At 34.5% G+C, this 71,794-nt stretch overlaps 5 protein-coding genes and 1 pseudogene across 6 annotated transcripts; 3 read left to right on the forward strand and 3 right to left on the reverse strand.

Annotated features, from left to right (window-relative positions):
* Positions 1-28,780: 28,780 nt before the first annotated feature.
* LOC120209840 (rac-like GTP-binding protein RAC13) lies at positions 28,781-45,414 on the reverse strand. The gene is made up of 9 exons (XM_039208734.1): positions 45,282-45,414; positions 45,084-45,171; positions 44,912-45,021; positions 44,764-44,827; positions 44,610-44,674; positions 44,426-44,491; positions 44,239-44,338; positions 37,103-37,113; positions 28,781-28,791 (listed from the first exon to the last, which is right to left on the reverse strand). Exons 1-7 carry the CDS (start codon positions 45,378-45,380, stop codon positions 44,240-44,242), a joined length of 591 nt encoding a protein of 196 aa, XP_039064665.1. The 5' UTR covers positions 45,381-45,414; the 3' UTR covers positions 28,781-28,791; positions 37,103-37,113; position 44,239.
* On the forward strand, positions 38,361-40,332 carry LOC120209839 (syntaxin-61-like). Of its 2 annotated transcripts, none has more exons than XM_039208733.1 (8): positions 38,361-38,509; positions 38,590-38,671; positions 38,753-38,866; positions 39,016-39,133; positions 39,345-39,526; positions 39,617-39,707; positions 39,840-39,905; positions 40,040-40,332. In XM_039208733.1, exons 2-8 carry the CDS (start codon positions 38,625-38,627, stop codon positions 40,148-40,150), a joined length of 729 nt encoding a protein of 242 aa, XP_039064664.1. In that variant the 5' UTR covers positions 38,361-38,509; positions 38,590-38,624; the 3' UTR covers positions 40,151-40,332. The 2 variants fall into 2 exon arrangements, with proteins under 2 accessions (XP_039064664.1, XP_039064662.1); XM_039208731.1 differs by having other exon boundaries at positions 38,362-38,509; positions 39,020-39,133.
* LOC120209841 (28 kDa heat- and acid-stable phosphoprotein-like) lies at positions 41,072-43,169 on the forward strand. The gene is made up of 8 exons (XM_039208735.1): positions 41,072-41,272; positions 41,664-41,701; positions 41,789-41,869; positions 41,969-42,055; positions 42,154-42,188; positions 42,306-42,391; positions 42,887-42,952; positions 43,041-43,169. The coding sequence occupies exons 1-8, from the start codon at positions 41,206-41,208 to the stop codon at positions 43,073-43,075; spliced, it is 495 nt and encodes a 164-aa protein (XP_039064666.1). The 5' UTR covers positions 41,072-41,205; the 3' UTR covers positions 43,076-43,169.
* A 754-nt stretch (positions 45,415-46,168) lies between the features above and the next one.
* Positions 46,169-47,045, reverse strand: LOC120209842 (D-aminoacyl-tRNA deacylase-like). Its single transcript, XM_039208736.1, has 4 exons — positions 46,992-47,045; positions 46,770-46,910; positions 46,397-46,422; positions 46,169-46,288 (listed from the first exon to the last, which is right to left on the reverse strand). The coding sequence occupies exons 1-4, from the start codon at positions 47,017-47,019 to the stop codon at positions 46,190-46,192; spliced, it is 294 nt and encodes a 97-aa protein (XP_039064667.1). The 5' UTR covers positions 47,020-47,045; the 3' UTR covers positions 46,169-46,189.
* An 11,172-nt stretch (positions 47,046-58,217) lies between these two features.
* LOC120209844 (apoptosis inhibitor 5-like protein API5) lies at positions 58,218-63,100 on the forward strand. The gene is made up of 16 exons (XM_039208737.1): positions 58,218-58,497; positions 58,585-58,746; positions 58,863-58,962; positions 59,062-59,127; positions 59,535-59,632; positions 59,721-59,795; positions 59,917-60,066; positions 60,312-60,377; positions 60,483-60,548; positions 60,783-60,893; positions 61,009-61,098; positions 61,206-61,312; positions 61,855-61,969; positions 62,054-62,119; positions 62,214-62,317; positions 62,562-63,100. Exons 1-16 carry the CDS (start codon positions 58,411-58,413, stop codon positions 62,752-62,754), a joined length of 1,656 nt encoding a protein of 551 aa, XP_039064668.1. The 5' UTR covers positions 58,218-58,410; the 3' UTR covers positions 62,755-63,100.
* A 32-nt stretch (positions 63,101-63,132) lies between these two features.
* LOC120209838 lies at positions 63,133-68,543 on the reverse strand (annotated as a pseudogene).
* Between the last annotated feature and the right edge of the window lie 3,251 nt (positions 68,544-71,794).

A 71,794-nucleotide genomic window follows, 5' to 3' on the forward strand; every position in this document is an offset into this window, starting at 1 on the left:
AATAAATGACGTGAAATTTTCACTCTAACCCCATCACTTAAAAGGTTGTCCTATATGAATAAATAAAGTAAAGGAGAAGGGATAGAAATACTCCTATGTCTAGCATCGGTGGGCTGTCTGGTGGTATAGGAATATTGACCTTTATTCGAATCAAAGTCATGTCATTATTTTGATCTTGATCAGAAAATACTTGTGTACCTAAAAATATATAAAGAAAAATAATACCCAAAAAAAAAAAATAAGAATAAATGGGTTGCCTCATATTTGAGGCTTTTGTTTAACTTCGTTAGCTCGACGACCTAATTCAGACTATAGGTTACGCGATAAATACTTCCTCCACTTCATATGTTTTTTCCATCGAAGAAATTTCTTACGAGAAATTCTATGATCAAAGATTTTTTTCCTTTTATCCTTGTAGATTTTGTCATTCTAAAAGACTTTTCTTTGGATCTTTTCGCTTTGGAAGTTTATCTGAAATGGATAATTATCTAAATCACCAAAAAATGTAATCTTTAAATATTTCAGAAGCGATTTTAATTCCAACTTTAATTCTTTCAAAATATGGAAAAAATTTAGATTAAGAAGACATCAAATTTTAAATTCTTACTAAGCTCTTCCCTAGATAACTACGAGTCCACATTAGAAGCAATATCAGTTTCCAAACTTCGAATTCCTATACAACTCATTAAAAAACATGTTCAACATATTCATTCATAGAATGTTTAATTATATCGACAAAGCTATTAGCTATAGAGTTAGGATGTTTCATCGCTTTGTAAACATCAAATTTTACTACTACTCTGTCAAATTCCATGGTAATAGTTTGCTTCTAACGTCGATTTTAGTGTTAGCCATGCTTAGAATGGTCTTCTGAGTAGAATTTTTGAAGAGTTATTGGAACGATCATCTTCCATGTCAATTACGTAAAAATCTGCTAGAAAAAATAAATTGTTTACCTTTACCATCACATTTTCAAGAACTCCTTCAGGATACACCACGAATCTATCGGCGAGCTAGATTGTTACACATATTTCCTTCAAAGGCTCAGTACTAAGTAAGTTATATATCGAAAGAGGTATAACATTTATTGAAGCACCTAAATCACACATAACTTATTTTATACTATTTACCAATTTTACAAGGAATAACAAACATACCTTGATCCTTATACTTAGGTGGAATTTTATGAAAAACATAAATATTTTCACCTAAGTTTACTTTTCATTCCTGGTAAGTTTCATTCTATTTGTACAAAGATCCTTTAAAATTTATCATACCGTGGACCTTTTGATACATCAATGAGGGGTATACTTATCTCGACCTTTCAAAATACATAAAGTATTTCCTTTTCCTCGACTTATTTATCACACTTAACTAGTCTCGACAGAAAAGAAGGTGGAATGACATAATGATATGACATAGAAGATGACACAATAGTTTTTGACTCTTTCTTTTCTCCTAGGTCTTTGCGTCAACTGATTTTTGTGGCCAAGTTTCAACGACGGTGCCACTTTGAAGGGAATGACACTGACTTTTTTCCTTGGATTTGGCTCAACTGAGAAGGTAATTTTCCTTGTGATTCAAATTGGCTCACAGCTTGAGCTAGTTGACTCATCTGGTTACCGATCTCTTGAAAATGAGCTTCATTCCTAACTTGAAATTTCTTCTGGGATATCGCCAAACATTCAACAATCGACTCTAAGAATGATTTTGCAATTGATACTATTGAGGTGGAAGTGGTCTCGGTTGATATGTTTGATTCGTTTTCAGATTCTGTCCATAGTTGAAATTTGGATGATCTTTCCACCGCGGATTAATGTTGGCATGAGGATTATAAGGTCTTTGGGGAGGTCCCAAAAAATTTCCCACTGTCCATTCATAGTTATTCTTAAAGCATTAGACAACAGTCAATAGGATGATCCAACATTGTACTATTCCATATAACCTTGTTGGTTATAATTTATCTGTAATGAGATATGAACCACATTAGTTAACTTAACAGTTTTATCCTCTATAGAATGAATACTTATCTCGTGAACCTGTCGTAAGGGTTCATGGATAGGAGGAATTGTTGAGAGTTGGCAGCATAGTAATCATTTCTGACCTCAACTGGTCATGTTGACGAGATCTCCTCCACTTGTTGCGTCAATCATCTCCATCTCCATAAGAAGCAAGCCTTCATAAAAGTATTGGAAAAGAGTTTGTTCAATTAATTCGTGTTACGGGCAGCTAGCACATAGCTTCTTGAACCGTTCCCAATAATCATATAGTGACTTGTTATCTTTCTGGAGAACTCCTAAGATGCTTCTCCTTAATTCGTTTTCTTTCGCTACATGAAATAACCTATCAAGAAAAGTCTAGTCATATCACCACGTAGTAACATAATTGGTGGTAAATAAATAATCAATCCTTAGCCATATCGACTAAGAAAAATAGGAATGTGAAGTTTAATCTGTCCTCAAATACTCCTATGGTTTCATGCTGTAGCAAACCATGTGAAATTCGGTGTTGAGCTCAAACGTTGTATTTCCATGAGAGAATACAATGCATAATTGTTTTTGGTTCGACAGGTCACAGTTAATTCTCGAATTATCTTTTTATTGGAATTGGTTCTTTAAAGTCTTATCGGCGTCAGAAGGTTCTGCATCAAATTGTAACTCCAGATTAAGTTTAGATTATTGTTGTAGTTGTCTCCTTTCTTATAGTGTACATGTATTCTTCAGGCTAGTGCTTCGATCTCGGGTACCCAATCTGCTAGTTCTCCTGGATTTTTCCTTGTTATAAATCAAACAAGAAATAATATTAATAAATTTATCGAAGTTCCTGGCAACGATGTCAATTTGAAAAGCGTCGAATTTACTAAATAAAAATATTTCCTAATTCTCAAATAAATAAAAATAAAGTAATATAGAGAGTAAGGTCGATCCATAGTACTAAGGAAATTTGATAGTGTTATTTTTCGAATTGAATCAACTGCAAGAAAATAAAAATGGAGCTTTAAAATTAATAAAATAAATAAATATTGAAAAATATGAAAAAAAATATAAAGTAGAAGAATTTAATAAATATGATATATCCTCAGGTTTTGCTTAGCCTCAATTTTGATCGATCATCGAAATAAATTTTCCCTTCGTAATGTATGTCGATTATAGTCAACAAGACCCAACCCCTGCAACTAACTCTTCTCTCTGGTTAATCAAAATTTTCAAGTCTATCTCTGAAATCTGATTTTGTTGGTCTACCCACGTCTATCGACGTTAGATCCAAGGAAAACCCCAACTTGAGTTATAGCATCTTAGCGAGAATCAAACTCGATATCAATTCTCCTTAACGGACCGCCATTAAGTTTGTTTACAAGAAGCTGAATTACGACCAACTGATTCGACTTCCAAACTTCAAGTAAAGCAATCTTCAAATTAGCGTGCACCTTTTGAGTTGAATATGTAATAACTTTTAAGAGAATGATCGATTGCCACTCCCATTTTCCAGAGATTCAAGAATGCGATATGAAGATCAAGATTCAATTCTCACGAATGGAATTGAGTTTCACAAAAACCTTTGGCTAAGTAGAAGTTTAGCCAAGCATGGATTAGATCAAGCTTAGTATTGTGAAAAAATAATTAAAGAAATAAAGAAAGAAGATAGAGATGAAAGAAAAATAGAACTTCAATAAACAAAAACGGAAAATAAATTTCAATATGAGTTTCAACTGTTGAACCTAAGGGGTATTTATAACGCGACAGTTCTAAGAAAATAAAACAACTCATTCCTAAAATCAAACTAAAAACCCTAATAAGAGTTCTAATAAAATAACCAATTCTTAAATAAAATATTAGAATAATCAAACTAAAATCCTAAATTAAAAAGGTTTTCACAAAAGATAAATTTTAAGTTTTCAGGTTGAATTCTTCTTCATCTTTTGGATAACCTTGTCCTAGGTAAATTCTAAATTGAATATTCAAGGAAGTTATTTTGGTATTCTATAAGATTTGAATGGATCGTCAAAATCTACTATTTTTAGGCTAATTAATCCAATGAAGTTCCTGTCCAAATAAACTCAAATAAAGATAAATCAGTAATATCAAGTGATAAATGAGAGGTAAATAATAATAAAAAATGTAATATTAAACTCTCATCAGGATATGCTCAAACGTTTGGAGAATGTCAAACCTCAAGCATTTCCATAAGCACTTCAACAAAGCTTGAGAAAGATGAGGAAGTTAAATGTGTAGATGTTAAATTATATAGTCAATGATTGGTTCTTCACTTTATTTTACCGTAAGTAGACCAGATATTACGTTTAGTGTTTACTTGTATGCTAGATATCAATCATGTCATAAGAAATCTTATTTACATGTCATTAAGAGAATCTATAGATACCTTAGAGACACTCATAGTTTAGGACTTTGGTATCATAGAGACTCAAACTTTAGCTTGCATGCATTCCAAATGTGGATTTTGGAGGTTGCAAATTGAGAGAAAAACCTTCGGTACATGTCAATTCCTACAAAATATGCTAATTTCATGGTTTTCTAAGAAACAAAATAGTGTTGCATAATCAATCACCGAGGCAAAATACATTTCGGTCGGTAGTTGTTGTGCATAAGTGTTATGGATGAAACAACAACTTTTAGACTATGAAATTGATGTTGGTACCATTCCAATTAAGTGACAATAGTAGTGCAATTTATCTCACTAACAATCCCATTCAACACTTTAGAATTGAACATATTAAAATTATGCATCATTTCATTAGAGATAATGTCTTTAACGAAGATGTAGTTATATAATATGTGATATTTTGCATCAAATAACTTATATTTTTACCAAGCCTTTAGATAAAGAAATATTTTGGACACTTAGGAGAGAGTTATAACTTTCTAGTATTCCCTAAGCCTTTATATAGCAGTAAGTTCTAAAGGTCCTAAATAACTAATGATAAATAATAAAACTAAACATTTCTTAACTCTAATTCCTAATAAAATAATAATAACTAAAAATTATATTTTAACTCAACCTTATTCCTAATAAAAAAAAATCTAATCCTAAAAGATAATGCATCATCCTATATTAAATTATATTAAAATAATCAATAAAAATATTAAAAATTCGTAATTTTACAAAATCTCATATTAATCCGTATAGATTTTCTGCATGCATTGTCTTCACTAAAATGTACATATCTTGAGTTCCCGATATTTGATTGATGTAATTCAAGAACCGTTGCAAATATAAGACATATGGTTGTATCTCCATAATATATGTTGACCAAATAAGATCAGGATCCCATTCAAAAAGTCATTGCAAGTATGCTGCTATTATGGTCTTATTTTCCAAGGCTTGGATTAGTGGATCATTTGGAAGTTATTACTTCTTCCTTTGATGTGAGTCTTGTGATGCATGTATCATCCTCCCTTTATTCAAAAATATTTGACCTCGAATCTAAAATATTAAAGGGATCAACATTAGAATCGTTTAATGATTCATTCACATTATGCTTACCGAATAAATATGCTTTGAATCTTCGAGACTTGTTTTCTAATAGGTTCAAGTATAAACAGTCCAAACATCATGTATTATAGACTCTAGTGTGTATCATTCCCCCACTCCTCAAAAGGATTCGTCCTCGAATCTAAAAATCCAAGAGAAAGATAATTATATGTGTTTGAAAGGAAAACTTGTGAACATTTACCAGGATCAATGTGATATGTCTTTATGTTTTAGTCGAGGTTTCTTCTTTGTATGGACCAATTTCTTATAGTCTTGAAATCTTCTTTTGCATACAAGTCTTGTAATATTATGTTTAGGTTGAAATTCAACATGGCTTCGTCTACTGTTGGCTTTCTTTATGATTGCTTTAGATATTCTCTCCATGCTTTGACTCGTGTGGCGAGAATAAGTGTTGAAAAAACCATGTCAAGTTTGTTAAAGTAATCCCTTAAGTCTCCTAAGTGTGGTTCATGAATTAAGAATTATCAGAGGAGATTTGTGGAATGCAGAGCGTTCGTGGTAGTGCATCATCTACTATGTTTTGCTTACCTCAGTCTTTTACACACTTAAAGGAGTTGTGTTTAGTATGGATGACAACTTTAAGAGTCTTACCTTGTAAAAGGGAGAAGAAGTATGTTACAATATCATTGAAATGAGTAATAAAATACTGACTTTTGGACTCTTGTAAATCGTGACTCTTTATTGATATGACATAGTGATTAGGGCTTTCAAGTGGTAACTCAGGAGGGTTACCTAGCACCATTCAACAACTCTTGGTGATGGAAGATGGTATGGGCCAGTCCCGTGTTGTTTTCACTTTTTCATCAATTACATGGATTCCCTATGAACGAACTATAAAGCTTGTGGAGTTTTTCAAATCATGTTTCGTCATTAAGATGGCATCACGACTAAGGATTTCCTGGATGTAGCCTTTTTGTAACAAATCTAACTCTTTGGTTTCTTCGAGATTGTATGTTTGATGAGGTATGAACCTTGAATTAGATTGGTTTGGTGTTATTTTTCTCTTTCCGGTGGTAATCCGTCAGATGGATCACCTAACACTTCTCGAAAATCCTGTAAAAGAGATGAAACACACTAGGCAAATCATTGTTAATGTTAGAAATCGAAAAAAATGATTTCTAAAGCGGACAGGATGCAAGGTTGTTTGTAAAGAAGGTTATCTCTCAATTCTTTTGTGCTCACACATAGATTTTGAGTCACTCTTTTCTTCTCATAATTAAGTTAACTCTTTTGTAACTAGTGATCTCTTTTACTTTTGCATTTTTCTCAGCTTTTTCTTATTTGCTTTCCCTACCTCCTCACAAATTCTCATTTGATCTTTCAGGATTTCTTTTGGTGGAATTGGCCTGAGAGTGTAAGGCTTACCGTCTAGGTTCAAGTGTATTTGTTTGCCTTACTATAGTAGGTAACATCATTTTCGTATTGCCATGGTCTTCTAAGAAGGAAGTGAGAAGCTTGCATTGGAATCACGTCACACCAAACTTCGTCAATATACTTGCCCATTTGTAGTTTGATTAGGCATTTTTGGTGACTTTTATCTCGGACTCTTTATTAATCCATTGTGGATAATAAAGTTTTGGATGTTGTGTGACAATGTAGGTTTAGTGCCTCTACCAGTAGTTACTCACCATGTTTTGCACAACTTCCATTATCAATGTAGGTTTACCTTGTATCAAACATCGGGAATGGAAAGTTTGTTCTTTGAATATCAGCTTATTTTTTATCTTCAATGCTTAAAGACCGATGTATAATCATATAATTAGGTCTAAAAAATTATCCTGGTTCAAACATCTTAAAAATCACAACACTCAACGAAACATTTAAAGTAAAATAAAAATAAAAGAAATAAATTCAACAAAGCAAAAAACCTTACAAATCACTCCAAGAAAGTAAAACAGTGAGAGGCAAGTAAGTCATCTTGTACTCTTTAAAACTCACTTTACCAAGTATTCTTCCACAGTTCGTATTGGAGTTTGATTACTAGCAAAGTGGTAAAAACCTAAAGCTCTAAGAGGCCAAACAAGGGTTAGACTCCAAGAGAACGAGAATGAAAAGAAAGAATAAATATGAAAACTCTTTAGTCCTACTAACACAAGGAAAATAGTTAGATAATGTAAAAGAACAATAAAAGGGAAAACAAAAGAACCTAAATCATTAAGAGTCAAATAAAAAAGAGCCAAACCAGAAACCTAGAAAACGCTGGGTCAACTTGAGAAACATTTTTTTAGAAGGTTACCATTGTCCAAAATTTTGGAAAAATTCTTGAATGACGTTCGATGTGTATAGAAACCACCTATAAAATTTCAGAACCAAATACCTTCATTAGTATCCAGTAGACTCTGTTGAACGGTGAGTTCTCAAACAATCTATTTTTCGTGATCGCTTTATTCGAATGTGTTATTGATCTCCAAAAGTTATGATTTTTTAATGATCTTCAATATATTTAGCTTCAATATGGAAATTTTCTCCATGAAATTCCTCTTGTATAATTTTCAAGAAATTCAACAAAATGCTAGACCGAATCTACCAATGAAACTTGAACGATATATTTGAAGGCTCTAATGAACTCCGATTGGGATAAATTTTGGACTGGAGATTACTCTTAGGATGAATATAATATCTGGAGAAAATAAGCCCTAAATTCATTCGTTTGTAATTTTTTATTTTTTTTTATGAAAAATAGAAAACTAATAAGAAGAATTTGAATCTAAATTAAAATTAAACAGAAAGAACCTTAAACTATGAATCTTTTGCAAACTAGCTCCATTGGGATACCTTGACGGTTTTGTGTGCAAGAACAAGCAAGATTGCTTGCTTCTTTACAAGAATCAACCCAAATCTAATACCAATTGATATGGAAGATGGCAGGTTAATGAACATTGCTCTTGTTGAAGAATCAAACCTAGAAAGTTCTAGACTCGATGAAGAACAATGGGGTATGAATAGGGGAAGTGGCGGTAGTAGCTAGGGTTCTTAGGTACTAGAAACAAGTTAAGGAACAGTATTAGAACAATATAAACAAAAGATAAGAACTTAAAATAAAGTATGATAATCAAGAAATCAAAAGATCTCCCTTGTGAAGGTGGATGACAAAGATGATTACGGTGAGGATGGATTTATGGAAAATAGATGGATAATGTCTTATCAAGCCCTCGTAGTCACAATGAAAAGGTAAACACAATAATATGGCTCTAACCAACCCTCCTAGTCACGATGAAAAGGCAAAATGGAGTGTGAAAATTAATATCCCTCACAAGAACTTGAAAGAACTCTAGGAGAGAAGCTTCGAATGCACAAGGCAATCATCACTTGAAAAAACTCTCATTGTACTATTAATCAAAGAAATATGTTTTAAAACGTTGAATGAAGCCTCCTTTATATAGGGAGTGAGTTCTAAAGGTCCTAAATAACTAATGAATAAAATAATAACAAACTAAACATTTCTTACTCTAATTCCTAATAAAATAATAATAAAATAAAAATAATATTTTAACTCAACCTTAATTCCTAATAAAATAATAAATCTAATACTAAAAGATAATGCATCATCCTATATTAAATTATATTACAAATAATCAATAAAATATTGAAAATTCGTAATATTTACAAAATCACGTATAAGATTTTCTACATGCATTGTCTTCACTAAAATGAAGATATCTTGAGTTCCCGATATCTGATTGATGCAATTCAAGAACCTTTGCAAATATAAGAGACATACGGTCGTATCTTCAGAAGATATGTTGACCAAATAAGATCAGGATCTCATTCAAAAAGTTATTTCAAGTATGTTATTGTTTTGGTTTTCTTTTCCAAGGCTTGGACGAGTGGATCATTTGGAAGAGTTATTACGTTTTCCTTTGATGTGAGTCTTGTAACGCATGTATCAAAAACTTTGAATTTTTATACTTTTAAATAAATTTTGTCTTAAAATTGGTTTTTATATATGCTTGAATGATTATATATGGTTATCCATGCAAAAATTGAGGGGGAGATATATATGTCATTTTATGACCTTTTGGACAAATTCTGAACATCTTACAATTGGTTAATTATGCCAAAATAGAATTTTTTTCATAATAATATATTTAGCAAATTTCCTTGAATTCATGTCATACATTCTTAGTCATAGTTTAGCATGATTTTAAAGTTTTTATAATAATCATGCATGATATATTCTTAATCCGAATGGTTTTCTTGATTAAAATTAATCTTTTTAGTGTTTCAAGAATAGAGGTTATGAAACCCCTTTATAGAGGTTTAGAAACTAGTTGGACGGAATGTATTTCATGCTAAAGGTTTAGAAACTAGTTGGGCAGATTGTTTTTCTCGGGGTGATGGTTTCAAAACCCCTACAAAATTTTAAAGGTTTGTGATTAATTTTCCAAAACCACTTATTTGTTCACTCTTTCTCTTCACTATTCAAAAATTCTCCCAAATTCACCCCAAAAACATCCGACCACTGCCTCGTTATCATTGCTTCATCGCTCGTTTCATCCTCTGGCATCGTCATTATCTTCGGTCAACTTCATTGTCGTTCTTACTTTCCCTTTTTTGCTTTTAATAGAGGTTTACCCATTCTTCCTTATTCTTTAGAAATACAAAATAAACCCTACCCACCAAGTGTTCGTAAAAAAACCTCATCATTTTTTTAAAACACTTAGTTTCCTAACCTCAAATGAAATCTAAACTTTATACTAAGAGGTTATAAAACCCCTTTATAGAGGTTACGAAACCCCCTTATAGAGGTTTAGAAACCAGTAGAATAGAATGTTTTTCATGCTAAAGGTTTTGAAACCCCCTTATACTAGTTTCAAAACCAGACGGGCATATTGTTTTTCTCGGGTTGATGGTTTTGAAACCCCCTTCAAAATTTTAGGTTTTATGATTAATTTTCCAAAACTCCTTATTTGTTCACTCTTTCTCTTTACTGTTAAAAACTTCTCCCAAAATTCACCCCAAAAACATCCGACCCTGCCTCGTTGCTCCGTCGCTCTGTCACTCGCTCCATCCTCAAGCGTCGTCGTTATCCCCGGTCAACTTCATTGTCGTTCTTGCTTCCCCTTTTTCACTTTTAATGGACATTTACCCATTATTCATTATTCTTTAGAAACACAAAATAAACCCTACCCACCGAGTGTTCATAAAATTCTTCAACAAATTTTTTTTAAAACACTTATTTTCCTAACCTTAAATGGCACCTAAACTTCCTACTAAGCGTGCTAGGACTGATCAAACTTTAAATTTTCTTAATTTTGAAAGCTTATGCTTTCCTAATCCTGAATATCTTTCCCGTTATCTCATAATGTTTTATCACTCGTCTCATTCTTCCCGAACATAATTTTGATTTCAATTTTCTTAGCTCCAGTGAATATGAATTAAATTTTTATCATACCATTCTTAATTGGAATTAGGTTCCTTTTATCTCAATATCCCAATCAATTCATCTTCAACTTGTTGATCATTTTTCTATAATGTCACATTTCGTAGGGAAATTTCTTTCGATAGGATTTTCGCCATCTCGTCCTATCTCATGGGTGTCGAGCTTGAACTAATTCCTAAATCCCTAAATCTACTGCTAGGGATTTAGAAATTTCTTTTAATAACCCTTATAATGAAAATAATATCATTTCCTTTAAGGATATTCATAATGATAATCCCATCTTTCTTCCTTTTGAGAAATGTCTTTTACAACTTTTCATCACTTGGTTCCTTCGTTCTTCGAGTGGTCGCACCACCCCTATGCCTCTTTGACTATTGGTGGCTTCATCACTTTTGTACGAAGTAATGTTTGACCCTTTCCAAAATTATTTCCCTTAACTTGGTGAACACCATAACCAAAGGACCAAACTCTTCTGTCTCATTGCCTTACGCTTGCGTCCTGAGTTATATTTTTCATACTCATTCCTACAATACCTCTTTTGATCCTTCCGTGCCTCTTTCAAGCAAGCTTGATACCTCGATTAAGAAAATGGGGTTTAATTTTGAAAATGGAAATTGGGTCAAAAGTCATGATGACGCTCATCCAGTTGATGATTCAGCTGCTCATGATGATGATGCACCCACCGATGTCGCTCATCCTCACCCTCCCAACACCATAGACTTTCTTTACGACTACATGGCCACTTGATTTGATAACGTTTTTCATCATGTATATAGCCACTTTCATGCCTTGGGAGCTTATATTGATGCTTTAGAGGCTAGCTTTAGAGGCTCATTTCCTCCTTCGGGTCCTTCTTCCTCTTCTTATCCGGATATTGAGGATTGATCATTTGCATAGTTTATTAGACTTTTAGGATGTTTTTATCTTTTATGATGGATGTTTTCTATTTTGGATATTTTTTATGGATACTTTGTTGGATATTTTCTAGTATGATTGCTTAAGATATTTCACACTCTTTTTTTGCTATTATTGATTATATTGAGATTATTTATTATCATGGTCTAATCTTGGCTACTCTCTTTTAGCTAAATGATTTTGAGATAATAAAAAGGGGGAGAAATTTCTAGTCAAAATTTATTTTGTCAAACTTTTCATCTTTACATGTTTTTAATCATATACTCTTAAATTCTTTTTCAATGGGGGAGAAAAATGAAAACTCTTACTTATAAACAATTTTATCATTTTCAAAATTTATTTTTTGACAATTTTTTTACAAAATGGGTTTGTTATATCAAAAAAGGGGTAAATTGATAAATGTAATAAAATGATTTTGATATAGCATAAGAATAAATTGAAAATTTTGCAAAATTAATATTTTATTTTATTAAAGAATTTTCAAGTTTGTAAAAATAAATTTTAAGGATTAAAATGTCAAAAAATAAATTTAAAAATGTTTTTGAAATTTATAAAGTCTTAGAACTCTTTTGTAACAAGAAACAAGACAATTTTAAAGAACCTTGAAACCCCTATAACAATATCTAAAATTGGCCTTAAGGTTTTGAAATCCCCTCACAGGTTTCAAAACCCCCTGTTCAACGATCATATATTTAAATGATAGTGTATAAACCCTCATAGGTGGTTTTAAAACCTCTGTGCATGTTTGCATTCAATGCACGAATTTAATGCTTCAAACGGCTCCAAACTCTCTCCAACAACCACAAACGACTAGAAATCAATGAGGGCGTATAAAATGGGTCTTCAATTAGCCAAGACAAGACAAGAAAGCTATTCCAACAATCAAAGAGCGATTAGAACCAAATTTGTATTCCATTGTGTCTTTCTTGCATAGAACACTATTCCAGTCATTGTATTTTTCATTCTAGTGTTCTTGGGTGTGTGGGAGAGCTTCAATTTGCAAACATTATATCTTTGTGAGGATATTAAAAGTTTGCTCATTTGTAATCACTTCTTGGGAAGGGTTGAACACTTAAGACTTTGAGGGTATAAGTGTTAGTGTTGTGTAAAGTTACACCTTGTCCTCAAATGTTAGAACAAATTAGTGAATTTGTTGAAATACTTAGTTAGGAAGCTAAGGTAGTGGATGTAGATTTCATTAAAGAAGTCGAACCAGTCTAAAAATACTTGTGTCATTTTCTTAATTATTCCAAAAGCTTCCAACAATTTTTAAATTGCCAATTCACCTTGCCCCTACCACCTCCACTGCCAACAAGAAGACCTATCGCCGCCACCATCGTTGGAGCTCCACGATGCTGCTCATTTCAAACATACCATCCCTATTACACCATACATAAAATAAAAAAATCAATCAAAAATCATTGTAAGATCAAACATAATCCCATATTTCATGCAACCAAACTCTGGAAATTTGAGAACCCTCTGTTCAACCATCATGCCTCCACCCTACCTCTACAAAACTGAACCCTCAACATTTTAACTTACCAAAAAAGCAACCACCCCAATATATAACATACAACAACCATAATTAAAGGAGGGGAATTCGGCAGATAAGATAATAAATTAAAAAATGAGAACAACAATTAACAAAAAAATCAAAAAAAAAAAGAGAATAAGAGACCATATTCGAAGCGAAGAAAAACAAAGAGAGAAAAAAGGTGAAGCTTACCATTGAGCCTTTAAAGGTGACAACTTAATTGGTCGGTTCGTGAATTCGAGCGGTCAGCTAAAAGAGAGGTCTGAGGGGAGTAACATACTTCGAAACTGAATCAATCTAACATTAGATAAGGAGATCAAGGGTGGGGAAATCAAATGGTTTTCACCCAATTTGTGATGCTCCAGGCTCCAATGCAAGCCTACTGGTGAAATTTGGGCTCGAAAAGTCACCAATGGTAGCGACGGAGACGGCGGCCGGAGTTGGAGACTTTGGCGTCTGATGAGGAAGCTCACCTATTCTAAACATTGAGAGAAAAATAAGAAATAAAAGAAAGAAAGATAGAAAAGTGAATTGAAAAAAATTGAAAAGAAAATGGGTATTTATAACTCCATCAAAACTACGCCATTTTGGCACTCCAACATGCACATTTTAGGCTTTCAAGGGATAATCCTTCCCGCAATCCCTCCAGGTTTCTCTATGTTTATAATTTGGGCCTTAATCACATGAATTCATTATGTTCTTTGTAATTTGGCTCATTTTAATTTTTATTAATGCATTTTAGTCCCTGATTAATTATGGGTGGGCTTAAATTTTATTTGATTGATTTGTTTTGGTCACCATTGATCACGCTTATAAATATATGTTTGCATTTCTTACATGTTTTGTTAACTACAAAATATATAAATATGCATAAATGTGGTGTATTTATTACATGTAAAAACTTAATGTATGTTTAATATTTTCTTATAGAGTATATTTATATATATGTTATTCGTGTACATATTCCTTATTTTTTTGAGTGTACTATTTATGAATATTAATTATTTTCTATGCCTTTTTATTTTTTATTTGGTTTTGTCAACTATATTCCATTATTTTTGCCTTTTGATCGGAGCATGTTACGCTTTTTATATATTTACCCTTTTATTTAACACTTCTCATTTAGTACCTTTCACATTTAATAGTTATATTGGTATTTACATATTACCTTTGACATTTGTTTTATATATTTTCCATAATAAATGCAATTATATATGTACTATATTAAAGCTTTGTCATGGTTTTTATACTCCAATTATTTCCTTATGAGTATGTATATATTTATAATATATTTTAACTTTTATATTTATGTATATATATTCTGTGTATGTATTTTTCATTATTATTTATTTATGTACACATTATTTATGTATGTATATTTTAACTCTTATGAAATACAACTATTTTGCTAATATTATTTTTAAAATATTTTTTACTTGTATATCTTCAAGAACATCTACATAGAATAGGATTGAAAAGCACAACTTTATAGAAGTTGTGCGATTCAACATAAAATAATATATTTGTATGATTTTTAGCATGTTTCAATACTTTATTCAATATTTTATTGCATTTATATTCAATTTGTGTATTTTTTTATCCTAATAAATAATTCGAAACAAATTAATCAATGTTCAATACAAAAGATCATGTTTTAATTTTTTACTCGAACTTACAAATTCCACTGTAACGACATTGTATAAGTGACTAGGTACCAATTTTGGGCGTTGTGGGGTGCGAATCCTTCTCCACGTACAATCAACCTCCGAACCCTGAAAAATGAATTTCTAGTAATATGTAGACTAAAATTTTGTCTTTAAAAACGATTTTTCTTAAAATTGTTTTAAAATACATATTTTTAGGTATCCGACCTACCTAATCCAAAGGTTGATGGTGACTCCAAATCAAATTTTATCAAAATTCTAATTTTCTAAAATAAAGTCATAATTATTTTTAAAATGGTTACGATAGCTTGGCGACTCTGCTGAGGACTAGTTAGATAGTCAGGCCGTTAGTCGTTTATACGAAGTCTTAGTTGTTGAAATTGTGGATTTGAGTTTAAAATTAGCTTACGGTCATTTTCATTGAAAATTGATTAATTTATTATTTATTATTTATGTAAATAGTTGTACTAATGTTTAAATTCATGCTTGTAGCCTCATTGAATTTTTCGTATCGAAAGTGCTTCTTTGTTTTGTTTTGTCAAAGGTTTGTGAGTTCCCCCTCACACACATCACGTGCACTAGCATGACATGAACTCTATACCTGAGCTTCATCCCAATCAAGTAGGGGTGAACGTTGTGCTTTCGTTATGAATTGATTCTCCATGTGAGCTATATTGATTTACCTGTGGGATACACACCTTATACTTCTGGAGGAATTTATTCCCTCGTATGGGTATAAGGAAGTGGATCTCCTTGAATTGAAATCATTTTGTTTAAAGCCTGTAATTGATAAGGATCTAGGGTTTGGTAGTCCAAGGGAGCACCAACATCAAGGAAAATTCGAGTACCTTTTCCCTAAAGCCAAAACCATGCATATAATGAACCATAGAATGCTCACCTTAGCTAGAGCCATGTTGAATCTCTCTATTTGTAGTTTGTACTGAAATAGGTGTTCACAAAGGAGGAACAACTCTGAACCTTTACTTCTTGCTTTAAATTCATAGAATAAATTTTCCTTTCGAATGAAAATATGCGAACTAGATACCATGCAATTAGTACTTACTTCTCGAAATAAAGCATGCCAGGTAGAAAACATGTCTAGATAAAATTACTATTGAATAAAATCATGTTGGGTAGATACCATGATAGGTTAGGTGCTACATTCATCTTTCAATATCATTTTTATTTTTATCGATTATCTCACTTGTACTAACTCATTTCTTCTTATTTTTGGGTTATTTCTCACTTTTTTTGCACTACATAATCATGATATAATGCAAATATGTTGATCCGCAAGTGACTATCTAATGAAAATTTTCATAAAGAGAGAAAAAAGTTTTCAATCAAGTAGCCAGATACACAGACATGCACTGATGACTAATGAAAGCTCAAAGAACAATGATGAAGTTTGCTTGAAGATAATACATCAAAATTGACTGATAGAACGACCTAGAAGACTCGAAAGGTGATCCATTTGATCCGAGAAAGTGAAGTAGTGCTAGAGTATTACATACGACCGTTCCACCATTAATCATCAAAGGCGTGACGCATAACTCCAACACAATAGGGGCATCAACCGAGATAGGCCATAGAGCACTTAAGGGGTATATTTTGTTTAGGATGAAACTCTGAGACTAAGCATAGAATCACTTTATACCCAACGTCCTAGCAAAAACATATATGTAAAATGGACTATCTCATAGTATAAAGACTTTTGTCTTTGATGAAAATTATTCTATGATATTAATCGTTGGGATCAACACCATTTGTGTTTGCATTTGAATCTTTGTATCTTCGCATTTTGCATTTGTATAGTAGCATTTTTCATGCATTAATCATGAAAACATGTGGTCAATTCGTGGAGAACTCTGTTGCAGTGATCCTAATCACGCAATCCTTATTCGCATACTACTGAGAATTATGGGTCATTCAAAATGAAAGGCCTAAAATTTGATCGATTCAAGGGCATAAACATTCAACGAATGATGAGGTATTTTGATGTGAATCAATAAGAGGTCATTACATCCATCGTGAAGCATTGTTGCACTTACATTAAGAGCATTGTTATCTTTGAACTCGTTTTTGTTCTTTCTTTAATATCTACCTAAATATTTGTAAAAAATTTTGATGATTGAACTTATGTCACATTCTAAGATTATGAGCAATGAAACAAGTTCTAATTTTATAGTTCTTTGAATATTATTTGAATTAAAGATTCTTCTAATTTTTCAAGAATTATATATCATTAGAAATTGACAAGATTAGACCTTTCTTATCCTGTCTTAAGCCAAAATACAATCACTCGATTCTATACCCTAAATAATTCATGGTCACTACGAAAAATCAAATTTCTACTCTACCTCTCTCTGAGGCACCAAGTCATACTACTACCTCTTTTAAGGCACCCCAATTCATACGTTTACCTCTCTTTGATGAAATAAAGTCACAACCTCATCTTTTCAGACACAAAACACCCATTTTTTACACCACAGTAAAACCTAAAGGTATTGAGTATAATATGATCACTTGCATGAGAATTGTTCTGCATGGGAAATAAGTTAAAGCATTTTGAATCAACTTTCTAAAGATAAGCTTGGACAATTGGGGCATGTTAGAAGAAAAACATAAGAAGAAATAAAGGAAATTTATTCAAAATAATTATATCATACATTAATTAAATTATTTTCATACGAATAAATGTTAATCCTGAATATCTATCCCCCTGAGGATACATTTTCTGCAAGGACTTCCGTGTATGAAATGATGAACGACTTTCTTTCAATATCCCTTCACAAAAGGAGAAAATATATATCCCTTGTTGTCCCTATTTGAGTATGGATTATTTTTCTTCTAATTCAACCATAACCAAGGATTACCCTCCACATTTGGAGGGGGCAAAGTGAAGTACATTTGCTCGCATGAGTGAAGACCATCAATCCAACTTTTATTACATAGACAAACCCTTATTAAATAAAATGAAAAATAATAAGATACCGCAAGGTGGACCAAATACAAAGTGTTCAAAGAACAAATCAAGTCGATAACAATAAAACATATTCGAATACAAGAAATAATTTATACTCAAATAGAAGTGCAAAATTCTTCAAATAAAGAGAAAAAGAAGATGCTCAAAGTTAATTAAAGTCCTAAACTCATTAAACAAAGAGGATAAGAAGCATGTGCAAAGAGTCTATCAAATCAAATGACTCATTAGGCTTCAAACTACAAGGTTATTCAAGTACAAATGTTTCAAAGATCTAAATTCATAAAAACAAATCATGAAATACCAAAGGTATAGAAAAATAGAGATGAACTCTAGGGTGAAAACCCAAAAATAGAAAGTCTAGAGGGATTCAAAAAAGAAAAAATGAAATAAAAGGCATGTTGCATGCATATTCAAATCCAGCTATGCGAGAATGATAGCATCAAATAAATTGATCCTTGATTCCACACCCTAAAACACTTTTTTAGACCTATTTATCCATTTCTTTCATAACCGTGAGCCCTAGCCTACATTATGTGCCTAAAAAGTCCCTTCTAATCATACATGAGTTTCTAAGCAGAATAGACTATCTCTAAATTTTATTCTGCCTCTCAGGATTAATATTTTATTTGAAAAAAAAAGGTTTTGTAAAATCTTTAATGCATGCTAGGGAAAAACAATAAAGGGGGTTCAAGACGTAAAATTTCAAGTAACGTCTAGAAACCAAAGGAGGATTTGAGTTGAAAACCTAAAAAGACGGCTCGAATATGCAAATTGTGTAATTGTTGCATAGAAAGCATTCTTAAATCTCTTAGTAAGGCATAACACAACCCAAAAATGCTCATAAGATCTGAGAACGATGAACATCTCCACAAGATGAGCACAATAGTTACTCCATCATATCAACGAACACTAGAGAATTTAAAATGCTAGATCTTAACTAAAGAAGCCAACCTAAAATACCATCACCTTCCCTAAATCAACCTACACCTCAAAGTTAGCATTAATCTTGACACTTGTCAAAGGGATATAATTTTTGAAAAATTAAAAGAGCATTTGACTCTTTTGATACTCAATGAACTCTTGTTTTTATAATTTGTCTCAATTGTGAACCTAAAGTAAGGGGTACAATTTTTCAAAATTTCTTCATTAAACTTTTCACTTTTTGAAAAACAGAAGGAAGAAGAAAAGCATTTTGAAACAAGGCAATCTCTCTAGAGTAGATCTTGGAAATTGACAAATGTCTCTCGAACATAAAAGCTCATAATCAGAACTGGGGTAAGAAAAGCTGAAATGTTGGGGCAAATATTTGATGGGGGCAAGAAGAACAAGTTAACACAAGTCAAGAATTGCAAGGGATACTCAATGTGTGATATCAATCAATCGAATCATTTCAAGAAGATTTGACCTTCGTAAAATGCCAAATTCTCCGATCAAGTCAGAAAAGACAAATCAAAGGAATAGTAAGTAGATTGGTTACTGCAACTAAACACCAAAATAGTACAATGACTTGGTTAGTAATGTTAAATAATACAGGGACTAAGGCCACCAAAGTAGACATACATGTTACTTAAATTTTCATATTTGCATCAAACATTTATCATTACATATAACATAAGAAGCTTTGATTTCCTTCTTACGATGATACCTTTAAAATTTCTCTTGAAATTACATCTTACCAAAAAATAAATTTCATATTGTCATTCATGAAAACCCTTAAGATGGTTGCATTCATACATGCACATCCTTTTTACAAACCTTTCAGGAAAAAAATGATTAGTTGCAACTAGACCTCCTCAACATGAATGAGCAATGTTATCATCAGATTTGACATCAAGCAAATCACTCAAGAGCGATCAAATTTACTCATCACGTAGGAGAAGTGTCGTTTACAAAATCAAGTTATCTCTAAACAATCAAACTTGTTAAACGTAAAGGAATATTATTGTCTTCAGATGCAATCTCTCAAATACAACTAGACGTCCTCAACATGAAGGAACATTTTCATCCATTGACTAGATCTCCTCAACATGAAAAAGCAATGTCTTTATCAGATTTGACATCGAAAATATTACTCAAAAGCAACCAGATATCCTCATCACATAGAAGCAGTGTCGTTTATAGAATCAAGTTATCTCCAGATACTCAAACTTCCACAACGTGAAGGAATAGTGTTGTCTTCAAATACGATCTCTCGAATGTGACTAACATCTCCAACACGAAGAAACAATGTCGACCATTGACTAAATCTCTTCAACATGAAGAAGCAATGTCATCATTAGATTTGACATTAAGCAAATCACCTAAAGTGACCAGATCTCCTCATCACGTAGGAGCAACATCGTTTCTAAAATCAAATTATCTCTAGGAAATCAGACTTCCTCAACGCAAAGGAACAATGTTGTCTTCAGATGTAGTTTTTCAAATACGATTAATCATCCTCAACACGAAGGAACAACATCGTTAACAAACCTGACATTCTCAAAAGAAGCATCAACTCATCAAACAACGATTATACTTCCTCAACGCGAAGGAACAAACTGTTTGTATCATTTGAGATTGATTGTCTTAAAGTAAAATTTCATCTTGCTTATCACAATTTCCCTTGAAACACAAAACAAATTATGCCTTATTTGAGGTGGTTTTCTCTCAAAAGTAGAAATTTTATCTCACATGAGATAATTTCTTTTGAAACTAATTTAGTCTCGCTCGAGATTGTTTCCTTTTGGAACCCAAAGCATCGACATCGTTTCTCTTGAAACAAATTATGTATTGCTTAAAATTTCTCTCTCTTGAAAGTACAACTTCAGATATTACAAATTTTAATCCTTGCGAAATTGTTCCCTTTGAAACAAAACTTTGAAAAATATCTCTTGAGATAAAGATCGTTTTTAGTCTCACTTGAGATAACCTGTTTTAAGATCAAACATAATCCCATATTCCATGCCCAAGAATAGACAAAGAGGGTCAGCTGTAGACACCCGTTTTTGTCCAAGTTATTATTATTATTATTATTATTATTTACAGACACAATACCCAACAACCAAGCCTCAACCAATCTAATACTAATATAATAACCTAACCTTAAACCATTATCTTAGGGAGTCGAATCAATCCAATGATCAGATAAGGAGATTGGAGGGTGGGAAAATCGAATGGTTTTCACTTGATTTGTGATGCTCCGGGAATTTTTTGACGAAACCAAGGTTGAGTTCATGCTCCATGCCCCAACGCGAGCCTACTGGTGAAATTTGGGCTCGAAACGACGATGACGATGAAGACGGTGGCCGAAGGTGGAGGTTTTGGAGCTCAACAAGGAAGCTCACTGATTCTCCATGTTGAGAGAGAAGAAGAAATAAAGAAGAAAGAAAGAAAGAAAAGTGAAATGAAAAAATGAAAAGAAAAGGGGTATTTATGGCTCCATCAAAACTACGTCGTTTTGGCACTCCAACCTGCGCATTTTGAGCTTTCAGGGGATAATCCTTCCCGCGATCCCTCCAGTTTTCTCTATGTTTACAATTTGGTCCTTAATTGCAAGAATTGAATTATGTTCTTTGTAATTTGGCTCTCTATAATTTTTATTAATGCATTTCAGTCCCTGATTAATTATGGTTTTGCCTTAAATATTATTTGGTTGATTTGTTTTAGTCACCATTGATCACGAATATAAATATATGTTTTCTTTTCTTGCATGTTTTATTAACTACAAAATATATAAATATGCATAAATATATTTGTATAAATGATATTCGTGTACATATTCCTTATTTTTTAGTGTACTATTTATGAATATTAATTATTTTCTATGCCTTTTTATTTTTTATTTGATTTAGTCAACTATATTCCATTATTTTTGTATATCGATTGGAGCATGTTAAGTTTTTAAATACACACACACATACATATATATATATATATATATATATATATATATATATATATATATATATATATATATATATATATATATATATATATATATATATATTTCCTTTCATCATACATTTTCCATTTATTACCTTTCATATTTAATAGTTATATTGGTATTTACATATTACCTTTAACATTTATTTTCTATATTTGCTGTAATAAATGCAATTATATATGTACTATATTAAACATTTGTCATGGTTTTTACACTCCAATTATTTCCTTATGCGTATGTATATATTTATAATATATTTTAACTTATATATATATATATATACACTTCTATATGAGGGTGTGCATTATCGGATATTGGATATTATCCGATCCGAATTTTCGGATATCCGAAAATTTCGGATACCTAAAGTAATGATCCGTATCCAATCCGAAAAAATCGGATATCCAAAAATTTAAATCGGATAATATCCGAAATTTCGGATCGGATATCCAAATATCCGAATCCGATCTGATTTTTTTTGTTGCAAATAACTAGTCTTGTATTTTTTTATCATCAGTTCGAGAGTATCAAAACAGAAAATTGTACTGCTCAACAAAAAACCATCAACCATAAACAATTATAGAATCATTCATATATAGAAATATAACACAAAACTAGTTATTAATTAGTATATTTTAAGCATTAGACTTCTACATGCACAAGAGATAAAACCAGACTTGAAGTTCAGATCCGGAATAGAAAAGAAAAAGAAAAGGAAAGTAAATCAGCATATACATATAAAAATTACTTAAGAATTGTGTATATAGACGTCCAGGAGTCGTAAAGAGGTTGTCTACGTTAATTCGAGAACTAGACCTCTGAAGCACAGAAAGTAGCCATGGAAATGCAGTTTTTAAACAAACATATAATAGAGTATATGCTCCTCGGATCCAACCATTTCATCAAGAAATTTATCATTTGTATCGCTGAAAACCGTTTCTGAGAATTACCTTATGCAAGCCCAGCATTCTATATTCTCAACATAGATTTTATTAACAATCTTTCCTCCGTTTCTTCTCTCTCTCCTCTGTCTTTTTCTTCAGCAAGCAAAGCACTTCTCTCATTGACTTGCGTTATAGAAAATAGCAACAACAAAAAATCGGATTTTCGGATAATCCGAAAATGGTATATTTTCGATCCGTATCCGATCCGATAATCTGAAAAAAAAATTCGTATATCCAATCCAAACTATCCAAAAATTGAAAAACGGATCGGATATCCGAATTTTTGGATCGGATCAATGGATCAGATCGATCGGATCGGATTTTTTTACACACTCCTACTTATATTTATGTATTCTTCATTATTATTTATTTATGTACATATTATTTATGTATGTATATTTTAATTCTTGTAAAATACCCTTTGTTTGCTAATATTATTTTTAAAATAATTTTTTACTTGTATATCTTCAAGAACATCTATCATAGAATGAGCGTAAAAAACATAACTTTATAGAAGTAGTGAGATTCTACGACATTCGAACGAAGAGTGAACATGAAGTAAAGTGAGTTAACTTTGATTAAAATAATATATTTGTACGATTTTTTTAGCATGTTTCAATACTTTATTCAATATTTTATTGCATTGATATTTGATTTGTATATTTTGTGATCCTAATAAATAATTCGGAATAAATTAATCAGTGTTCAGTACAGAAGATCACAGTTTTATTTTTGATTCAAACTTATAAATTCCACTGTGTAGACACTAATTTCCGTCCATTTTTTTTATGCATATATACACATATATATTATGTAGTTTGCAAATTGTTTTTGAAAATACATATATAATATATAGTTTAAAACATTTTTTGAAAATATGTATATTATATAGTTTTTCAATATTTTTGAAAATTATATAATATAGTTTTTGAAAACATTTTTAAAATATATATATATACTTTTGAAAACGTTATGAAAACATTTATGTAATATATAATTTTTAAAAAAACCATTTTGAAAATATATTTTTTTGAAAATTATATAATATATAGTTTTTGAAAACGTTTTTAAAATATATAATATATACTTTTGAAAATGTTTATATAATATATAATTTTTAAAAACCATTTTGAAAATATATATAATATATAGTTTTTTAAAACATTTTAAAAATTTATATATTATATGTTTTTGAAAACGTTTATATATATAATATTATTACTATTTATTTTTATTTTTAATTTATTACTTATTTTTATTTATTTATTTATTTATTTATTTATTTATTTTCTTTTCTTCCTTTCTCATTTTGTCCCAGGTCCAGTCCAATAGTCCAGATAACGGGCCTGAACCAGCCCAAACAGATGAGGGTTTCCTGCTTAAGGGAACCACACAGTCAGCGCCGCAAGGAGAGAATCAAGGGGACTGGTGCAAAACGGCCGGCAGAAATCCCGGGACTGACCCATCCCGGGATAGCCGGTATCACAAATGACATACACGGGGGAAACCGGAACGACCCCCTCATTTCGGGGCCAACAACCACCCCACCGGGGCTATAAAAGCCCCGGTGAGACATGAACAGGGGGGGCCCCCGAGAACGCTGCCAGAATATCGAGCCATCACATACCAGAAATGAAACCGTAAAACACATCATCGGAGAGAACACAGAACCGAGGAAAACTAACGAAGAAGAAATCCATCTCAACATATCAGAAAAAACCAACAATCAACCATTACCAAACCCCCACAGACCCACAAACGGCCAACAGTAAACCAGAGAGCCCGTAACCAAAAAAACAGTAAACAAAACATCATACCCATCATCGAGAGATCAACATATAATCATCAAAATAAACCAAAATAAAACCAGAGCGAGAAAAAGAGAGATCACCACCGTGCGAAGCAACGGGAACGCCAAAAGTCACCGGCGACGCGGTTTTTTTTTAAAAAAAGGTATTTCCTAGATCTACACGTCTAGGGACGTTTTTTGGCGAAACTAACTTGGTTTTCAGGTCAAGGGTGAGAGAGGGCGTCTTTTGGGTGCGTTTGGGTTAGTTCCGGCCACCGGCGCCGCCGTGCGACGCCGTAGCTCCGCTTTGGCTCTCTTCCCCGATGAAGGAAAGTTGAGAGAGTCTGAACTCTCTCTCCCCTTTTCTTTTCTGGAAGCAAAGAAGAAATAAAGAGAATGCAAAGGAAAAAGCCTTTTTCGGGCTTAAATATTCGAACACAAAACGGTGCCGTTTTGCTACCAAACGAAACGACGCCGTTTGGCCTCTATCCCCCGTGTTTTCAAGCATTTGGGGGAAAACCGCACATTTGGTCCTTCATTCCCTGTAATGTTTTGGTTTAGTCACTGAATGAAGTTTTAATTTTCTATTTCAGGCGTGCATCTTTCAATAGTTATATTTCAGTCACTAGTGGTTTATTTTATCATAATTACATATGTTTCATGTTGGTCATAATATTTCAAGTTATTTCATTTTAGTCCTTGTTAACATTTTTATCCCGTTTTTCATTTTATTTCATTTCATTTTATTTTTTAATTTATTCCTTATCATTATTATTTTTGATTTCCTTCTCTTTTTATTATGTTTATTATTATTATTATTATTTTTACATATTGTTTCCATTTTTTTGAAATCTAACATTTGCTTCTTTTGTCACATTTTTATTCTAATATTTTTTTCCCTTTGATTTGCTTATTAATTAATTATCATTTTTTTTATATTTCTTTTTTTGAATATTTTTAGTAATAACGTCAATCAATCAAAGGTAAGTAATTTGAATCGAATATTTTAAATCTTTATTTAAATTTCCATTTTCGTAATTAAAGACAACCGGTGAATTAATTGGTACCGAAAGGGCGGTTCAAGGGTGCTAATCCTTCCTTGATCGTAACCGACTCCCGAACCCGACACGTTTCTGGTACGACGCAGATCAGGTAAGATGGTGTCCGGCCCACCTAAATTCGTTTTAAAGTGGTCGGTGGCGACTCCTAACCCAATTCATTTAATCCAAGTCGAAGCCCAATTCCGGGCCCCCAACCGAAAGACGGTTGCGACAGCTTGGCGACTCCGCTGGGGACAGATAAGTGAGTCAGGCCAGAATTAATTTTCGGTTGTCTTTTTATGCGAAAATTGTAAATTTAAATTTAAATTTATTTATTCGATTCCAGTTATTTACCTTTGATTATTTTTGAAATAAATAGTTGTACTAACATTTTTTTCAATGATTTCAGATTTTTGAAAAGTTTCCATCTCTGGCTCTATACCCGAGCTCCGAACCCTTTTAAGTGGGGGTGAAAGCGACGCCTTCGTGTGAATTTATTCACCGTGCGGGCCTAGCAAGTAGCCTTCGGGATTCATATACCTTATGCCTTCGTGTGAATTTATTCTCCGTATGGGCATAAGGGAATGTTTCCTCTCGAGTTTAACTTAGTCCACATAAGCTTGTAACAGGCTTAGGACTAAGGGTCTGGTAAGCCCAAGGGGGCACCGGCAAGGAGAACTCGAGTACCGTTTTTTAGAACCTAAACCGGGAGAGTACAGGGAATTAAAGCCCGCCCCAAAACCTCATTCCAAACCCTAGGATATTTTATTTCCTACTTTATTTTCTGTTCAAAGCATGCGAACTAGACAAATATGCGGTTAGGATTTGTTTGAAATTAGCATGCGGGATAGAGATCATGTCCGGGTAGGAATTAAAGCATGTGGGGTAGATATCATGTGGGGTAGGATTTTTTCATTTTTGTTTTGATTTACCTCACTAACTCTTTTTATTTTTGTATTCTTTTATTTTATTTTCATCATTCGCATCATTTAAAACGAGGTGTTGATCCACCAAAAATGTGTTTGTTAAACATGAATATTCAACATTAATGGACAAAGGGGTTACAATACAAAGAGATAAAAAGCTCAGAAGTCCAGCCGTGGTCAGAGAATACTCAAAGGCAAAGTTGCAGGGGCAATACGAGGAAAAGGTCACTGACCCGGTCGCTCCTTTTAAAAAAACTACAAGAACAAGATGGTGAAACCCTAACTGAGCGGGATGCCATTGCTGATGAATTCAAGAAGCAAGCTTTGGATAGTTTCTCTCGCTCCAATGGCATTTTTAGAAACAAGCTCGGCAGATAGTGAGAGCCGGAGATGCAGTCCTTCGAGACCTTTTGGGGGCAAGCATCTCATTATTTGCACATTTTAGCCAAAGGAGCCGAGATGGTTCGGCAGGATATTCAACTAGTGGAAAAGACGAATCAACTTGTCAGAAGCGGTACAGGATTCGTACCATCAAAAAGAGTTTTTTATCTCTTCAGACGTAACACTTTTGTCACCAATAAGGGTTATTCAGAATAACAGGCACATTTTTTGGATCAATGCCTCAGACATTTCATGCATCACATATTTAGACATTTTTCATTTCTTATTTTTTTTTTGTGCATTTTGTTTGCATTCACATTAACTAATATATGCATGTCTCATCAAAAGGAGTAAATACTGGATACACCGCCTCAAGTACTGGACACACCCCATCCACATAACACTCGTTTGAAGAAGAAGAGGATGGAAGCCAGAATTACACAAATCGAGGAGAATATGTTAAAACTACAAAAGGAACTAGAAGACAAAATAAACCAGAACAGTCGAAATACTCTGGAAACAATATCAAAGAACCAAGAGTCCTTGGTTGATCAGATCGTTGCCAAGTTAGTTGGCCTACAACAGACCAGTGCGCCTGGGGCAGGTTCATCGGAAGGGGTAACTATACAACCTACCCCACAAGTGGTTATCTCACCTGAAATCTTACCAGAACTCCGAGGGGACTCATCGACGGCAAAAGCAAAGCCCTCGTCCTCTATATTTAACCCTAGGAACAATCCGGGTTATTACCATGTACCTGATTTGGACGAAGAGGAAAAAGCGAGGAAGATGGAGAAAAAAATCAAACAATTGGAAGACCAAATGAATATAGTCAAAGGAGACCGTGACTACCATGAAATCGATGCAACGGAACTTAGTCTAGTCCCGGACTTGGTTCTTCCCCCGAAATTTAAGTCCCCGGAGTTCGAGAAGTTTGACGGGAACAGTTGCCCATCCGCTCACATCACCATGTTTTGCCGAAAGATGACAGGATATGGAGGAAATGACCAACTCCTGATCCACTGTTTTCAGGATAGTTTGTCGGGCTCAGCCATTCGGTGGTACAACCAGCTAAGCCGATCAAATATCAAGACCTGGAAGGACCTGGCCAAATCATTTCTGGAACAATACAAGCATAACAATGACATAAGGCCAGATCGAATTATGCTACAAAACATGGAAAAGAAGCATAACGAGAGTTTCAGGCAGTACGCACAAAAATGGAGGGATTTGGCTGTGCAAGTTCATCCACCGTTAGATGAAAAGGAAACCCGGAAACTTTTCGTGCAGACTCTGAAGGCTCCATACTTCGGGCATCTGGTGGCGATCACATCAGGAAGCTTTTCAGACTTGATTATGGCCGGAGAAATGATTGAGTCGGCCATAAAGCAAGGCAAGATTAAGGATGGGGAAGCCAGTAAGAAGCCTCCTATGAGGGAGAGGGATGGAGAGGTTAACAACATCAAACACCACAGCAAAGGTGTTACAATCTCCAGCCCAAAATCAACTGCAGCTATACCGTTAGGTACTTCTAAACAAGATTCCAAGAGGGAAAGGGAACATTTCGACCCAATTCCCATGACCTACAAAGAGCTTTACCAGCAACTTCTTGACACCCATGTGGTGTCACCATATCCAGTAGAACCCATGAAGCCCCCATACCCCAAGTGGTATGATGAGAATGCGTATTGTGAATATCACGGCGGAGTCCCAGGGCACACAATTGAGAACTGTTACGCATTCAAGAGGGTTGTACAAAAGATGCGTAACCAGAACTGGATCGACTTCAACAACTTGGGGGCATCCAAGTGAGGAATATCATTTCATCATTTGAGGCACTCTGTTTGACTTTGTTTTTCTTCCATTTTTTTCTCAAGTTTTTGTAAAGACATTTTAATCAAATTTATGTTACTTTAAAGGTTGTAAGCAATGAATCCATTTGCAAACTCGCAATTCTTTGCATATCATTTGAATTAAGAAACTCTGTAAACGGTTCAAAGTTACGAATCTTTGACAAAGTAACATGATTTAAAACAAGGACTTTGACCTTATCCAGAATATACCCTCAAACACCATACCCCGCTCTTGTAATTAACCAATATACCCTTTTCCTTTCATAAGGTGCAGACAACATGGGGCATCATTTGCATATGACAATTACTATGTTTGTTATTTAAGACGTTCAATGACGATGATGATCTTTACAAATGAAAGAGTCGAGTAGGTGAATCCAGTTTAGGTCAGTTGCTTGAAAATTGAACTCTAAAGATGAGATTCCTTGACTTTCAAAAACACCTAGGCTATAACAGGTTCTTCTTGACAATCTTAGGAAATTAAATCCGTAAAAAACTGAGCTATTCTGCTAAGGCAATTGGTTATAGAGGAAACTTGAAAGCCCTGGCCTTATGAGTAGATTACGTTCAAACCATGACATTGCTCGGACACTTGGCAATTCGGTGTTTGCTCCACTGCTCTTGTCAGGCTGAAGACTCTGTGATGAGATGAACCCTTCAGTTAACTTGATAACTGTGATTATAATATTAAGCTGTCCCTCTAAAGCAATTGGTTAAACACCCCGGCTTTATGGATTCAGCTAGTCAGGTAATGACAAATTAAATCAAATTTATCTAAGAAATTTTCGGTAAAATGGACTAAGGGAGTTAAGGAACACCTGTTATAGTCAACTACACACGAGCACTCAAGAATTTCATTTTCAGACTGATATTTTTTGCACTGCCTTTGTTGGAAGAGCCTACAAAGCTTGAACAAATGAAAGATTTCAGAGGACTGAGATAAAAGGTCTAGTAATTGATCATGCTAGTTGCGTCATTTTGTCCGCACCCAATTAAAGTGCCAAAGCATGTTGCGATATTTAAAAAATGACATTTTTTACCAAAAAACCTTAGAAAGGAGGCCAACCTAAAGCCGACTCGTCCCTTTGAACATTTGTCAAAGATTTGTAACTCTGCAAGCATTAAAAGAGCTCTTGATTCCTTTGATATTTTTTTGAAATCACATTTACAATTTGATTCAATTGCGAACAATACTTTACAACATTTTTATCATTTCTCTCTCCTGAATCAGGAAAAAGGAAAAAAACGTTTTCAAACAGAACAATCTCAGATATGAAATGTCTGTAAAGCCCAAGCTCGAGAAGCAAATGGGGCACGATCGATTCCATGGACCAGATTGGCAGGCAAAGCACGAGACCCCGTCCAAGAAATAACACATAATTTATTCATGTTGCATGCATCTTAGACATACTTAGGTGCATCACATTCATCATTTTAGCGTACATAATTTTGCAGCTTTCAGAGGCAAGCTTCGACTTCAGGATGAAGGTTACTCGACTTGCAAGCACCTTTAAAGAATGATGGTGTAACTCAGCAGCAAGAAGCTACACCTCAACCGACTTTACATAACTACAGATCTCAGAACCAATTTCAGATGGGTTCGAGAACCAGTTCAGATCAAATCTAGTTCGGTTCAAACCCACCAGGAGCAACATGTTTTCAGTTAACACTTTCAAGCCAGATTTCAATTCCACGACGGAAGATATCCGGCTGTCAGAATTTATCAGTAGGTTTTCCCAGACCAGCTTAGGGGAACCACCGGAAGAATCATGACCGTTTTCGACCCGTAAAGGGAAGCCATTTTTAAACAAACTATTTGCAGCATAGCTTAAGTCGAGAAGGGCTATCTGCCAAGGACCCCCGAGTTCGATTACACTCAGCTTCGAGGGCACATCATTTACAGCATAACTCAAGGCTAGAAGGGTTATCTGTGACCAAAAGACCTTCGAGTTCGACTACGCTCAGCTCCAAGGCACATCATTTGCAGCATAGCTTAAGTCGAGAAGGGCTATCTGCCAAAGACCCCCGAGTTCGATTACACTCAGCTTCGAGGGCACATCATTTACAGCATAACTCAAGGCTAGAAGGGTTATCTGTGACCAAAAGACCTTCGAGTTCGACTACGCTCAGCTCCAAGGCACATCATTTGTAGCATAGCTTAAGTCGAGAAGGGCTATCTGCCAAAGACCCCCGAGTTCGATTACACTCAGCTTCGAGGGCACATCATTTACAGCATAACTCAAGGCTAGAAGGGTTATCTGTGACCAAAAGACCTTCGAGTTCGACTACGCTCAGCTCCAAGGCACATCATTTGCAGCATAGCTTAAGTCGAGAAGGGCTATCTGCCAAAGACTCCCGAGTTCGATTACACTCAACTTCGAGGTGATATCATTTACAATATAGCTCATGGCAAGAAGGGCTATTTGTCAATAAAATTGTCGAGTTCGATTCTATTCAACTCGATGATACCTCAATCACACTACTGTCCGGCTGTAATCAAGGTTTTCAAGTCGAGAAGAAGACCTCGTTAACCGTGCCTTAGTGACAAGAAACTGTTTTTCGGCAACATAGTTTAAGCCGAGAAAAGCCACATGTCGACGAGGACCTTTCGAGTTCGGTTTTATTCAGCTCAAGGGCCTGTCTATCACATGGTGGAGTCAAGGAACTACTTTCCAATCGAATTTTAACCAAGGTCTTTAATCCGGGAAGAAGACCGAGGTTGACTACAATTGGGCAACGAGAAGCCACATCCCGATTCAAACTTCGAGCTACGGTTTCAATTCCGTGTCATTTCGAATTCGCGAAGGAGGAGTCATCCGCAACCTGATTCGACAGGGAGTTATTCTTTCAGAGTCCATTTTTCAACTTTAAAGAGCGAAAATTTGTGTCTTTTTGTCTTTGTCCTATTTTTCGTTCCACGAAAAAGGACAAAGAGGGGCAGCTGTAGACACTAATTTCCGTCCATTTTTTTTATGCATATATACACATATATATTATGTAGTTTGCAAATTGTTTTTGAAAATACATATATAATATATAGTTTAAAACATTTTTTGAAAATATGTATATTATATAGTTTTTCAAATATTTTTGAAAATTATATAATATATAGTTTTTGAAAACATTTTTAAAATATATATAATATATACTTTTGAAAACGTTATGAAAACATTTATGTAATATATAATTTTTAAAAAAACCATTTTGAAAATATATTTTTTTGAAAATTATATAATATATAGTTTTTGAAAACGTTTTTAAAATATATAATATATACTTTTGAAAATGTTTATATAATATATAATTTTTAAAAACCATTTTGAAAATATATATAATATATAGTTTTTTAAAACATTTTAAAAATTTATATATTATATGTTTTTGAAAACGTTTATATATATAATATTATTACTATTTATTTTTATTTTTAATTTATTACTTATTTTTATTTATTTATTTATTTATTTATTTATTTTCTTTTCTTCCTTTCTCATTTTGTCCCAGGTCCAGTCCAATAGTCCAGATAACGGGCCTGAACCAGCCCAAACAGATGAGGGTTTCCTGCTTAAGGGAACCACACAGTCAGCGCCGCAAGGAGAGAATCAAGGGGACTGGTGCAAAACGGCCGGCAGAAATCCCGGGACTGACCCATCCCGGGATAGCCGGTATCACAAATGACATACACGGGGAAACCGGAACGACCCCCTCATTTCGGGGCCAACAACCACCCCACCGGGGCTATAAAAGCCCCGGTGAGACATGAACAGGGGGGGCCCCCGAGAACGCTGCCAGAATATCGAGCCATCACATACCAGAAATGAAACCGTAAAACACATCATCGGAGAGAACACAGAACCGAGGAAAACTAACGAAGAAGAAATCCATCTCAACATATCAGAAAAAACCAACAATCAACCATTACCAAACCCCCACAGACCCACAACGCCAACAGTAAACCAGAGAGCCCGTAACCAAAAAACAGTAAACAAAACATCATACCCATCATCGAGAGATCAACATATAATCATCAAAATAAACCAAAATAAAACCAGAGCGAGAAAAAGAGAGATCACCACCGTGCGAAGCAACGGGAACGCCAAAAGTCACCGGCGACGCGGGTTTTTTTAAAAAAGGTATTTCCTAGATCTACACGTCTAGGGACGTTTTTTGGCGAAACTAACTTGGTTTTCAGGTCAAGGGTGAGAGAGGGCGTCTTTTGGGTGCGTTTGGGTTAGTTCCGGCCACCGGCGCCGCCGTGCGACGCCGTAGCTCCGCTTTGGATCTCTTCCCCGATGAAGGAAAGTTGAGAGAGTCTGAACTCTCTCTCCCCTTTTCTTTTCTGGAAGCAAAGAAGAAATAAAGAGAATGCAAAGGAAAAAGCCTTTTTCGGGCTTAAATATTCGAACACAAAACGGTGCCGTTTTGCTACCAAACGAAACGACGCCGTTTGGCCTCTATCCCCCGTGTTTTCAAGCATTTGGGGGAAAACCGCACATTTGGTCCTTCATTCCCTGTAATGTTTTGGTTTAGTCACTGAATGAAGTTTTAATTTTCTATTTCAGGCGTGCATCTTTCAATAGTTATATTTCAGTCACTAGTGGTTTATTTTATCATAATTACATATGTTTCATGTTGGTCATAATATTTCAAGTTATTTCATTTTAGTCCTTGTTAACATTTTTATCCCGTTTTTCATTTTATTTCATTTCATTTTATTTTTAATTTATTCCTTATCATTATTATTTTTGATTTCCTTCTCTTTTTATTATGTTTATTATTATTATTATTTTTACATATTGTTTCCATTTTTTTGAAATCTAACATTTGCTTCTTTGTCACATTTTTATTCTAATATTTTTTTCCTTTGATTTGCTTATTAATTAATTATCATTTTTTATATTTCTTTTTTTGAATATTTTTAGTAATAACGTCAATCAATCAAAGGTAAGTAATTTGAATCGAATATTTTAAATCTTTATTTAAATTTCCATTTTCGTAATTAAAGACAACCGGTGAATTAATTGGTACCGAAAGGGCGGTTCAAGGGTGCTAATCCTTCCTTGATCGTAACCGACTCCCGAACCCGACACGTTTCTGGTACGACGCAGATCAGGTAAGATGGTGTCCGGCCCACCTAAATTCGTTTTAAAGTGGTCGGTGGCGACTCCTAACCCAATTCATTTAATCCAAGTCGAAGCCCAATTCCGGGCCCCCAACCGAAAGACGGTTGCGACACACTGTAACGACAACGTATAAGCGACCAGGTACTAATTTTGGGCGTTGTGGGGTGCTAATCTTTTCTCACACGCAATCGACTTTCGAACCTTGAAAAATGAATTTCTGGTAATACATAGACCAAATTTTTGTCTTTAAAATTGATTTTTCTTAAAATTATTTTAAAAATATTTTTTTAGGTATTCGACATACATAACCCAAAGGTCGATGATGACTCCAAATCAAACTTTATAAAAAATCCCAATTTTCTAAAATAAAGTCATAATTATTTTTAAAATGGTTATGACAACTACCATATAATCATTGACTTAATTGTGATATATTTTATTTCCTTAAGTTACTTTTAATTTTAATATATCTTATAAATTATGAAATATATGTCATGTTTATAATTTGAATTTATTGAGTGATCTCAACGATGAAAAACAGTGTTGTTTGCGAGATCTCGAGTTTAAACAACTAAGTTTACAATGTATGTCTACGTTATTAAAAGGTTAAGAAAATTCTTAACAAATAATACCCATTGTATTCAACCATACTATTAAAAAAACAATCAATAATTTTGTAATGTTACCAATTTCTTAATATTTAGGGTAGATTACACATTTAGTACTTAAACTATCAGTTTTAGTATTTAAACTTTTAATTTTTTCAAAATCATACCTAAAGTTTAGTTTTTATTTTATTTTAGTATATTTTTTTCAAAATTTAACGTTAGGTTTTGAAAAATATTGAAAATTTAAGTACTAAAACAGGCCAAACTGATAGTTTTGATACTAAATGCGTTAAGTTTTTAAATTTGAGGTATTAAAATAAAATAAAAACTAAACGTTAGGTATGATTTTGAAAAAAAAATAAAAATTTAGAAACTAAAATATACTAAAACTGATAGTTTAGGTACTAAATGTGTAGTTTACCCTTATTGGATTAAATAGTAAGAAATTAAATATTTATGAGTTAAACTAATATAATTAAAAAAAGAGAAATATTATTGATTTGAAAAAAAAACTACGAGGATAAAATTGCAGGTTGTTTGCCCAATAACCTATGCACCTGAATTAATTGGCCCAATAGGCCATTTAAAATTTTAATTTGCAATCTATGACAAGTGCTACAGTAACGAGCAAACTCGTCACGTCGAGATGATGAATTTTATTGAAAATATTTTTTAATAGTCTTAGGTAATTGGCCCCCCTATGGGCTAATATTTTAATATATTCAGATGAATTCGTCACATCGACATAACGAGTCTATCAAGAAATTAATTTTGCCTTGAATTTTAAAAAAAATTAGTCGTTTTATAGCCGTTGTGCAACATGAAGCTGTAACGATCAGATTTCAACGATCAACATGGAACTCGTCACCTTAAGGTGACGAGTTTGGTGGAGCTTTTGAAAAAAAACTAGTCATTTATGGTCCTTGGGTTTGAGGCTATAAATAGGGGTTTGGGATTTAAGTTTTTATAGTGTTTTGTTAAGAAAACAAATGAGAGAAATTCATATATTCTGAAAATTCTCAAAAAATGTCTACCTGAGAGGAAATGTTACGCCTCGACGTTGTTCATATTTCTTCACTCGAATTCGGTCTGAAATAAGAATGGAACATTCGTCAGCCATGAATGACATTAAGAGATTCACATAAACGGATTATTATATATCTACAACAATTCGAGCCACATTTTTTGCGTGGTTTTAAGGTGAACCCAATATTCATTTTGGCTTTGATGGAACGTTGGAAGCCCTAGATGCATACTTTCCATTTTCTGAGTGGTGAAGCGATAATTACGTTGGAAGATGTCGCTTACCAACCCAATGTTTCGGTTAACGACATGGCACTAAGGTAAAACGATTTCAACCGGTTCGAAATTGTTCACCAAGTTTTGGGAAGGATGCGACCACCAGAGATCTTAAAGAGGTACCAGATACATATTACTTGGTTTGAGTCTGAATTTAATGTGACAAACGACTCTACTAAGGATGATGTTATCTTTTCAGCCCAAGCGTATCTGCTCCAATTGATTAGAGGGATATTGTTACCAGATAAATCTGGTAATTTGGCGCACATTCAGTATCTTCCGGTATTAGAAAATTTCATTGAGTGCCACAACACTAGTTGGTGCTCGGTGATTTTGACTTTTTTATACTGGGAACTTTGCAAGGCTACAATCATCGAACGAGGTAAAAAAATCGATGTAACGTGCTATATAGTCCTACTACAATCGTAGGTATGGTACCGATTATCGTTTTTTACGCCAATTACGACAGTTCGATTGAGTTTTCTCTCGTTACAATGTGATTTTTAACAATATATTTTAAGTAAAAATTTAAATTTATTTTTGTCATTTTTAATTTTTATATTATTTAGATGGTGACATAAAATTATCGAGACCAAGTTTTCGGATTCAACTAAAACAGATATACAAATAAGGATCGATATCGCCGGTCGACATACGGTAAATATTGATTTTTAAATTACTTACAATTTTAAAAAAAATTAACTTTATTTATACTAACTTTTATAATTAATGTTTACAATTTTCTTGGATATCGTATTATGACGATGAGATCTACCGGTTACTGCCATCAGGATTTTCTCAAGGCTCGAAGTCGTGGTGTATTATTATGTCTTTGCTACAATTTGTGATTGTTGAGATGCATGCAACAGGTAGAGTGTTGTGACAGTTTGTGTCTCAGCAACCGATTCCTACGCAAATATTTGATATGGACACGCTCCATAGAATTGATACACGTGGGAAGCATAAATATAATTGGCCTATGAAGCATGTTGTCTACATTTAGCAATGGAATCACGTTATGAGATTACACCCGTTGACCTTGATTTTGACATTTCTCCCTACCTTCGAAATTATGAAGCAAATGTGAAATCATATTTAACGACACCAAAAGATATGGAAAAATGGGAACAAGGAAAGGACAAATTCACAAAGGTCAAGAAATCATCATCGACATCTTCGTCTTTCGCTTCTGCTTCTATCAAATATTTTGTATCTCAAAACAGTTTTGGTTTTTATCGTGCATATCATGCTTCAACGGAGACTCAATAGAATTGGGTTGGAGGTTCATTGGATGCAATGCAAAACACTAAAGCATCTTTGATATAACAAGTGGGTGATGGTGAATGAGATTATATTATATATAATCAACAAAGTAGCCAACTCGAGTCAATGACTACACTGATGGCGTCAAATACCAGAAGCCCATCATTGTATTTTGAAGTTGGACCTCAAAGTGAAGTGATGTTTAATACACTTCTTCTTCAAGAAAGCAAACAAAGATGAAGACGATCAAGACTGACGACCTCGACGTATTCTACGAGCCCCACGCCATTATATTTGATCATTCCTCGGCATTATTAAGAATTCTGATAACATAAATAAATTTTATTATGCATTGTATTAGTTTGTAAGAACTCTTTTATTATTATTTGGTAATAAAATTATTTTATATTTATTTAAATTTTATAATATTATTTTTTAATTAATATATATTTTTAAATTATATTCGAAGAAACTCGTCATATCGATGTAACAAGTTTTAACAATTAATTTTTTAAAATTTCAAAATATGCTCGTTGCACAACAACTAGTTTTTTTAAAAGAAAATTCAAGATAAACTCATAATCTCGACGTGACATTTTTTTTCAGTTTTTTTTTTAAAAATTATTTAATGAATTTTAAAAAATATTTTTAATGGAATTATTATATCGATGTGATTAGTCCTCTAAATATATTAAAATAATTAAAAATTGTAATGCCCAATTTGTCTTGATTTCTGATTAATGAACAAGAAGAAAAGCGGAACTCTTTTCTTTTTTACTCGCCCTCGACTACGTGTCCTTTGGACGCTTCGCCCGCTCGCTCACCACCAGTGGAAGCAAGCTAGCTCCCTATGTTGGTATGGGGAAGAAGGCATTTACATCGCCAAGGATTCAATCCAGCTATTGGTTTCTCTACGACTACCTTGTCATGACTTCACCTTAATCGAAGATCCTACTTATCTGGAATTATTAACAAAATATTTTTAAATAAATTCATCACCTCAACGTGATGAGTTTGTTACGTTAGATTGAAAATTAAAGTTTTAGACGGCCTATTAGGCCAATTAGTTCAGGCGCCTGGGTTATTGGGCCAATAAACCTGAAATTACCTCGTTTTATGCCCAAGTTTCATTGGACTAGCAGATTAATATGGCTTATTTGAACTGTCACGATCGTTTACAGCTCAAATATTAAGAAACCTCAAAATCAGTCCCATAAACGAAGAAAATAGAGAGAAGATGCCCAGATCCCAAAATCTCGAATCCCTCTTCTCAGCTTTAGGGCTTATCTCGGAGATCTAAATAGCATTTCGTCGTCCCTTCAATCCGTTCTTCCTTACTGGATTTATCTGGGATCAGTGGCAGAGGTAAGAAACCATGTGAAAATTCATGAATTCACTTTCTTACCTGAATGAACGCTGAAGGATTATTCGTTGAATGCTTCCAGGTTACAATTTACTCCCATTACTTTCTACATGTCTAATGCTCAAGATCCATTTTATATCGTCAAAGAAGAGATCCAAGAATCTGTATGTTGGGTCTTTTTTCCTTTCTCTTCGTTTTTTTTTGTCTTATGGGGGGATTTTCCATTAGTTGATGTTTTGGTTTAGATTGATAAATTGCAATCAACTTTTCACCAATGGGAGAGGATTCGTCCTGAAGACGAAGAACGAGTACATCTCACAAATGAGCTACTTGCTAATTGTGAAAGCATTGAGTGGCAGGTATTTTGATTTTAAGTTTTCTCACTATGTTTGGATTCTTGGAATGGAAAAAACTATGTTGGGATGATGCGTTTTACGTTGTGTTTATCTATTAATCGAACAATTTTTTATCCAATTTGGCATTGCTAAAATGATTACTTTCTTGATAGGAAGATAGATGAATTGGACAAGGCGATTTCTGTGGCAGCTAGGGATCCATCATGGTATGGCATTGATGAAATGGAACTTGAAAGCCGAAGGAGATGGACCAGCAATGCCCGAACTCAGGTATCATCTTTATTGTTTCTAAATATTACCTAAGAGTGAATATTTCAGTAATGTTTATGTGGTACGTAGTGCAGTGCTATTTTCTCCTGTTATTATAATTTGATGGAATTTTTTATCCGTGAAAATTTTGGGTTCTGCAACACATGATGAATTGTAGTCTTCTATTTTTTCGGTTATGGATCCCATGTTAAGGTGTATTTTGTTTGATCAGATGGGAAATGTGAAGAAAGCTGTAGTACCCAGAAAAGAAACTGGTAATACTGCAAGTGCGAAGCACCGAGAATTGATGAGACTGCCAAATTCTCATCAGACAGATAGATCCAACCTGTATAGCACAGAAGATAATGATGACTTTATAGCATCGGAGTCAGATAGACAAATGATTCTCATAAAGTAGAGTTTTCTTTGCTGCATATTTTTCTTCAGCATGCTTCCTTGTCCGATTTTACTAGTTTCTTATCGTTTATCAATCAATGGTTGTAGACAGCAGGATGAGGAGTTGGATGAGCTTAGTGCTAGTGTTGAGAGAATAGGAGGTGTCGGGCTTACTATACATGAAGAACTTCTTGCACAGGTGAGTACTCGTATGTTGTATCTTCCCTGTAATTCACTTGCCTCTATCGCTCTGGTTGACCATATACTGAGTTTTAGAGCTATTGTAGTCAATATATTTTTATGCTAATATTTGAATCCCTTGTGTTTTCAGGAGAGGATAATAGATGATTTGGGTAATGAAATGGACAGCACGTCAAACCGATTAGATTTTGTTCAGGTGATTCTCTCAATGCGATTGCATAGATATAAAGCAAATCCTATCCATGATCTGAAAGAAACATATTCAGACTTTTACCTTACTTAGTCTTGAATTGTTAGTTTGATGAAAATTTCCTCATTTTTTCCTTGCAGAAAAAGGTAGCTATGGTTATGAAGAAGGCCGGTGCTAAGGGACAGTGTATGATGATATTATTTTTGCTAGTTTTGTTCATTATTCTATTCATTCTGGTCTTCTTCACTTGAGACCGAGGAGAAGGGCTGGTCTTTATGATGTTCATGCGCGGAGGTCCAATTGGAAATAAACCATGGGAGTTGTAAAGAATAGAGTTGCGTTTCTGAAGAATTGTGTGTTGTGTGTTTCTGCAGAATTGTGGAACTTAGTTAGGATTACATGTAAGACGGACATGTATTGTTACTGTTTGCTCCTTTACAATCTTATTGTCTATGGCTAAATATAGCAGGCTTGCTAATGGCATCTTAATTTTTTTTTACCTTTGTGCTCTTGTTAATATCTTGGCTAAACTATACTAAAAGCCATCGAATTTTTAGGTTATTTTCACTTTGATCATAGATATCGAAAAACTTGCATTGAAGTTACTATTGTTAAGTAAATTTTTTATTTCGGTCGTTGGACGATAAACCATTAATGGTAACTGACATGACATGCTCGCATGTCAACATAATTGAGTCTTACATGTTATTCTTCTAAATAAATTAACAACCTTCAATATTTATTTTATTTATTTCATACAAACATATCAATTATAATATAATCTATAAGATAATGTAAGAATACGTTTTAAATAACAAAAATTGAAATATATTAATTTTATAAGTGTTATTATAATTTATTTAATTAAAGTAAAAAATTAATAGATAAGAAGATTAAAAAACGATAATAAAAATATATTAATAATAATATAAATTATAAAATATTATAAAAACATATTTATAATATAAATTATATCATTAAATGAAATATATATTAATTTTTAAGTTTAAAATAAGATAAAAACATATGAATAATATTTAATTAAAATTAATTTTATAAAAAATATATTAATCTTGTTTAATGAAATTGTAGAATAAAGTACCAAAAACTCTAATCATACTTAAATTGTACCAATTTGGACCAAATAAATATCAAGTATCAAGTTCAGGGGTAAAGTGTACATTAACCCAGAAAAGTACCCTAAAAAATTATACTAGGATTTTTTTTTCTTCTCTTCGAAAACCCTAGGGCTAAGAAGAGCAACCGTTCGTGTTTGTTTGAAGATTTTGTTTCTCTGTTGTTCACAATGGGAAGAGGAAAATTCAAGGCAAAGCCCACCGGTCAACGCCACTTCTCTACTCCTGAACAGATGCGTAAGATTTCTTCTTTTCAATTTTAATTTTGGTTTCTATTTATATTCCCGAAAGTATTCGATTAAACGCAAAAAAAAAAAAAAAAGATCTTTGTATTTGGTTTTAATGGGCCTTCTTCAAACATGTACCCGGTAATTTATGGTTGACAAATATAGTTGAAAATTGCATAATTGCTATTCAAATTTGTTAAATTTGATATTTTATTCTAGTGGTTTATTGAAAATATATGACCAAAAACGATGCTTGAAAAGCTAGAGTAGTTGTTTTGTTTAATCTAATTAGGATTAGGGTTAACAGGCGCTCTTTCTTCTGAAATCAATTTTGCAAGTACACTTCCTGAATAAAACCATGTTTTCTTTTGTTGCTGATCTTTTCCCACTTGTGTTTGCAGTTGCTGGCACTTCGACTCGTCCTCGCACTTTCAAGCGGGTATGCTTTCTCTCTCTCTCACACACACGTTTCTTACTTATTTAGGTTCTAAAACTATAAGAACTCTTTACTCTTTAATATTGTTAGCAAGAAGCTGAATACAAAGAGGAAGAAGAATCTGAGGAATCTAGACAGGAGTCTGAAGAAGAATCTGATGACGAAACTGAAGTAAGTTTATCATAAGTTCGAGTTTCTATTTTCCTTTTTTTTTTTTTTTGCATACGAATGGTTTGGAAATCTGAAAGAGGTATTATTGCCAACCAATAGCAAAAGCGCAAGGGAACTCAAGGTGTGATCGAGGTCAACAACCCTAATTTAGTGAAGCCAAAGAACTTGAAAGCTAGAGATCTCGATGTTAGTTTCACGAAGTCTCCTTATAAATTGTTTCAGTGATTGAATGCTATTGTAATTAATGCTTTATTTATGTATTGATTTTATTCACTCTTGTGTAGGCTGGTAAAACTACTGAACTTTCAAGGCGTGAAAGGTTTGTAACTTTATCCTATTTCTTTTTCGTCCGAATTCTGCTGTTAGACTTTTAAGTCGCAAGTCATGGTTTTTATGCGAATGATCCATCATATGTATTTTCTCTATTTGTTTACAGGGAGGAACTAGAAAAGCAGAGAGCCCATGAAAGATACATGAGGTTGCAAGAGCAAGGGAAAACAGAACAAGCAAGGAAAGATTTGGGTAAGTCAACCTGATATTGCTTTGCCTCTTACCTAACCTCCCTTGTTACATGGCTTACTAATTGCGTAAAGTTAATCTAATGGCTTAAGCATTGCAACATAATCATCCATCACCCCTTTCAACTCCGGTTGAAGGGCTAATTCACGCATGTTTTTTTTTTCTAGTTAGTTAGATGTTAGGGGAGTTGATTTCTGTAGGTTATAAACTTAAAATGCTTGAAGAGGCTGTAGTTGTTGCACATTAAACTGAGCAGATATGTTTCCCTGTGGGGAGATGAACATGCCGTGTGCTTTTAAAATCTTAATCATAAGAAATCGCTTCCCACATCCCAACTTACATGCAAATGTTAAGTGGAAAAACTGTAAAGCTGAGTCTGATTGCTTCCGCTTTGTGTGGTAGTAAGAGATTATTTCTGTGGGGTTTAGTGTACCGCCAATTTTCCTTGGCAAGAAGAACAAATGAAAGAACGACTAACTCAGAACCTCTGTAATGCAGAACGCCTAGCCCGTATTCGTCAACAGAGAGAAGAAGCTGCTAAAAAACGAGAGGAAGAAAAAGCCGGTAAGAATCTGGAGCCGCAACTATTGTTACCCTACTCTTTTTTTGACTTGTTGAGATGGATGAACATTTATACTTAAATTTGTTTCAGCGAGGGAGCAGAAGAAGGTCGAAGCTCGAAAATGACATTCCTTCTTGCAATGCTTCATATACAGCAAATGTTTCTTCCAGTAGATTATATGGGTGCTTTCTACAATTTAGCTAACAGTTGGTTTACATTCAAAGATTGGTCTTTTGTTATTTTATTTTTCGTTAAGATGTGATGGTTACAACTCAATACTCTATTGTTTTCCCTATTTGGTGGCTCGTATTTTGATATTATGTTTGTGTTTTTCCTTTGTCATATGCCTATCGAAAAATCCTTTTTTCCCCTACTTGTTAGGGTTAACTGGAATTTTTGAGTTGAGTTTAAATTTTCAATGTTTGAATAATCGAAAAATTAAAATGTCATTTTATGCTTTAGCTAAATTATTTTGCGATTTGATTCTTAATTTTCATATTTCTTCAAATCCTCTTATGTTTTAAGTCTGAATCATGTGTTATTAATCACGGTAGAATATACATGTAGCTTCAATTTCATTTGAATCATGTGTTATTAATCATGTATCTTCAATTTCTCTCTTTGATAACAAACTTTTTCTTTTTGTAATTTAATCCATAATTTTGTAAGATTTTTATCTTCAATTCCTCATTTATTTAACTCTGTTTTTTATTATTTTGAACATTCTCTATTACAATTATTATATCTATGTAATTTTTAATTTCTTTTTGTACAATGTTTTTTTAAATAGAATCCCTTAATTTTTCATTTTATTTAATTTGATTCTCCCATAATTTTTGTGAATTCTTTCTTACTCTCAATTCTTTTACTCTTGTGTGTTCCCATCAATAATTTTTCCTCAAGATTCATTCTTTAAAAGATGATAGTATATTATGTAATTGACCTCAAGGGTCTAGTCTTTTTGTTACAAAATGATTATCTTGCTCGTTTCACTAACATTTAGGGATCTGTAAAGCAATTTCACCAACAGGTTAAGATTAGGTGGTACTGGGAATCTTCGTAAAAACATAATTTCCAGGGAACATTTCCATGGTCGTGTCTTGGAAGAAACAACAAAGAATGTGTTATCTAGTGAAAGTGAAGTTCTATATCGAAAATTGAAATTCATTTATCAATAGGATCATAGTTGTTAGGACTAACGATAAGTGAAAAACAATAACATACAAATTTACATAGAAAATTCTTTCGGTTTTCTGGTAAGTGTTTTTTACTGTAATAATAATCAAATTTCAAAGGAACGCACATGATCTTGGCCTGCAAGATTTTCTCTTTGGTTTTGGTGGCTTCAAAGCTACCTTTATTGCAGCATCGAACACTGCCTTCACGTTCTGAAGAAACAGAAGAAAAGCAAAGTCAAGCCTTTTTTAAACACTTCCAATTCTACATCACCATTGAATTTCACTGACTGAGGTTACCTGTTGGGTTTTGGAACTGCATTCAATGTAAGTAACTGCTCCTATCATCTTCTTCAGTTCCTCTCCCTGCTCACCGAGTTTTCGTATGGATTCTCTTAGCATTAGTTGGAACAATATTATCTATGAACATTTATGTCTCGACCGGAAATCTCCGTGTCGTGATAATTTATGTTATTTAACTTACCTGAGCAGTTGATATTGCTGTTGATCCTGGGTGATCATTCAAGTAGTCCTTGTCACCTCTCAGATCTGGCATTCAATTAGAGAATAAAATGAAGAGGGAAAAAAACAAGATTTTTATGTGTAATGATGATGGCATAGATCATAGATTAGATTACCTAGTTTGGTTCCGACGAGCACAACTGGTACATTAGGAGCATAATGTCTTAGCTCAGGGATCCACTGTAAGCCAAGAAATAAAGCATTTTATGTCAATGTCGATGGAAAATAACAGAAGAAACTGGGAATTATAGCACCGGAACTTACCTTTTTGTAGATGTTTTCATAACTGGCCTTGCTTATTAGAGAGAACGCCAGCAAAAACACATCAGCTCCTCTATAACTAAGAGGCCTTAGCCTGTTGTAATCTTCTTGCCCTGGACTTTCGCAGGTCACAACATTGATTTGAACGATCAGTATAATGCTGTAAAAAACTTACCGGCAGTGTCCCACAGGCCAAGGTTCACTGTGTTACCATCGACCACCACATTGGCACTGAAGTTATCAAACACAGTTGGAACATAATCCTATTCAAAAAAAAAAAAAAAAAAAACAAACAAAACGAAACCCAGTTCATTAATCATCACTATTAATCACCATGGAATGGCTATATTTCACAACTCTCCCGTCGATATACCGTTGGGAAAGTGTTGCTGGTGTATGAAATGAGCATGCAAGTCTTCCCCACGGCTCCGTCCCCAACCGTAACGCACTTGATGAATCTCACCGTGCTCATTTCTTTTCCGTTGTTTCGATTTTCGAATGAGCTTCGATTCTATTGTTATAAACAACTGGGAGATGGTGAAGTATGAAAGGAAATGGAAGGCCGAGGGCCGACATTTTAACAACTTTGCTACGAACAAACAACAAACATCATCTATTTGAGACCCGATATGGAATTATTGCAGGGGGGGTTTCTTTTCTTTAAGTGCAAGGACGCAGCTAAAAATAGGTGACTATTAATGTGCGTTTGGTGCTGCTGGCGTGTTGGTTGGTTTAAGTGTTGAGGAAGGAGAACATGGGATTTGATGGAACTAATGATAATTATTTTGATAATAATCGCTTAACTAGACGATAAACCATGATCTGATTAATAACAAGTCAATACGTTCGGTCTATTAAAAAAAATAATCAGTACTAATTTGCTTGGCCATACTGTATGTAAATGATAGACTTCATTGAACTTATTCGATTGTACCAAGCTCTATTGTCATCAAACACTGCAATTGTGACCTTTGATAGGAGCAGGCTGCCGGAACAAAAAACCCCGTAAAATTCAGAAACTGATTTGAGTCCGTATCTCGTTCTGTTTATGGTTTTGATCTATTGAATTTAGTTCGATGTACTTAAACATGTTAGGTACAATCATGAAGCTATAAAAAGATTGCTGTTGTGACAAATCCTACAAAGGTATGCCAACAAAATAGTGTATTCAATCCACTAATTTAGGATTCTTCTGCCACTCCAGTTGTATTCCTGAAAAGGTTCAACCTTGTTTTAGTATGTACAACACAATTGTGAGCATTGGCCATGGAAATGAGTTTATTAATCAATCACAGATATCACTAAGGTTGGTGATACTCGCTTTGATGGTTGTGATGAATCCAGCTGCATCGTTACCGGTCCATCATTGACCAAGCTAACCTGTAAATAAGTATAATGATCAGAGTCAAAATACACCCTGAATAACGTGTATACTCGGAAAGCAAGAGAATTGAAACTTTGGTCAGAGGGACAGTGTGAAAGTCTCACCTTCATCATTGCTCCAAATACTCCATCTACACCAAATGACCAAAACGAATCAAAACAACTTCGAACACATTATTCATCATATACCAAATGAATTATGCTATGTTTGAAACCATCTTTTGCTCTATGAAAACTAGGAATGGGCACAACATCTCAAGTATCCTACTTGAACGTTCGGATTTCGGAAAACACCTAATTGAATAGTTCGAAAGAATCGAAACATTCATATTCAAATATTGATTGACATCGAACCTAAGGTTAGAATCTAAACATGAATGTGTTCACAAATGATTTAAAATTTACTTAAAAGAATGAACAAAAAAATCATTTACAAATCAACCAATGAATCAATGAACGGAGGGTAAATGGGAATAACCTTTTATTGCATCTGGTTTATAAGCTTTTCTGAATTTCTCAACCAAAAATTCATAGAAAGGCTTAGTTTTCTGTGGTGGCATTGCAACATGGAAGTCTGGTTTGTTACCCTTCAAGAACCCATACAATGTAAATTGACTCACTGCAGCGCCCCAAACAACTTTAGAACTCATAATTCAATAAACAATGAACAAATATATCCTTTTCAAAGCATAAAAATTACTTAGCAGAACTCCATAATCACGTTGCATGATCTGAAGAATCAAACCAAATATTAAAGTCACAAACTTGAGCCTTATGTGTAAAACTATGAGTTAATGTCAAGAATTTTGTGTTAGGGGACAGGGGTCGAGATAAAATTATAAAATTTCGAGTTAAAATCCGAAAAAAGAATGTGCTAAAAGGATTTAAATTGGATTTGGAAGGAGCCAAAAATGTATCTTTTTTTCATTAGAACAAGGTGCTAAAAGGTTCAAATTGAATTATTAAGTTTTGAAGGCCTAAAGTACAATTTGTCATTATAGTTACATTTAAGAAAAAAGTTATCTTCTTTTTCTTTCTTATTCTACTTACCTCTCCACCTAAAAATCAAGATAGTTACATTTCACCATGAATAAAGTATGAGAAAATAACTTCAGTGACCGAAAATGCCTTATAATATACGATTTTAACCAACTTTTTTTGGATTTGCGAAAATGACCAACAAATTCGCAACGCGAACTCCAATTTCGCAACTCAGTTTCTAAATTCGCATCGCGAATATGTAAATCGCATTGCGATTTTACGAATTCGCGTTGCGATTTTCCAAATTCACAACGCGAATATGTAAATCGCAACGCGAATTTGTAATTCGCAACACAGAAGTCAAATTCGCAACACATAAGTCAAATTCGCAAAGCGCGTTTATTTTCGCAACGCAAATTTTATTTTCGAATTCGAAACACAATATTAGTTTCGCAACACAAATGTAAACAATTAATCGCAAATCATAACCTAAAACCCTAAATCACAACTCAGTCTCATCTCCATCTCTCACTCTCTACGGCGACATCCGTCCCCATCTCTAACGAAATCCGTCCCCATCTCTGGCGAAATCAGTCTATCTTCATCTCTCAGAGCCACCCTTACAACCATTCACGGTCAGAAATGGAAAATCAACCACCGAGGGTTAGTTTTATTTAATTATTTTTATTTTGAAATTTTAGTATTATTATTAGATTTTTCATATTTAAATTGATGATAAATTTACTGGTAATTTCAGTAATAAATTAACCATTTCAGTAATAAATTAACCATTTCACTTAGATTGCTTAGTAAATTCATTCGGTTGCTACCAATACTGCTAAACTGTTTAGTCTTTAACCCTGTGAAGTTAGTATTTGTCTTTGTTTTGTCTTTTGGTTTAAGTAATGCAATTCATTCAAGTTTCAATTTACAGAAAACTATTTTGAAACCTAAATTCGCAACACGAAAATGAAAATCGCAACGCGATTTTAGTTTCGCGTTGCGATTTTCATTTTCGCATTGCGATTTTCATTTTCGCATTGCGATTTTTAGTTTCAAAAACTATTCTTCTTCTGCAAATTGAAACTTGAATGAATTGCATTACTCCAACCAAAATACAAATACAAATACTAACTTCACAGTGTTGCGAATTTCAGTTTCAAGAATAAACTACTACTCTTTATGTTGTCCTTGAACCTGCACTAAGCCTATATGTTGTCCTTTTAAATGTTTATATAAGTGCTTACTTCTGGAATGTTATCTGATGCATTTTGTGAACTATGATAGAATAATGACTTGGGTGAATACCGTGCAAGTTTGAAACATATTTGGCTTTGTTTTCACTGTTTAATATCATGTATATTTATAGTCTATAATTTGTAGTTTTTGGTATATCTAACTTGGTATGTTTATTGTTTTTGTAGAAAAATTTTTTGGCTTCATTGACCTTAAGGAATAAATTAAGCCTAGCCACTACAATTGCGTCGACGCTTACACATGTACAAAGAAAATTGTTTGAGGATACTTGCTTCGGGCCATGGCTGAAAATACAACATCCGGGTGGAGATGCTATATTGACCCATTTGTTTCTTCAGACCATGACTAACGATATACCCGAGAGGATACAACGTGGTGATGAAGAGATATGGTTTCATTTTCCTCTGCGTATACTTGTTTTGTGCGGGAGGAGTTTTGCTTAATCACTGGTCTACGCTTCGAACATGATGATGTAGGTCGGTACACTGGTCATATCGCCCGCCCATCATGGTTATCTTGGGTTTTTCCTGAGCTGGCAAAGGCGAAGCCGAGTTTACACGTCGACGACTTGAAGAGATTATTTGTTAAAGATGGTTTTACTCGGATGGATGACCTCGATGTTGTCCGAGTATGCCATTTATTACTTTTGCATGCCGACTTTTTAGGCAAAGAGGCCAGACAACCTATTTTTTAGGACCTAATATTATTGGTAGATGACCTAAATGCATGGAACCTGTTTCCGTGAGGTTCATATCTATGGAAAGCTACCTGGAAAAAGTTGTCGTCTACCTTTGAGGACCGAAAAAGTTTGCGCGGCCATGGTTCCAAATACACTTTGGCAGGCTTTATTTGGGCCTTTAAGGTAAGAATTTCTATATAATGTTTCCAAAATTATAATTAATTATTTAACAATTACTAATGTTTGTGTATTATATTGTTTGTAGATTTGGATATTTGAGGCTTTTCCCAGCATGCAGACATATGCAATCAAAAATTCAAATGATATTCCTAGGGCTATTTCCTGGAGGAGGATCCGACTGTTGGATTGGGAAGAGTTACTACCATATACGATGATGAATGATGTAAGTTAACACAAATACTACCATATATAAATAAGTTAATACTAGTAGACGTTTAACTTTGTTTGAGTTTTTATATTGCTAGGAGGCCAACTATCCATTACAGAGGCTGACACCCATAGAGGCTGAGCTTGCCACTGATTGGTGGCAAGCTAGTAAGCATTTTTTTTGATGGCACGGATAATGAGCAGCCCCCACTTCGAGAGCCATCACCTCACCCAGTGCCATCACCTGATCGAGCCGATTATACACCTCCACAATGAGAGCCATCACCTATTCAATCACATCATCGAGCCTCTTCTCAACCATCACCTCATGATAGGCGACTGGAAAAGATGCCACGACATTTATCTCCCTGTTCTCCACCTCCACGGGATGAGTTAGGTGAGTTACGTGATGAGGTCAATACTTTGCGTGAGGAGGTCGGTACTTTACGTGAAGACAATGGTGCATGGCGTGATGAGGTACAGTCTTTACGCAGTGAGGTAGAGGTTTTACGCGATGACAATGGTGCTTTACGTGGTGAGGTATCTACTTTATGTGATAAGGTAGCCGCTCTACGTGAGATTGCTACATCGTTGCAGAATGAGGTTCATACACTACACAGTGAGGTAAGTTTGTTTAATACTATACTAAAAATGCAAATAACATTTTTTTGGCATTATTTATTAGTTTATTTACTGATTTATGTATTAATTTATTTTTAACGGCCCGATAAGGTAGATACTTTACGTCGGGTTTTTATTGCACGACGGGGTTCACGCATCAGACGTCGTGCACGTGCCATTAAGTCTTCGTTCACCCCAATAGTTCAAAGACTCCGTAATAAGAAGCCCGTAGTACCTGTCATCATTCAAGAGGCCTCTCCTATCATTCAAGAGGCCCCTATCATCATTCAAGAGACCCCTGCCACCGTTCAAGAGGCCCCTGTCATCGTTCAAGAGGTCCATCCCACCGTTCGAGAGCCCGAATCACATGGCATAATATGTTGACATATTGATAAACCCCCTCAAGTGCCTGACATGATGGATAAGAGTTGGCTTTCGTATGAGTTACCGGTCAGTACCATTCCGGTATCTGAAGTAGAGAGGAGAACACTACCGGACACAATTCTAGATAATACCCTTTGGGCTAAGACCGCAGTTGATTTTTATCTACATGAGCGGAGCCAGGGATATTACGCTCCATCCCTTACAAATAATATCTCTCAAGTATTTATTTTTGAATATTTTAAAGGTGTTCATAAATAAAAATTTGATGTGCGTAATTGAATTATTATTTATGATTGCAGGCGTTTATCCCTGTTTTGGAACGTCGTCATTGGCTTCTTGCCGAGCTTCAAATTCCATCCCTGAAGACAATGGTATATGACAACATGTTGAATTATATACCATTATCTGATTTGAGAGATATTATTTGTAAGGGATGGAGCGCTCATTTGGCTAAATACTTGGATGCGATTGATTATTGGACTAATTCTAGAAACAAGAAGCCAAAGAAGTTCAAAGTTACAATGATTAGAGACGAGACCGCGCCATAACAAACGTAGGGAGCCAGAGGGGATTGTGGTCCTCTCGTATGCATGTTCTTGGAACATTTGACGACAGGAAGTAGACAGTTTCTACCTCCCATAGATAGAGATAGAGGTGCAGTAGGCTTGTGGTTTCGGTATTTTATGGCTAGAGCGATATATGCGAGACGCTGCCTACCTGCATCCGCGTGCTGAAAGTCTGCATAAACAACACAAATTGATAAGTTTGAGCAAGTGTTGTTAACATATATACTCTTTGTTGGTTTGAAAATATTTGGTTAAGTACCTAGATAATTTGTTGTTTGTTGGTTTTAGATGTGTAGAAAGTGTTGTTTGAGCAAATGTTTAGTTTCTGCAGGTTAATCCTGATCCTGAAGTGAGCTGCGTGAAATTGATGTATTTGTGCATAAACAACTGTCTACGTGAAATTGATGTATTTGTAAAAGTTGATTTGTAAAGTTGATTTTTTAATTGATGAGGAAATAAGAATTATTTTTTGCTTGTTTAGTTGATTTGTAAAAGTTGATTTGTTTAATTGATGTGTAAATAATTCTTATTTTTTGCTCGTTTAATTGATTTGTAAAAGTTGATTTGTTGTTTTAAATTTCAATCTGCATTATGTTGAAGGTAAAAAAGACATGTTGAAGGTACACTTTCGCAACACAAAAGTCAAATTCGTGTTGCGATTTCGCATTTTTGAATTTGACTTTCGCAACAATCGCAACAAAAAATCTGATAAGTGATAACAATTGAACAGATCATAGCAATGTTCAAACTCAAGTTACTAATGAATGTCTAACTGAAATGTATGCATTCATACATAAAATACGCATAATACAACGTTTGCACTAAGTTAATAAGTCCTAAAAGGTAAAGCAGGTTGTGATTGGAATTTTGATTTTGATTGCGATTTTGATTTCCTTTTGCTTGACACCATATGAACATTCTCCCATGACCCTCCAAAACACAAACCTATCCAAACATGATCAACATTAGATGATTTCATTCTACAAATTGTAAATTAATTTACTAAACAAATGAGCTATAAACTACATATCATCACTAACTTAGAGAAGAACATAACTTTATTAAGTTGATAGTTGATAATTTGGGAGAGAAATCATTGAAAATTATATAGAAATAAAATTATGTAAAAAAATGCCTTCCGAATATTATCCATTTCATTCAGCTCATGAAAATAGGATAACCGTTAACCGAAACAGTAAGAGAGAAACATAGATGATGTAGAAGCAGCTGTATATTTAAAATCTCGAAGGCGATCCATTTGGTTCTCAAACATTTAAAGCATCAGAAGCATTTCAGACTTATGATTTCGGTGGTACACGGGTAATGCAATAAAATGCATACAAAAATTCTCGAGATTTTTAGTTGCCATTTGTTGCATTTCCCGTATACCACCCAGATCATACGTCCGAAACGTTTCTGACGCTTTAACTGTTTAAGAACCAAATGCATCACCATTGAGATTTTAAATATGCAGCTGCTTCTACATCAAGTATGTTTGGCTAAGAAAGTTTTGGTTTAGGGTTAACCTACCTCAGCGAGCTGACTGAAATGGATAATATCCGAAAGGCATTCTTCGGATATCCAATCTTCCTGCTTGTTAACCAAAAATTACGATGGTCAGGATTTCCCTCGCGTTTAAAGTTGGAAAAAACACAATGGAAATTAGGAATAATCAATGATAACATGCATATTGGCTAAGTTATTCCATTGAGTAAGTTGTTGTTTATATGGAACAAATGCTCAGGGTAATATTTATAGTGGAGGCGAAATTTATATTGAAATTCAAACTCAAATTGAAATTTAAATTCAAACTTCAATTACATATAAAATGAATTTGAAATGCAGTGTTAAATTAAACATGGAAATTGGATAATTGATTCATACTGTTCAAGTAACATGCTTTATGAACCATCAAGCTAAAAGACATTATTGATCGAGTTCAAAGCTGAGTTATGAGTTGATGGGGTTGTCACACTTGTCACATGGTGGGAATAAAATACTCACATGGAAGATATATATTGTTTTGTTATGCACAACCCATCCCATCTGAATGAAAATATACATACAATATAATCAAACCAAAACATACATACACAACAAATTTATACATAACAATGTTCAAATAATATACATACAATAACGAAATTAATCCGATTAAAAAGGGTTATTTCTAACGAAGTCCGAAACATTATTTTCCAAATAATTTACCCATAACAATGTTCAAATAATGTACCCATAACAATGTTTAATTGATTTCTTGTTTAATTTTCAATCTGCATTATGTTGAAGGTAAAAAAGACCTGTTGAAGGTACACTTTCTCAACGCGAAAGTCAAATTCGCAACGTGAAAGTCAAATTCGCGTTGCGATTTTCTCGTTTCGATTGTTGTGATAGTCAAATTCGCAACGCGAAAGTAAAATTCGCGTTGCGATTGTTACGAAAGTCAAATTTGCAACGTGAAACTCAAATTCACATTGCGAATTTGATTTTCACGTTGCATATTTGACTACATAAAATACAACTGAAAAAGATAAAAGACAACAATCTGATAAGTGATAACAACTGAACAGATCATAGTAATGTTCAAACTCAAGTTACTAATGCATGTCTAACTGAAAATGTATGCATTCACACATAAAATACACATAATACAACGTTTGCATTTAAAAATCACCTAAGTTAATAAGTCCCAAAAGGTGAAGCTGGTTGTGATTGAGATTTTGATTGCGATTTTGATTTCCTTTTTCTTGACACCATATGAGTTTTGGATTTTGATGAGGATCCATATTTTGGTAGAGGAAAAGATGATTGTGATGGCACTGGTGATCCAAAAGTCAACCTTGTATGATCACTTTCCTTACACCGACTACATGCTGATATCCTCTTCTCTTCATCCTTAGACGGTATACGATTGTGATTTTTTGGTCGGCCAGGTAGCCTGCTGTCCATGACTGGTGGAAAAACTGTTTGTAAGTCATCTGGTATGTCCCACCCAGAAGGATGTTGAATAGGGTAAACAATCTCGGCATAAGTATGTCGATATACTTCTGTAGTGTAGCAATCCATAGCGTATGCACTTGTATCATCTTGGTTTAGATGAAGAACAACTTTTATAACATGGCCACACGGATAACTAGATGTTTGCTATTTCATACAACTACATGTCTTTGCATTTAGATAGACAAGCCCATTTAAGTTATTATCCAATATTTCAAACAAAGTGTTTAAACATGGTTTAACTCTCCATGACGTTGACTTCACAACACGTTTCGTTATCTTTTTTCAGTCCATGGTGTAACACGACGTTCCAATGTTCCTGTAAATTTAAATAAATAATACTTAGTAAAATATATATTAAATATGATAAGTTACGAATTTAAAGAAATAATACCTGCATGGTTTCTTTTCTTGTAGTACCACTGTTGAATAGAGGCTCGAAAAAACTCCATTAACATAGTAATTGGTAATTTTCGGGAATGACGACTTAGAGCGTTGATTGATTCTGCACTATTAGACGTCATGAAACCATATCTTGCTCCAAGTTGATGTACTCTTGACCATCTTTCAAACCCGACATCTTCTAGTGTTTGAGCACATTGAGGCAGAACACGTCTTAAACAATTTATATGCTTATTAAAATCCACTTCCCGATAAGCTTTTACAGCCTTCCAATATGCCCATTTGTGATTTTTTATACCAGCAGACCTTGATTTTAGATTTATGTACAAATGAACACCACAAAGTCCATAAAAAGCATCTGGGAAACACCTTCTAACAACGTTGTCAATTAAGTTTGCCCTATCGGATATGATTGTTAGATTTCTAATAGGACCTATGCAATCCCTAAGATGCCCCATAAACCATGTCCATGAAACAGAGATTTCATATTTGCTAACCCCGTAAGCTATTGGCAGTATCCCATTGTTAGCATCCATGGCTACTGCTAATAAGTTTACTCCAAGGTATCGACCTTTCAAATGTGCTCCGTCAACTATAATAACTAGGCGTATGCAAGTAATAAACGAACGAATCTATAAAATAATATACACAAGAAATATAATCATTTAAATTTGAAATGCATGTAACTAAAGAAAATGAGTCAACAAAATTAAATTGATTTACTAACCGCAACACCAATGGCGATAAACAACAACTCAAAGCGTCCATCTCTATCTGTTTTGATATGAGTTACCGACCCAGGATTTTTCAGCTTTAAATTGTGACAATAAGCTGACAGTTTTGAAAATAATTCTTCTGGCGATCCCCTCAACAATTCCAAGGCATAACATTTGGCTCTCCAAGCTTAAGAATATGAGATACTAATCTTGAACCGAGCATTCATGTCAGTCATAATTTCATGTCCCCGATATACCCTGCCATTCAAAAACATTAACTCAGCCAGAAAACCACCCACTTTTTGTTTGCTTGTCTATGGTGAGGAAAAACTTGGGTTCTTGAACATGTATTTTTATCAATAAAAGTCCTAACTTAAAACATTTCGCAATCTTTGATCCTCTTTGCAATCATACGTCACATACAGTTTTTGTCAATCATACACATTATTTCGAAACGATCTTTGCTTGATTTGTTAACTTTTAGTTGATAGCCATCTTCCACACTTTTTGTATACAAAGCTATCTTCAAGTCTTACTTTGTATCAAAACAATCATCTTTCTTGATATAAATAACTTTTGTGTATCAATCAATTGCTATCTTTACCAACTCTTCTTCCGGTATCTGAAGTAATTCTGGCATATTCCAGTTATACTCCCGTGGCATTTTCTTCTTTTTCTTTTCTTCGGGGACTTCTTCTTATTCTTCTTCTTCTTCAGGGTTATATGAATTACAGAATGGATGTTCAACATGTTCATTCATAATCGTAACTTCCTCCTCATTATCATCGACAACATCTTCCTCGGCAGCGGCTGTTTATCATCAAAATTCGAGTATCGACCAATATCAAAATCATTACACACATGGTCTGTTTCTTCTTCTGAAACATCATCAAAATATGAGTATTGACCAAGATCAAAGTTCGGGTATTGACCAAGATCAAATTTCGAATACTGACTAGTACTCACAATTTTTTCTGTTGGCTCATCATCGTCTAACTGGTCAATACGAAAACCAGAATTTGGTGCTGAAAGTTGATTGAGATTTGGATTAGGAAAAGGTTGTGGGTTTTGAGATTGTGTTTGATATTGAAAATGTGGTGAAACAAAATTTTCTTGGTGATGAAATTATGGTGGAACCATTAAATTTTGAGGTTGATAATAACGTTGTACATTGTGAGCACCATAAACTGGAGTTGAAGAACTTAGTTGATTACTACCCGCTACTGACCCAACTACACTACTTCTAGGTTCAACAATATAGAATGTAACATCATCTTCTTGTGAAACACTAATGTCAACAATGAATCGTTCAACATCTTCATTGTCGGTTAACAAATAAAATTTACCTTTTCTCTGATAAGATAGTCTAAATCCACTTAGAGGCTTTAAATTCAATTTCTTTGCAACACGTAACATTAGAGTTTCATAAGTTAACTTTTTTAATGACAGTTTTAGTTGAAGATTCATGGGTAAAGGCATATATCGTAAAACGCCATGAATATTCTCCCATGACCCTCCAAAACACAAATCTATCCAAACATGATCAACATTAGATGATTTCATTCTACAAATTGTAAATTAATTTACTAAACAAACGAGCTATAAACTACATATCAACACTAACTTAGAGAAGAACATACATTTATTAAGTTGATAGTTGATAATTTGGGAGAGAAATCATTGAAAATTTATATAGAAATAAAATTATGTAAAAAAAAAATTAGAGATGGGGAAGGATGTCTTTGGATATAGGAACCGATGTCGCCGGAGATAGTGATAGATGGAGATGGAATGAGTTGTGATTTAGGGATTTAGGTTATGAGTTGTTGCTGCTACGTAGTTATATTCCCAAAACATTTGTGTTGCGAAAATAAAACCTGTTGCGAAATTAAAATTCGTGTTGTGAATTCGAAAATCGAGTTACTAATTCAGAAATCGAGTTGCGAATTTGAAATTCAGTGTTGCGAATTTGTAAATCACGTTGCGAATTTGGAAATCGCATTGCGAATTTGGAAATCGTGTTGCGAATTTGACTTCTGTGTTGCGATTTACAGATTCGCGTTGCGATTTACAAATTGATGTTGCGAATTTAGAAACTGAGTTGCGAAATTAGAGTTCGCGTTGCGAATTTGTTGGTCATTTTCGTAAATCCAAAAAAAGTTGGTTAAAATCGTATATTATAAGGCATTTTCGGCCACTGAAGTTGTTTTCTCATACAGTATTGTAGAGCTAATTAGTACAATGTTGATGGTTCGAAACCACCCTGATTGGTGGAGAATATACACCATGGGCCATCACTAACTCATCATAAATAGTCAAAGTTTTTTTAAGATGTTGCAATTGTCATTTATTTTCTTCTCTCAATTCATTCTATAAAATAATTTCAGTTATAAAAAAATTGTCATTATTCTTTAAGGTTTCGGATTCAAAAAATATAAATGACAGGAGTATTCAACTTGTTAAGAATTATTATTGAACAAATACTATTTGTATTTATCCTATTTTAATAAAAAATAATTGATTATAACATTATTTAAATTATTAGTAAATGAATTATAATATAAGAACATGCTAAAGTATATATTTTTTAATATATTATGTGTATTTTATTTTTTATTATTTTAACAATATATTATACAAATCAATATTAAATATTTTTTTTAGTTTTAATTTAATTTTACCCGTTAATTTTGAAATGAATTTATTTTTTCTTTATTTTATGTTATTGTGGCCAGTGGCCTATGGGCTTGGATATAGTTACTGCTCCAAAATAACGGACTTCCAGGCCGAAATGGGAAAACACAGTCGTTTAATGAATGAAAAATCGGGGTATAAAATAACGGCGTTAAACGAAAATAACCTGTACAATTTTTTCTTTAATAAAAGAAAAAGAGAAGCCCCCGAGTCGAGTCTTCCCCAAGTTTTCTCAGCCCCTCACAGGTTTCCTCCTTTTCACACTGCTCTAATTTCACTTTTAATTCCCCCCTCAGTTTCTCAGTATCCAAACAGTACAAAAAAAATCAGGAAAATCCAATAAGAGTACTGATTTTCCCTCTTCTTCTTTTTGATTATGTTAATATTGTTGAAATTTCAGTCTTTCAGTTAATCTCCATCTTTAAATCACACCAAATGACTGACGCTTTGGAGGAATCCAATCAAATCGAGAAGCTCTACGAGTTTGGAGAACGCCTCAACGAGGCCAAGGATAAATCTCAGGTTGGCGCCTCTCCTCTCCTTCCCCTCACTCTATGCTCCTAGGGTTTTCCATTTTTCTCTCTTTAACCGGTCTAATTTATGATATAGAATGTGAAAGACTACGAAGGAATCATCGATGCTACGAAAACGAGCATAAAGGCGAAACAATTGGCTGCGCAGCTGATTCCTCGCTTCTTCAAGTTCTTCCCTAACCTTAGCAGCCGTGCTCTTAATGCTCATTTCGATTTGATTGAAGAAGAAGATTTGGCAGTTAGTCCATACTCAATCTTGCGCTCTTTTTACTTTAGTTGGTTACTGAAATTTTGGGGTATTAAAGCTTTAGTTTTAATGTGTTGAATTTTATTAGATTTTGAACTTTTTTGTAGGTACGGGTGCAAGCAATTCGGGGGCTTCCTCTATTTTGCAAGGACACGAAGGAGTATATTTCTAAAATAGTAGATATTTTAGGGCAACTCCTTACTGCTGGTAAAAGTGGAATCCTTTTTGATAAATTGTACTATATTACTCTATTGTATTAAATAATGTCTTACAATTTTGTATTTTAACTCTTCTTTACTCTACTAGAGGAGATTGTGGAGCGTGATGCTGTTCATAAAGCACTAATTTCTGTACTGAGGCAGGATGTGAAAGGTACATTGCATTCTGATAATGTCTGGTAATTGAGTGCATTGATTTATTTTAGTAATGGTGAAATTTGACTATAAGTTAAATATTGCATGTGAGTTGTATAACCAATTTTTTGCAGACTAGAATTTGGTTATATTGCATCTATTTCAGTTTCCTATTATACGGACAAGAAGATGTTAGGGTTCTCTAGGGTAGGTCATGAGCTATGTGAATAAAAGAACTTCGAGCATATACATATAAACTAAAATGCTAAGTTAGATGTAATGGTTATATTGAAAAATGTAATCAACTTTTTTTAATATGGTTTCATATCCTTGTAAAATGTGGCATGAATCAACATGCACTCTTCATTTGCTGGAATTTTTCATCCTGATTTATCCCTTGATGACTAGATTCTCTTGTGAATGCAGAGTCACTGACAGCATTATTCAAGCACATTTGGAACGTTGAGGACCCTAGTCAAGATGACACTATACGTGACAAGGTTTTGTGCTTCATACGAGATAAGGTGAAGAATGCTTCTTTGTTTGCCCGTTGTTGCTAATCTTGTGCTTTGTTTTCGGATGATAATGAGGGAGAATCAACTATGCTTGTAGGTTTTTCCTCTTAAAGCTGAACTCTTAAGACCCCAGGAAGAAATGGAAAGGCATATTACTGATTTAATTAAAAAGGTACAATTTGGATTTCACTACTTAAGCATTCATCATTGCATCTAGTTCTTTCCTTCTTCCCCATGAATTGTTAACTTTCAATTGGAAGATGCGGGATTGATTTTATTTATTTCCATCGCAGAGTTTAGGGGATGTAACCGGAGCTGAATTCAGAATGTTTATGGACTTCTTAAAAAGTTTGATCATATTTGGGGAGACAGCTCCTCCTGAGCACTTGAAGGAACTTATTGAAATAATTGAAGGGCAGGCTGATTTAGATGCACAGTTTGATGTGAGTTCTTCTTCGCTGAATATCAGTTTGGATCTTTTCTTTATATTGCCTGACTTGATTCTTATGGCGTGTTTCATATACCAAACTACCACTTTTCATAATTTATTGTAGTTATTCTTTAGATTTTATAAAGGATGTGGGGCCATAAAATATAAAAATAGTTGGTCGACATTGTCTAGTTTAGATCCACCATTGCATTGTCATTGTCATGAACTTTATTACTATCAACTTGCTTTTGTATGCAGGTTTTGGATGCAGATCATATAGATAGGTTGATATCATGTCTTTTCATGGCTATTCCATTTTTTGTGGTAAGTACTGATTTGCTATGAATGAGTATCTTCTTTTTATCCATTAAATATTCTTCCTATATATGAACTTAATTAGCTGTCTCTTACCTCTAAATCATTTTTCAGAGGGGTGCATCTGGAAGCAAATTCCTCAACTACATAAACAAGCACATTTTACCTGTTTTTGATAAGGTATACTAATTTCCAGCAGTACAAAAAGTTGACATGCTAATACCTTGGAATTTTAATGCATGTTGCTGGAAATTCCTTGCTTATTCTATACATCTTAATATTCCCTGAAAATGGGAAATTCCTTTGACTATAATTTCTTGTGAAACTCTGTTTTGTGAAGGCTCTGGAATGATCCTTTATTTTTAGTAGCCAGTACTGTGGTAAGGAATATGTTATAAAATGTCTATGTTACAGCTTCCAGAGGAGCGAAAGCTAGATTTGCTCAAAGGTCTGGCGGAAATTTCTCCTTACACAACGCCACAGGATTCACGCCAGATTCTTCCTTCTGTTGTCCAGCTTTTAAAGGTATGAGCATACATTTACTAATTATATCTTGTTGACTTGATAGGTTTTTATTTTATTATTGTCTTAAGCATGTTTATATTTATATGGGTTCTGTTATGAATTTTTTCTTTCTCAGAAGTACATGCCTGCGAGGAAGATTGCCGAAGAAACAAACTTTACCTATGTTGAATGCTTGTTGTTTTCATTTCACCACTTAGCTCACAAGGTTTCCTCCCCCTCCCAAGTGATCTTTTTAAATAAAATTTCCTTCGTCGCCTTTTTGTTCTGTAATTTGTATTGTGTAATGCTTATTTAAATAATATTGTTATGTAGGCTCCCAATGCCACAAATAGTCTATGTGGTTACAAGATTGTGACTGGTCAACCATCAGATAGGCTTGGGGAGGACTTCTCGGAGTACTACAAGGAATTCACCGAGAGGTAATCTAGCTTCTTGTCTCCGTTATGCTATACGTTTTACAAAAATATAAAATAACTGGTTCTTTACTTCTTCCCGTATCTTGAGGAAGGCTTGATCCTGTTTATAACCGTCTTAATTTATTTGTGTTCATTGGCTTAGATTCAGCAGACATCTGCTAGTGACCTATTTCCTTTTTTCCTCCAATTTTGTTGCAAGTTCTGTTCAGTTCCTCAAAAGTTGAAATATATGTTGAATCAATGGATCGGTTTAGATATTTATCGTGACTCCTAATTTAAAGAAAAAAAAAATCTATAATCTACCAAATGAACTTAGTATGGTAATGAACAACAATTCTTGTAGAGTTGCCAAAGATATGGCTAATCAACATTTTATCTTCAACACAGAGGTCCAGGTTTTTTGCAAGCTAACTTACAGATCATTCTAGAATTCTCAGATGGAAAAGTATCCTCAAATCTATAACCATTTGTTGAATTTATGTCATATTGTTTGTAATTCTTCTTGTTTATTGTAAGTACTTACTTTTTAATGAATGGTGGTCCAGATTGAGTAGTATTGAAGACCTAACGAGGGGCACAATGAAGAAGTTAACTCAAGGAATGGCTGAGCAGAATAAAGCAATGTCGGCTGCTAAAACTGATGAAGCAAAGGATAACATTGTGAGTTTATTCTTAAGATACCCCATGTTTAAGTTTGTTTTCTGCTTCCCTCTTTGGCTTTTATCATTCATTTTCTATTCGCAGAAAACTCAAAAGCAGAATTCCACAACTGGATTGCGTACATGCAATAATATTTTAGCTATGACAAAGGTAAAAGGGAGTGAAACTTGTCATCTAATTGTATAACATGCGCTATGTGTGTCTAAACTCTCAGCTACTTATCTTTTATTATTTACCTTTTCAGCCCTTACATTCCAAAACACCGGCATTTATTGGAGATAAGAGCGTCAACCTTTCTTGGAAAGAAGCTGTAAAACCCTCTGTACCCTCCAATGCAACTGCAACTGGGTAAGTTTCCTGTTTATTTTGACTGTTGTTTTCTGCTCGTTAGATTTTTTTCTACCTTCATGCGTTTTTGGCTTTACTCAAAACCAGACCCACATGATCTGATGTGGTGATTGATGAGCATGCAATGGAACTAATAGAATTGAACCACATAAAACTACATCCTTTTTCATACATGTTTCAAGTGGACTCTTGCTATTGTTGAACCCTGAAACAGAACAATTTGAATTGTGCAATTTTTGTGCAGGGTGAAGCGACCTGCTAATACAGCCAATGGATCTAATAATTTTGCAACAAAGAAGGGCCGGGTAACTGGTGGTATGCCGAACCAGCTTGTTAATAGAGCATTGGAAGGTATATCTTATGGTGGGAGGGGTGGTAGTCGAAGAGGCAGAGGTAGGGGTTGGGGAGGACGTGGAAGAGGAAGAGGCTACCAGTAACACGGAACATAGAATGATGTTGATCCAAATTTGAAGAATCTGTTTGTACCTGAAGAACACGCTGCGAAGTCATTGATGTGTTGAAACCTACTTTTTTCGGGACAAGTTTTGTTTGATACCTGATGCTGATGAGTTCCTAGATTCGTGGTGGACAAACAATGAAGTTACGTTGGCTAGTGACTGTGATTCGAGTTTCCGATCCCATTAAATTTTATAATGTATTTGAACAAATCATTGCATGTTTTTAGAGTATGGGGATGTTTATAACTTTGTGACAGTAAAGTTAATAGTGACCTAGTTTATCAAGGATGATTATTCAGACCTGGTTATGTAGAATCCCACCTTGGTTTTGTACATCCTATGATTTCACAACACATATTAATTTGTTTGAATCAGCAACTGCATTTCCTTCTCAGCTGATGTGACCTCAAGATTCTCCATGTTAATGGGAACTGGAGCCTGATCATAATCCCTCCTTGAAGAGCTCCATTCATCAGTATCTGGTGCCTGAGGGGCTGCAGAAAGTTCCCCTTGAACACAAACTTCTCCATTACAAAGATATTTGGCAACTCTAAATGCCTTGATCCAAGCACTGTCATCAACCGGAGACAAGTCGCCGACGTTATTCTCCCCTTGGTGGTGCCAATATTTATTAAGTGAGCAACGAAGAGCAGCAAACAAATGGTAGACGTGACACCAGATAAAATGAAAAGACCCCGGAAGCTGTGGATGCTCAAGCTATCGGTTACGTTGGTCGAACAATCTGATAAAGGAGCAAACCACTTTTCTTCCAATGACTTGAGAGTTCCATCTTCTGATAACCTTAAAATGGCTCTCGAAAAATTTCTAGCTATTGGTGAGCCTTTCTGAAACACCTGCAGATATCGAGTCACAGAAGCTTTTTTTATTATTATTATAGATAGTGCAGCAAAGATACATTGGTAAACGGATGTCAGTAATATTAATTTACTCACAAAGCCTAATCCACCAAATGTGTGTGTAGGTGAGGAAGTGGTAAATTTCTTGCAGTAATGACACACTTTCCCATATGGCTGTTCAAGAAACGCTGCAGCTATTTGGTTGCTCTGGAATTCCCCTTCATAATTGTATTCGCTGCTAACATTCTCGATATTTTAACTTTTAAACTCGAATACCTCCTCCAATTAGTTTCTCACAAATGAATCACCGTCACAGCCGATCTTCACGTTGGCCCTCTTTAGCCATTCGATATCCGTAACATTCGGTTCTAATCGCTGCATGGTGAGCATCGAGGTTAGACTAGCAGTGTAGCTTGAGTTTAAAATCAACACAACAAACAGCCACACCACAACCACCACTCTATTCAGATTACTGTAAAGTCTCTCCCCTACAAAGAGTTAAACAATGGCAAATTATGATTTGTTTTAGCCCCATAAATACTAAAAAAGGCTGTTGCAGTGGAACTTACTGTGACCAAAGAAAAGGTAGGAGAAAGTGAACCAAAGTGCTGTGCCAATCTGATTGTTCCATGGTCCTTTAAATTCGGGATTTGACTGGTGTTCCAAGAACCAAACTATGAACATTGTGTACATTAAGATTGCACCAGTAACCAACCACATTTCTGTGGTGAAAGGCTTGAGGAACATCCATGCCGAGTCCTCTGGCTTCACCGGAACTATCATTGATAGCCCAGATACTGCATATGGCTGTGTAATTTCAACGTAATCTGTTCTTGCTAGTATAGTTATGTCGCCGACGGCTGCATCGTAAGTCTTCCCATTGATTTTGGTACACACACAAGAAAATGATCTTATTAGAGACAAAACAAGAATATAAATCATGTAGGTGACTGTCATAGTTTCTTTTTCACATCATTTTCCAAGTCTCATGAAACTCAAATTTGACAACGACATTTCCTGCAAGTATAATTGAATGATAAATAATTTCAAGAACCAGTTCATCATATATATATATATATATATATATATATAGATAAACAAAGGGTATTATTACCTTATTGTAGACTTTGTGAACCAGTTCATCATATGTGCCATCGTGGGGATCAAATTGAAAAGGCAAAGCATAATCAAGAACACTTAGAACTTTATAGAAAAGTTCAATGCAGAAACCACCATAGTTCTTCATACCTGAATACTTACCATCTTCAACCTTAACAAATTTCTCGAATGATGTTCTTGCCGGAACTCCGATGATCATTTGATTCATACTTGTAGGCATTGCCCATCCTTTAGGAACTAAATTTGAATTACCAGGCCAAGTGACTACCAGTAAAACCTGCAGATATATTATCACCAACATAACCAGTTCCATTTTGCTTTACAAAGTTCCTTGAGAATCCAGTCCCTCGTAACAAGAAATCCAACTCTTTATACTTTTTCCGACCACATTTACGATCCTTAATATCGGGTCGTGTGATAGCTTGCGTTCATCGAAGCGGATTTCACCGCTTAAAACGGTGAAATTGCTTGATAATATATTTTTCAACAATGCATTTGGGTTGTTTTCTTTACTTCTAAATCTCTCCATGGCCTGCTTGATGGTTCCAATGCTGTCATATGCTCGTAAGGAGTTGATGCTCGGTTGAAAGTTATCTTCCTCTGGATTTTCGATTCGGAAAGTTCTTCGGAACTGGGGATAGAATGTTTTGTAAAGATCAGTATCCTCAGAATAATAGGCCTTAATTCCTAAATTGCCTTCCATGGAGGAAATCACTGAACTGTTAAACGAGTCAATGTAACTCGATATTGTATCCGTCAGGAATTTAAATAGCGTTCGTAGTCGTGTTTTCGGTCGCTTCATGTTTATAGCGGTTGCGGACATAACGTATGCCATCGCGTTCACTGCAGGTGTCTCGGTCGTGATTTGTTTTTTAAATTCGTACAACTTATCCTAAAATATAATAATTATAGTTATAATTTTAAAGAGTCATTATTATTTAAAGAAATAAGACTATCAACATAGAAAAAGCTCTAAAAAAATTAAAATAGACAAATAAATTACTCATTATGATTCGCTTACGAAAATTAACATATTACAATTTACTAAAATAAACATGTGTAAAATAAAAGATCCAAATCAGAAGATCAACAAAGTCTTGAAAAGTGACTAAATTGCAACACACATAAAAATTGGAGACCAAATTAAAATACATAAAAGTATCAATCAGGGGACTAAACTGAAATTTACAAATGGAAAGGGTCTCATAGAGAGATTTACCCATGCGCCGAATTCATGAAACCCCTACCTCTAAAAACGGCGCCGCACATATGGTTGTTTATAATTCAAACCCACATTTCATTTCTTCTTTTTGCTCAAAGCCAAGGAAAATCCACATGCTCTAAAATAGCCCCTTTTGCCGTGTAGTCCATCGGTCATGGACATCGACGAAGGCCGAACACGGTGGTCGAAGATGATCTAAAAGTCTCAGAAGACTCGTATTGTTCCCCCAAACTCGAATCTAAAGCTCATTTTTTCTAAAACCAAACAACAAGCCCTAGATCTAAGAAATTACCTTTCAGTAATTTGAATTCCAATGACCCTCAAGCTTCCCAGTTACTCATGATGAAGTGAGTTCTCTATTTTTTTTTCATTTTTTTTATTTCGAATCACCCTATTTTTTTGTTGTAACGAAAAATAATGGGAATAGAGGGCCATTATCACCGTGATCGGCTATTACCCGTTAAGTTATGGACGCTATCGGCCACTATTGGTGTGATTCCGCGTTCATACAGCTATTTTGGGTAGTATCGATTTTGGACGACGGTGCTACCGTAAAATAGTGTTATAACATTTTCGTTCCGCTATTTTAAACCATGGTATCAGTAACTATCCAAGCTGAGTCTCTTCCCACGAGTCCAATTTCTTGGCCTTTTCGAATAAATAAATAGTCATTGGTAATGATGACTGAAGAACAATGAAAACTCGAGATTGATGGTTGAGTGGGAGAGTAGCTTCATCAACTCCTCTTGGACAACATGGATTTGAAAGAGAAGAAAACGACGGAAGAACCAATCGATATTCGATCTCTGAGCCGACATCCGAAGAGCTTCAGATAAAAGCAATAACTTCCCAGTATCACCACCAAAGGCATTGTCTTCATAAATCACAATGACCCTTTTCCAGTTGAATGAATTAACGATGCTTGCAATGCATTTCATTTGCTGATAATCACCATTAGCCGTCGTTAACAAGTAAGGCCTCCTAGAGGCAGATAATGATGGTGTGATGGCAGGTGCCGCGAAGGTAAGGACCGGAACTTGAGCTCGGTGTCATGGACATAACGTCTCAGCTCTGTTGTTATGTCATGCGGCACTTGAATGGGACAACTTCCACACAAGTCAGCCTTTCCCAACATAGATCCATGCCTCGAATTAACTCTTCAGGAAGCCAAGTCACATTGGCTGAAAATCAATCCTCAGTTCATTAGTCAATCCCATAGTATACTATCCGAACAAACAAGCCACACATTAGTCTCGTGCCACAATATAATTCCAAAGCCACAAGTACTCTTGGAAGAGAGATCCCGCGGGGCATAGCGAATGCTAGATGGCAACCCCACTCCTTAACAAAGAGCATGATATAAGGCCCACTGGCCCCAAACCGTCCATAGGTATCATCCTAGAGAGACATCGTACCATCCACTTGGTCCCAATGCCTGCACACCTAGGTTCCTCATGAACCTAGGAGAAGGTCGCTTACACCATGGTAGTTCCACATGCTAGCTCAAGGTGAGGGGATGGTGGAGACCCAACACCATATCACTTCCGCCCTAAAGAGCTAAAGAAACTTACCAGCTGTGACACCAGTACCCGTTGGAATGTGTGAACTGAGGCCATTACCCTGACATGCCCTCCATCTTCATTCTTCAAGCTTTTCCTTATCTCATAGTTGCAACTACTCGGCCCGCCATCGAGTTACTGTCGGGGTAATCTCCTGGAAATGAGATGTCCCCGACATTCTCCCCCACTCACTTTCGTTGATGTCCTCATCGACACTAAAACCATATCTTAGTTAACTTATTGCAAAGAGTTGACCCTTCTCATGAGGTCCATCTCTTGCCCTCAAGAACTAAGATCAGGATTCGTTCCACGGGACATCAAACTCAGAGCTTTGGGTAGAGTAAACCCACCTACTTTCATTTTTCTCTCATTGCCATTGAGCCTGTTCTCTTTAAGGATATAACATTGAGGAACCATCGTTGTTACGTCTAACATGTTGAACACCATCACATATTCTAAACCATATAACATATCACTCGGTGTGTTACCCCTCACATACATATCACTTTGTGGCATTTAAACAATGTGTCACATATGACACGATCCATGTAATCAATCCCAAAGTACCATTTAGCTCAAAACATATGAGCATTCAATTATGTTAGACATGTCCCAACTCAAGTCCTCTCGGTCCTTTGTAAATGCTATGCCTAAATTTTGTCCACTTGGCTCACGATTTCTCACCTGTAACATTCTCGACTAAGGATACTAGCTCACCCACTTTTATTCTTGTTTAAGCCTTACTTAATAGTAATGATATACCTGCTCAAACACTAAACACTACACCACCACTAACAAACACATTTATTAGCCCAATAATTATAATACGACTCACAATACACCATCTCAAGAACATTTGCTAATATAAATATAACGCAAATTGACATACCTCATACCAAGATACCAAAGAACTTAAGTTTACCATTCTCTATGAATCCCACTTGTTGACATCATGCCAAGTGATTTACCTTGTCCAAACCATTCTTTCAAATCTGTATCCTGCAACTTCATCTTATCCCCCACTTATTCTCATGATGGCCTCGTCATGAACAACTTTTACTATACAACTCAACCTTTGATAGCCCCTCATTCTCCTCCGCTCGAACTCATGATGACCTCTTAATGAACATCCTTGTGCCTCATTCCCATGAATTATACACTCAATGCACCCATGCATTCCTTTATCTTTGCATTCTTCTCAAACAACTGAATATGCTCCTGATGCTCTTCCATGAAAGGGTTAAATATCATTTATATCATATAAGTAGATGACTACGAATTTGTCAAGGCAGCCATGGAACACCGAGTCACACAAGTCAGTTTCAGTTTATCCCATTGGGCATCCTCACCTGATGGTATCTTGACCTGAGATCAAATTTGTGAAATACTTGGCACTGTTCCACTGGTCAAATAAATCGGCAACTAGAAGAATGGGTTATTTATTTATGATAGTCACTTTATTAATGCCCTATAATCCACGCACAATATCAAATTCCCATTATATTTCTTTTGGACAACATTGACGCCCGAAAGATGATTTCGAGGGTCAAAAGACACTAGCTTGAAGAAAACCCATCCCACTACATTTCTAACTTAGCTAGCTCTGTACGACGCATTCGAAAAGGGCGTTTCGCATGAGGCTTTACTTTCGGGACTAACTCAATCTCATGGTCCACCTACCTTTTAGGTAGCAACTCTTTCGGTAAATTATCTGGCGTTACATCCTCAAAATCCTTTAACACTTCTTGAACACCCGCAGGCACCTTACCAGAGTTGGCATCCTCCTTGGAAACTGGGAAGACCAAGAATAAAGGCTATCCCTTCTTCCCTCTTTTCTTAACCTGGATATCTGATAGTACTTTATTCCCGAGCCATAGAAGAATCGTAGTTGGCTGTTGTGATCGTCGGCGCACCCCATGGCGCAGCGGAAACAAAACTCGACGATCTCACCAGCGATCCAAGTATGAAAAACTAAAATCGGGAGGAAGAGATGCGAATACTTACAGTGGGTTCCTAGAAAAATAGTAAGGACAACAGTGAATACTGGTGGTGTAGTTCGGTTCAAATCGTAAGCCTCCACGAAATCACGTCTCGGTCTCTACTCAGTTCACCTGATTGAGAGCAATCTTTGTTTTCCCCAAAATGTTTTTGAGAGAAAACGGCTGAAGGTTTTGTGTGTGTGTTGTAAAATGGCTGCTAGACCCAATACACCCTTTTATAGCCAAGTTTATTATTTCAAATTAATTAAATCTATATTTAATTAATTGGAATTTAATAATCCTTTTATATCCAAGTTACCCTAATCATATTAGGGATTTTATTATTTCAAATTAATTAAATCTATATTTAATTAATTGAAATTAAATATTCGAGATTATTAAAACATATTTAATTAACTCTAGATATATATTTAGTAACGTACACAAATTGTACATCTTTGCTCGTTTCAATCCTAGGGTGTGACCTTGTAGGTTCTTGTAACGTTAGTATATTATTAGAACAATTCTAATATTACATACATGAGTGACATCTAGCAATATATCATTGTCACCTAAGTTACAAGAAAATATGATTCAACTATCATCTTGGTGATTAACTCTTTTATGTATTACATCCTTATGTCCTTTATATCTAGAATAGGCACAAGTCTTGGAATAGTCACACTTGTATAGCCCATCTATTGTTTCTTGATATCTAGAGCAGACTGTAATTAATGAATAGTTTATGATATCTCATATCAACTTATTCGAGCATGGCAATGCATTTCTAGTCTTACTCAATCAAGTGGCCTGTGATATATTTCCTATTATGTAGGAAGAACAAATTCTATCTTAATCATACACACCCACACATATATTAAGATATTCAATAACAGTCTTTATAGAGAAACCAGTTACGGAGCTTGTTTAGATGCATCAAAACATACAACAATATATGTTGGGATAGTATTGATCTCAAGTATGAGGATCATACATATAGTCATCACACCATGAGCAATGTTATGACTGTCACATATAATCCAAGACATATGCTCATGGTCGGTACATACATTTTTCTCTAACAATATAATCATGTACAAATTCTGACATCTCTATGTCAATGACACTCGTTCATCAATCAATAACATGTTAGTCTTAAGCGTATTATTATTGTCCATGCCCATAATAATACTTGACTAGTGATCTTTTAATAATAACAATTAGTCATTATATGGACTTTATTATCTTCCAGTTTATGTAAACACATATATATAAAAATGAAAATAATAGCGACAATGCATTTATTCAATAAAATCGGTAAATAAAAGTATTATTATAATCATTATATGATTAGTCTTTGGGTATACTCTAACAATCTCACACTAGCACTAAGACCAATCACTCACATATCTAATACCGAGTGACTAAGTGTGACGATCATGCCTCTGCTGTGTAAATGGTTTCGTCAAGGGATCATCAATGTTGTCATCCGTGTGTACTCTACATATTTCCACATCTCCTCGATCAATGATCTCTCGAATGAGATGAAAGCGCCTAAGAATATGTTTGGATCGTTGATGAGTGGGTTCCTTTGCTTGTGCAATGGCTCCATTATTGTCACAACGGAGTTCTACAATATCTGATATGCTGAACAACCCTAATTCTGATATGAACTTCTTGATCCAAACAACCTCTTTTGCTACTTCACTGGCTGCAATGTATTCAGCCTCTGTTGTAGAATCAGCTACTGTGTCTTGCTTCAAACTTTTCCAGCTCACAGCACCTCCATTAAGACAAAACACAAAACCCGATTGCGATCATGAGTCATCCTTGTCACTTTGGAAGTTGCATCAGTATAACCTTTTATACTAAGCTCTTCCTCCCTTCCATAGAAATTTCCTTAGTTCTTCTTAAGTACTTAAGGATATTTTTTAACCACAACCCAATGATTTTCACTAGGGTTTTTGATACCGACTCATCATGCTTAAAGCATACGATACATCTGGTCGAGTACATATCATGGTATACATGATAGAACCAATATATGAAGCATATAGAATCTTATTCATCTGTTCTCTTTCTTATGGAGTTGAAGGACACATTTCCTTTGAAAGAGAAATGCCATGTCTCATAGGCAAAAATCCTTTCTTGGATTCTTCCATACTGAACCTTTTCAACACTTTTTCTATATATGTACTTTGATTTAGACCTAGAAGTCGTCTTGATCTATGTCTATATATCTTAACTCCTAAGATATACGCTGCCTCACTCAAATCTTTCATA

The sequence above is a fragment of the Hibiscus syriacus genome, unplaced genomic scaffold (assembly GCF_006381635.1).
Source record: "Hibiscus syriacus cultivar Baekdansim isolate YM2019G1 unplaced genomic scaffold, ASM638163v2 tig00020492_pilon, whole genome shotgun sequence".
NCBI classification, from domain to species: domain Eukaryota; kingdom Viridiplantae; phylum Streptophyta; class Magnoliopsida; order Malvales; family Malvaceae; genus Hibiscus; species Hibiscus syriacus.

What these genes read in the sequence shown, in the direction of transcription:
- LOC120209839 (XM_039208731.1), top strand. Translation starts at nt 38,618, where the DNA reads ATGTCTAATGCTCAAGATCCATTTTATATCGTCAAAGAAGAGATCCAA. An exon ending in AGACAAATGATTCTCATAAA is followed by an intron (nt 39,527 to 39,616) that starts GTAGAGTTTTCT and finishes CAATGGTTGTAG; the next exon opens with ACAGCAGGATGAGGAGTTGG. An exon ending in ACCGATTAGATTTTGTTCAG is followed by an intron (nt 39,906 to 40,039) that starts GTGATTCTCTCA and finishes TTTTCCTTGCAG; the next exon opens with AAAAAGGTAGCTATGGTTAT.
- LOC120209841 (XM_039208735.1), top strand. Translation starts at nt 41,206, where the DNA reads ATGGGAAGAGGAAAATTCAAGGCAAAGCCCACCGGTCAACGCCACTTC. An exon ending in TGAAAGCTAGAGATCTCGAT is followed by an intron (nt 42,056 to 42,153) that starts GTTAGTTTCACG and finishes ACTCTTGTGTAG; the next exon opens with GCTGGTAAAACTACTGAACT. An exon ending in ACAAGCAAGGAAAGATTTGG is followed by an intron (nt 42,392 to 42,886) that starts GTAAGTCAACCT and finishes TCTGTAATGCAG; the next exon opens with AACGCCTAGCCCGTATTCGT.
- LOC120209840 (XM_039208734.1), bottom strand. Translation starts at nt 45,380, where the DNA reads ATGAGCACGGTGAGATTCATCAAGTGCGTTACGGTTGGGGACGGAGCC. An exon ending in CCAGCAACACTTTCCCAACG is followed by an intron (nt 45,172 to 45,281) that starts GTATATCGACGG and finishes TTTTTTGAATAG; the next exon opens with GATTATGTTCCAACTGTGTT. An exon ending in ATGAAAACATCTACAAAAAG is followed by an intron (nt 44,828 to 44,911) that starts GTAAGTTCCGGT and finishes CTTGGCTTACAG; the next exon opens with TGGATCCCTGAGCTAAGACA.
- LOC120209842 (XM_039208736.1), bottom strand. Translation starts at nt 47,019, where the DNA reads ATGCAACGTGATTATGGAGTTCTGCTAA. An exon ending in TGATTATGGAGTTCTGCTAA is followed by an intron (nt 46,911 to 46,991) that starts GTAATTTTTATG and finishes GGGGCGCTGCAG; the next exon opens with TGAGTCAATTTACATTGTAT. An exon ending in TATTTGGAGCAATGATGAAG is followed by an intron (nt 46,289 to 46,396) that starts GTGAGACTTTCA and finishes ACTTATTTACAG; the next exon opens with GTTAGCTTGGTCAATGATGG.
- LOC120209844 (XM_039208737.1), top strand. Translation starts at nt 58,411, where the DNA reads ATGACTGACGCTTTGGAGGAATCCAATCAAATCGAGAAGCTCTACGAG. An exon ending in AGGCCAAGGATAAATCTCAG is followed by an intron (nt 58,498 to 58,584) that starts GTTGGCGCCTCT and finishes TTTATGATATAG; the next exon opens with AATGTGAAAGACTACGAAGG. An exon ending in CTGTTGTCCAGCTTTTAAAG is followed by an intron (nt 60,894 to 61,008) that starts GTATGAGCATAC and finishes TTTCTTTCTCAG; the next exon opens with AAGTACATGCCTGCGAGGAA.